General features: G+C 45.1%; 1 protein-coding gene across 1 annotated transcript; it reads right to left on the bottom strand.

Annotated features, from left to right (window-relative positions):
• Positions 1-24,120: 24,120 nt before the first annotated feature.
• ZNF622 (zinc finger protein 622) lies at positions 24,121-57,511 on the bottom strand. The gene is made up of 7 exons (XM_068236721.1): positions 57,412-57,511; positions 52,832-53,459; positions 39,957-40,229; positions 37,071-37,233; positions 33,271-33,386; positions 29,645-29,788; positions 24,121-25,700 (listed from the first exon to the last, which is right to left on the bottom strand). Exons 2-7 carry the CDS (start codon positions 53,421-53,423, stop codon positions 25,573-25,575), a joined length of 1,416 nt encoding a protein of 471 aa, XP_068092822.1. The 5' UTR covers positions 53,424-53,459; positions 57,412-57,511; the 3' UTR covers positions 24,121-25,572.
• Positions 57,512-72,089: the final 14,578 nt, after the last annotated feature.

The following is a 72,089-nucleotide window of genomic DNA, read 5'->3' as shown; positions in this document are numbered from 1 at the left end:
ATGATCCAACCTTTCTCATCCAATATTACCATTTCCATGTAATATAAGGGACTCTCTCTCTAAATCATTCACTCAATATATTCACTCAATTTACCTTTAAACTACATAGATTTGGTAAGATTGGATGAAAAAGATTGGATCATTAGTGTGTGATGGTTGGGGTAGGAGGAATGGAGGGGCGCACTTTGGTGTCTCAGCCTTGGGTGCTGGAAGACCTTGTCCCGCCTCTGTCCGCAGTGGCAGCTTCAGCTTCAGATTATTTTGATAGGAAAGGCAGGAAAAGGCAACAATGGCTAAATGTGGGACTCGCTGGGGCACTTGACAGACAGAAAAATACAAAAATACCCAGCAATAATCTATTACAGTATGTAAAGTACATTTAATAGATATTATATACCATACACTGTGCTGCCTCATACACTTTTACATGAACATAGAGTTTAGCAGGCTCTCCCCCATTGCTTCCTTGGTTGGCATGCTTGAACCTCACTTCTCCTCCACAAGCAGTATAACCATCTCCACCTAACAAGTGCACTCCCCCTTCACATGTGCAAAGTAGTGCAGCAGAGCAGAATATTTTACCTACTCCAGAGCCAAGTCAGGTCCACTCTCCTTTTCAGTGCCGCTGCAGGTTGTGCTCTCACAGTCCTCCATATGGTTCCCAAGTGTTCCATGCCAGCTGTATGGAGCATTGTGAAAGCACAGCACCTGGCTGCAATGAAAAGGAGAGCAGACCCAACTCCGTGCAGTAACATGCTCTACTCTGCTGCACTACTCTGCACATGGAAGCATACACGACCTGCCGGGTGAGGACAGGAGAAGGGCCTGTTTATGTGTGGGAGGCATAAGCTTCACTTTGGAGGGGAATTTGGGCCAAGACTAACTGTAAACGTTCTATAGGGAGTCCTTTGAAAGGTTTACTGCTGTATCAAAACCGTGATATGGAAATAAGCTACAACCTATATTACAAATCTAAAAACAAATAAAACATCAGACTATCTAGGAAATGTTTGTATTTTGTAGCAAGTTCCCAGTAATCAGACTGTAACTTACACTGGAAGCTATGCCACTTTCCTCAGAGGCTGTCTTTCATGAGACGCAGATGCAGATTTTCCAGCTGACATGTGTGAGTGCTGACAGAGGCAGACGTTCCCCGAGATGTACAAACCTGATGCGTTTGGAATGATGATGCACACATTTCCATGGTTTACAGCTCTGTCTGCCTTTACACAGACTTTTCCTGTTAGTAGCTATTTTGGGCCACATACAACATGCCAAGTTTAAGACTACTTCACATTTTGGCAGGGAACTTACTTGGATCTGTTTACAGGCACAAAACAATATGAATAATAAGAAGTTTAATTACAGGCTCTGGAAGCCTCTTTCATACAAAAGAATCCGAACAATATTATTTTCGCTGAAAGAAAGCTCCAAGCTTCCACATTCGTTTGCCAATGTGCCCCTCTGTCAGCTCCGTGCAATCATACACAAAGCAAGCAGCTCCCCAGAGATAATTGGAGACAATAATGACATTCAGTGTCAAGAACTGGAGATCCTGACCTTCTTAAAATGAACATTACATCGGTGCACTTGGAAGAAACGAAGAAAAGAAACACAGTATTATAAATATATTGCCATATTGGACATGCACATTCATGTAGAGACCACAATCCCACAGTGCCTGGCTTTGTTGTTCCATGTATTGCATGTTCTCATCCTACCTAATAAAAGCTAACTGTCGCTGCGTCCAGTTTTGTCCCTGTGTCCCAGGATTTTTGTTACTGCGCAGGTGCGCAGTAACTGACAGCTGGGACCAGGGAGCTGGACGGGCAAGCGAGGTGGGCGGGTGCGGGCGAGCGAGGAGGGCGGGTGCGGGCACGTGCCTGCGTCGGGCCGGTGCGCGGTGGTTGCGTGCACAGCGTGCGCGTGCATGCGCACTGGCGGCGGCGGCCGTAGACCTAGAGCCTGTTTTTTAACGGGCTGGGTCTACTAGTGTGTTATATAACTAGCATATAAAATGTGTCCACACCAGTGGCGGACACAGCCAGCAGTGGGCCCCTGTGCAAAATACCAATTGTGAGCCCCTGACAGGCAGTTAAAAGTGGGTGTGGCCATAACTAAATTGGGTGTGGTTACATATTGCATATATTTACCAGTACAGTCTATGGCAACCTTCCCTGAGGCCCAGAAATATTTCTTGATGCACACATGTAACATCTGCATTATACTGGTTACTGAACAAAAGCAAAACTTAACCCCAATCATGCATCAAGACAGGGCACCACATGACAGGCTCTGTCTTTTATACTTGAAAACACACCTGAGGTGAGAGGGATATGAAGGCTGACATATTTATTGCCTTTTAACCACTTCCCGACCGCCGTATAGACAAATGGCGGCCGGGAAGTGGACCCCGCAAGGACCGCCGTATTGACAAATGGCGGCGGTCCTTGTAGGGGCATGGGCGGAGCGATCGCGTCATCAGTGACAAGATCCTCCGCCTCCGCCTGGCGCCGCTCACCCGCCGCAACATCCCGCCGGCCATACGAAAGCGCCGGCAGGATGTTAACCCGACGATCGCCGCATACAAAGTGTATAATACACTTTGTAATGTTTACAAAGTGTATTATACAGGCTGCCTCCTGCCCTGGTGGTCCCAGTGTCCGAGGGACCACCAGGGCAGGCTGCAGCCACCCTAGTCTGCACCAAGCACACTGATTTCCCCCCCCCCCCCCGCCCCAGATCGCCCACAGCACCCATCAGACCCCCCCCTGCCCACCCCCCAGACCCCTGTTTGCACCCAATCACCCCCCTAATCACCCATCAATCACTCCCTGTCACTATCTGTCAACGCTATTTTTTTTTATCCCCCCCCCTGCCCCCTGCTCCCTCCTGATCACCCCCCCACCCCTCAGATTCTCCTCAGACCCCCCCCCCCCCCATGTACTGTATGCATCTACCCCCCCTGATCACCTGTCAATCACCTGTCAATCACCCATCCATCACCCCCTGTCACTGCCACCCATCAATCAGCCCCTAACCTGCCCCTTGCGGGCAATCTGATCACCCACCCACACCAATAGATCGCCCGCAGATCCGACATCAGGTCACCACCCAAGTGCAGTGTTTACATCTATTCTCTCCTCTAAACACCCACTAATTACCCATCAATCACCCCCTATCATCACCTGTCACTGTTACCCATCAGATCAGACCCTAATCTGCCCCTTGCGGGCACCCAATCACCCGCCTACACGCTCAGATTTCCCTCAGACCCCCCCTTATCATTTCGCCAGGGCATTATTTACATCTGTCCTTCCCTGTAATAACCCACTGATCACCTGTCAATCACCCATCAATCACCCCCTGTCACTGCCCCCCATCAATCACCCCCTGTCACTGCCACCCATCAATCAGCCCCTAACCTGCCCCTTGCGGGCAAACTGATCACCCACCCACACCAATAGATCGCCCGCAGAGCCGACATCAGATCACCTCCCAAGCTCAGTGTTTACATCTATTCTCTACCCTAAACACCCACTAATTACCCATCAATCACCCCCTATCACCACCTGTCACTGTTACCCATCAGATCAGACCCTAATCTGCCCCTTGCGGGCACCCAATCACCCGCCTACACGCTCAGATTTCCCTCAGACCCCCCCTTATCAATTCGCCAGGGCATTATTTACATCTGTCCTTCCCTGTAATAACCCACTGATCACCTGTCAATCACCTGTCAATCACCCATCAATCACCCCCTGTCACTGCCACCCATCAATCAGACCCTAACCTGCCCCTTGCGGGCAAACTGATCACCCACACACACCAATAGATCGCCCGCAGAGCCGACATCAGATCACCTCCCAAGCGCAGTGTTTACATCTATTCTCTACCCTAAACACCCACTAATTACGCATCAATCACCCCCTATCACCACCTGTCACTGTTACCCATCAGATCAGACCCTAATCTGCCCCTTGCGGGGCACCCAATCACCCGCCTACACGCTCAGATTGCCCTCAGACCCCCCCTTATCAATTCGCCAGTGCAATATTTACATCTGTTCTCCCCTGTAATAACCCACTGATTACCTGTCAATCACCTATCAATCACCCATCAATCACCCCCTGTCACTGCCACCCATCAATCACCCCCTGTCACTGCCACCCATCAATCACCCGCTGTCACTGCCACCCATCAATCAGCCCCTAACCTGCCCCTTGCGGGCAATCTGATCACCCACCCACACCAATAGATCGCCCGCAGATCCGACGTCCGATCACCTCCCAAGTGCAGTGTTTACATCTGTTCTCTACCCTAAACACCCACTAATTACCCATCAATCACCCCCTGTCACTGCTACCTATCAGATTAGACCCCTATCTGCCCCTAAGGCACTCAATCACCCGCCCACACCCTCAGAATGCCCTCAGACCCCAGCCCTGATCACCTCGCCAGTGCATTGCTTGCATCTATTCCCCCCTCTAATCACACCTTGAGACACCCATCAATCACCTCCTGTCACCCCCTAGCACACCTACCCATCAGATCAGGCCCTAATTTGCCCTGTGTGGGCTCCTGATCACTCGGCCAGACCCTCAGATCCCCCTCAGACCCCCTTCCGATCACCTCCCCAGTGCATTGATTGCATCTATTTTCCCCTCCACCACCCCCTGAGACACCCATCAATCACCTCCTGTCACCCCCCTAGCACTCCTATCCATCAGATCAGGCCCAATACAACCTGTCATCTAAAAGGCCACCCTGCTTATGACCGGTTCCACAAAATTCGCCCCCTCATAGACCACCTGTCATCAAAATTTGCAGATGCTTATACCCCTGAACAGTCATTTTGAGACATTTGGTTTCCAGACTACTCACGGTTTTGGGCCCGTAAAATGCCAGGGCGGTATAGGAACCCCACAAGTGACCCCATTTTAGGAAAAAAGACACCCCAAGGTATTCTGTTAGGTGTATGACGAGTTCATAGAAGATTTTATTTTTTGTCAAAAGTTAGCGGAAATTGATTTTTATTGGTTTTTTTTTCACAAAGTGTCATTTTTCACTAACTTGTGACAAAAAATAAAATCTTCTATGAACTCGCCATACACCTAACGGAATACCTTGGGGTGTCTTCTTTCTAAAATGGGGTCACTTGTGGGGTTCCTATACTGCCCTGGCATTTTAGGGGCCCTAAAACCGCGAGGAGTAGTCTAGAAAACAAATGCGTCAAAATGACCTGTGAATAGGACGTTGGGCCCCTTAGCGCACCTAGGCTGCAAAAAAGTGTCACACATGTGGTACCGCCGTACTCAGGAAAAGTAGTATAATGTGTTTTGGGGTGTATTTTTACACATACCCATGCTGGGTGGGAGAAATTTCTATGTAAATGGACAATTGTGTGTAAAAAAAATCAAACAATTGTCATTTACAGAGATATTTCTCCCACTTAGCATGGGTATGTGTAAAAATACACCCCAAAACACATTATACTACTTCTCCTGAGTACGGCGGTACCACATGTGTGGCACTTTTTTACACCCTAAGTACGCTAAGGGGCCCAAAGTCCAATGAGTACCTTTAGGATTTCACAGGTCATTTTGCGACATTTGGTTTCAAGACTACTCCTCACGGTTTAGGGCCCCTAAAATGCCAGGGCAGTATAGGAACCCCACAAATGACCCCATTCTAGAAAGAAGACACCCAAAGGTATTCCGTACGGAGTATGGTGAGTTCATAGAAGATGATATTTTTTGTCACAAGTTAGCGGAAAATGACACTTTGTGAAAAAAAACAATTAAAATCAATTTCCGCTAACTTGTGACAAAAAAATAAAAACTTCTATGAACTCACCATACTCCTATGGGGTGTCTTCTTTCTAAAATGGGGTCATTAGTGGGGTTCCTATACTGCCCTGGCATTTTAGGGGCCCTAAACCGTGAGGAGTAGTCTTGAAACAAAAATGACCTGTGAAATCCTAAAGGTACTCATTGGACTTTGGGCCCCTTAGTGCAGTTAGGGTGCAAAAAAGTGCCACACATGTGGTATCGCCGTACTCGGGAGAAGTAGTACAATGTGTTTTGAGGTGTATTTTTACACATACCCATGCTGGGTGGGAGAAATACCTCTGTAAATGACAATCTTTTGATTTTTTTACACACAATTGTCCATTTACAGAGTTATTTTTCCCACCCAGCATGGTTATGTGTAAAAATACACCCCAAAACACATTGTACTACTTCTCCCGAGTACGGCGATACCACATGTGTGGCACTTTTTTGCACCCTAACTGCGCTAAGGGGCCCAAAGTCCAATGAGTACCTTTAGGATTTCACAGGTCATTTTGAGAAATTTTGTTTCAAGACTACTCCTCACGGTTTAGGGCCCCTAAAATGCCAGGACAGTATAGGAACCCCACAAATGACTCCATTTTAGAAAGAAGACACCCCAAGGTATTCTGTTAGTAGTACGGTGAGTTCATAGAAGATTTTATTTTTTGTCACAAGTTAGCGGAAATTGATCTTTATTGTTTTTTTTCACAAAGTGTTATTTTCCGCTAACTTGTGACAAAAAATAAAATGTTCTATGAACTCACCGTACTACTAACTGAATACCTTGGGGTGTCTTCTTTCTAAAATGGGGTCATTTGTGGGGTTCCTATACTGTCCTGGCATTTTAGGGGCCCTAAACCGTGAGGAGTAGTCTTGAAACGAAATTTCTCAAAATGACCTGTGAAATCCTGTAAGCACCCCTGTAAAGCCTAAAGGTACTCATTGGACTTTGGGCCCCTTAGCGCAGTTAGGGTGCAAAAAAGTGCCACACGTGGTATCGCCGTACTCAGGAGAAGTAGTATAATGTGTTTTGGGTTGTATTTGTACACATACCCATGCTGAGTGGGAGACAGATCTCTGTAAATGGACAATTGTGTGTAAAAAAAATTAAAAAATTGTCATTTACAGAGATATTTCTCCCACCCAGCATCAGTATGTGTAAAAATACACCCCAAAACACATTATACTACTTCTCCTGAGTACGGCAATACCACATGTGTGGCACTTTTTTGCAGCCTAACTGCGCTAAGGGGCCCAAAGTCCAATGAGCACCTTTAGGCTTTACAGGGGTGCTTACAAATTAGCACCCCCCAAAATGCGAGGACAGTAAACACACCCCACAAATGACCCCATTTTGGAAAGTAGACACTTCAAGGTATTCAGAGAGGGGCATGGTGAGTCCGTGGCAGATTTCATTTTTTTTTTGTCGCAAGTTAGAAGAAATGGAAACTTTTTTTTTTTTGTCACAAAGTGTCATTTTCCGCTTACTTGTGACAAAAAATAAAATCTTCTATGAACTCACTATGCCTCTCAGTGAATACTTTGGGATGTCTTCTTTCCAAAATGGGGTCAGGAAAATTCACTTTTTGCACCATAGTTTGTAAACACTATAACTTTTACCCAAACCAATAAATATACACTGAATGTTTTTTTTTTTTATCAAAAACATGTTTGTCCACATTTTTCGCACTGCATGTATACAGAAATTTTACTTTATTTGAAAAATGTCAGCACAGAAAGTTAAAAAAGTTTTTGCCAAAATTCATGTCTTTTTTGATGAATATAATAAAAAGTAAAAATCGCAGGAGCAATCAAATAGCACCAAAAGAAAGCTTTATTAGTGACAAGAAAAGGAGCCAAAATTCATTTAGGTGATAGGTTGTATGAGCGAGCAATAAACCGTGAAAGCTGCAGTGGTCTGAATGGAAAAAAAGTGGCCGGTCCTTAAGGGGTAGAAAGCCCTAGGTCCTCAAGTGGTTAAACAATGCACATTGCCTGGCTGTCCTGCTGATTCTGTGCATCTAATACATTTAGCCATAGACCCTGAACAAGCATGCAAATCAGATGTTTCTGACTGCAGTGTAGAGCTGACTGGAGAAAATTCAAATCAATCTAGGACTGACTAGCTAAAGATGGTGCAGCCTGCAGTGGCAGTGTGCAATCTAGACTACCTGGCTGGAACCTAGTACAGAGGGTGAGTAAGCTAGAAGGTAGAAGGTGCAGTGAGAAGACAGGACAGTGGATTGTAAACAGCGGTGGCTTCCAAGATGTATTTCTGCGGGTGCTATGCAAGTGCTAGATCCACTGCAGGGGTAGCTGACCTGCGCCGCGGCAAAAAATTGGCTTGTCCGTGCACTGGAAAGTGGGCGCGGTAATGACGGGTCATGAGCAGGGCCAAATGTTCACGAACTTAGCAGCAGTTAGTAATTCACTTACAGTGGACATCAACAGAGAAAATTGAATGAAGCCCCCTCTCCTAATAAAAAAGGATATCCTACTTACTATACATATAGCAGAGATTAGATTGTAAGATCCTCTGAGGACAGTCAGTGACATGACTATGTACTCAGTAAAGTGCTGCAGAAGATTTCAGTGCTATATAAATACATAATAATAATAATATGGTAGGACATTAGACTATGACTATGGTAGGATTAGATTGTGACCTCTTTTGAGGACAGTCAGTGACATGACTATGTACTCTGTAAAGTGCTGCAGAAGATGTCAGTGCTTACCGATACTGTACGACCATGGTGCTTGCTTGATCAGTCCAGATCAATGGCCTTCGGTCTGTCTGTGCCTGGACACTTAAGGTGGGTGGGCTAAACAATTGCCATGGAGGGTTGGTTGGTATGGGCTAAACAAATGCCAGGGATGGTTGGTTGGTATGGCCTAAACAAATGCCAGGGAGGGTGGGTGGTTGGCAAATGCCAGGGAGGGAGGATGGGCTAATAGGTAGGTAGCCTGGTGGGAGGGTGGGCTAATAGGTAGGTAGCCTGGTGGGAGGTAGGGTGGACTAATAGGTGGGTAGCCTGGTGGGAGGGTGGGCTAATAGGTAGGTAGCCTGGTGGGAGGGGGGGTGGTCTAATAGGTAGGTAGCCTGGTGGGAAGGTGGGCTAATATGTAGGTAGCCTGGTTGGAGGGAGGGTGGGCTAATAGGTAGGTAGCCTGGTGGGAGGGAGGGTGAGCTAATAGGTAGGTAGCCTGGTGGGAGGGAGGGTGGTCTAATAGGTAGGTAGCCTGGTGGGAGGGTGGGTGGGCAAATAGGTAGGTAGCCTGATGGGCTAATAGGTAGGTAGCCTGGTGGGCTAATAGGTAGGTAGCCTGGTAGGTGGGTATGTAGTCTAGTTTAGGTAGCCTGGTGGGAGGGAGGGTGGGTGGGCTAATAGGTAGGTAGCCTGGTGGGCGGGTGGGCTAATAGGTAGGTAGCCTGGTGGGCTAATAGGTAGGTAGCCTGATAGGTGGGTATGTAGTCAACTTTAGGTAGCCTGGTGGGAGGGGTAGGTAGCCTGGTGGGAGGGTGAGGTGGTTAGGTAAGTAGCTGGTGGGCTAATAGTTAGCTCGCCTGGTGGAGGGCCCAACTCCTATCCTCCCTCCCGATATGTGCAGCGGAAGAGTGGCAGACGGCAGATGTAGAGAGACTCCGGCGGTTCCAGCAGGCGCTAGAGGTTCAGCCGCCTGTCTCCTCTGTATGTCGCTCGCTCCTTCCTGGTTTAGTGCGAGCAGCATACAAAGGAGAGGAGACAGTGTAGACCAGGCGGCTGAACCTCTAGCGCCTGCTGGAACTGCCGGCGCCTTCCTATATCTGCCGCCGCATGAGGGGTGGCCCCGAAGTGAGCGAGGGAGGATAGGAGTCGGGGCCCCCAAGGAAAAAAAAATAACAAAAAACAGCAATACTTAATGAGCTCCTGAAACAACGGAACTTCAGGGGCCGTCGTGCGCTGGCACGGCCTGCATGGCCGTATGTCCGCCAGTGGTCCACACTGCTACATGCCCCCTAGAAGTATGCCAGGTAGTTTCAAGGCACAGCTTAGCCTATTTAACAATTCTGAGAAATAAGTTTGAATTTGCGGATACCGATAGAGAAATACAAGACAGCTGGTATGATTGGTTTTCTGTAATTCAGAACAGCTGAGGTTTCTTGGAAAGTCCTTTTTGAACACTCATAGTATAATGTTCTGGAATTAGTATACACATTTTAACATAATGAAGGGAGTAAACACTGGAAGGTTCTTGATCTGTCTTGTAAACAGAATACAGGCGGTCCCCGACTTACAAAAAAGTTCAGTTTCGGAAGGTTGTAAGTTGAGTTTGTTGGAAAGATGAGTCCTGTATTAAAGGGACCCTGTGCTGAGCACAGTGAATCCAGCGCAGGAGACTTGAGCGCACAGGGAGTAACTTCGGCGCCGTCAGAAGACGGAATTAAAGTTACTTTTACAACACAATAATTCGGCTTCCAGCAATTGCTAGAAGCCGAATTATCTCATTCCCCACCATCCATGGTGGCCTGGAGGGGGAATAGTATTTAACACGACCGGGACTTGTGCAGCAGCAGGGTAAGCCATATACTGGCATTTAAAGTGAACATAAATCAAAGGGAGAAAAAAATCGTTTTACTTACCTGGGGCTTCTATCAGCTCCCTGCAGCTGCCCTGTGCCCACGAAGTCCATTAACGATCCTCCGGTCCCCCGCTGCGGCAAAGTTTCATTTTTCCAAGTCTAGCCAGCTGATGGCCACTGCGCCTGCACGACCCTGGCCAGGAGCATCCTGCTCAAAAGTAGTAGTATGAAATCTCCTACTGTGGCTGCGCAAGATGCTCCCGGCAAGGGGAGTGTGAAGGAGGATGCACGTGGCCATGGCCACTCAGGCGCAGTGGCCCTTGACTGGCCAGTCGGAGAAAACAAAACAGCCGCACTGGGGGACCGGAGGATCAGATTAACACAGATAACAGCTATTGCATTTGTTTGGCTCAGTTCCAAGCTATCTGTCATTTGCATATAGCTTGGAACTGATATATTGTCATCTTGATCGTCACCGATATTCTTGAATCACTGGAGAAGGACCATCCACATACAGCTGGGGTTTATAAAGTGGAAAAAGGTTTTACAACCAGCCCCATCCCTTTTCTCTTAAGCTGGATACACACTGTTGCCTGGCAGGGATTGGGAATTGATCCTTCAGGTGAAAGTTAAGACACGTACCTAGCCTGCAGGTTAGCAACACTTTGTTTTTTATGAAGGGGTGGCAGAGGGACAAATGGCACATGAAAGAGTGGGAGGGGTGAGTATAGAGAACAGCAGTATGAGGCAGCATTCAGACTTTTGACTGGATCGCTTGATGAAGCAGTGGGGAGGGTTGGCGACAGCTGTACACACACAGGATTATCATCAGAGGAGTCTTTAGCAGCTGTCTCAGTCTAGTGTGTGTGCGTACATTTAGTGTTCATAGCAGACACAAAATTGTTGCCTGATCTGGCTGAAAATGGCTGGATCAGCTCACTTTGCACCTCATGGCTGTAGGTGCCCAAAGACAGTCCGCCAGTATAAGTTATTTTTTTCAGAAAAAGGAAAAATGTTCCTCTCAGGCTTCTTTCACAGTGGGACGTTGCGTTTGATGCGACGTTAAAGTTGCACAACGTGCCCCTAATACAGTGCATGTAGGTTATGAAATTGGACGTATTCTTTCACTGCTTTATGTGTCTCTTGGTGCGCTGTTCTTGTTGCATACTGGTGGAACGAAAACGGCGCATGCGTTACATTAAAAAAAAAATTACTGAGCATGTGCAACACACATAACGCAGCAAATGTATTGCTAAACGCACAGCATGCAGCACTTTCTAAACATTGCTACACGTTACACACAACGCAACGTGTGCACTGTGAATGTCGCACAGACTTTGTATTGCTGTGCGTTAGTCTGCGTTATCATTTTTTATAACGTGCGACTTTAACGTCCCACTGTGAAAGAGGCCTTAGGACACCTGGGCAACCAAGGTAAACAAAGAAATATTACTAATAAAGTAAACCTTTGCCTTTCAGTAAGAAGGCAAGAGAAATCACATTTACCCTTTCAGAACAAAAGGATTATTTGATAACATAATTCATGCCAGACTATTCACCGCTTAACTATAGAAGCATGTCAAAAGAATGTCAGTAAAAGACTTGATGACGTGGAAACACCTTGGAAACCCTGTATGTGAAGATAAGGGATTATTCCATGTTTTGCTGACCCTTAAACAAAACACAATAAATGCTATATTAAGACAAAGAGAGTCTAAGTGAACAGATGGCATATTACTTAAATTGTTACTTCATTGTAGCTACAAGATGCTATTTAACCGTTATCAGAAACAGTAGTTTGAGATTTGAGTAATAGTTTAAAGGGGCACTATGGCAAAAAATGGTAAACTTTAAAATATGTACAAACATAGACAAATAAGAAGTACTGTTGTTTTTTCCCCAGAGTAAAATGAGCCGTAAATTACTTTTCTCCTATGTTGCTGTCACTTACAGTAGGTAGAAGAAATCTGACAGAAGCGACAGGTTTTGGACTAGTTCATCTCTTCATAGAGGATTCTCAGCAAGGCTTTTATTATTTACCGTATATATTTTTATATTCCATAAAAAGGATTTAAACAGTGATGCTAGCCAGCTTCCCTGCTCGCTACCCAGTTTTTCTTTACCAGGTCGCTGTCCTCCGCTGCCTGCAGCTCCGGTATCGGATCCCCTTAGTTGTGCCAGTCTCAGCCAGTCTGGTATCTCTCCAGAGAGATTCGTAGAGAGCGCACTTCCTCTTGCGCAGACTCCGGCAACTCGCAGAACTAGCGGGATCCGATAACAGAGCTGCAGGCAGCGGTGGACGGCGGCGTTGGAGTGATCCGTGTGTATGGGGCTGGAGGAAGCCCCAGATATGTATAAAACTTTTTTTTATTTTGTCTCTGGTACACTTCAACATAAACATGCTACCACCTCAACCAAACATGTTTTGCCCATTAACATAGGGCTTCTTCAAGGGTAGAAATAGTGAGAAATTTATACATCATACAGTGCATAACACCCCACCCGCCAATCATCAAATTGTCTAACAGTTTCAGCCTCTCAAGTCAGCTCTGACTAAATATGACTTAATAGCTTATATTTTACATTTTTGATTTATAATTGTTTTATTCAATATATGCCTATTATAAAAGATTTCCTCTCCCTGATTTACTTTTTGTATTACAGGTGGCAACATCTCTACTGCTGGCAAGGAGCATAACTGCAGAATGTTTGCTGTGTGTTCTAAAATGAGCAGAAACAACACCAGTCTCCCAGAATGTTCTGGGGCAGAAGGCTACATAACTAAACATACCTGGGAGGGCGAAGTTGCATACCAATTTACAGCAATACATAGATATAGAATGCGTTTATGGTGCTGAAACCAGGCTAATAAAACGTACAATTGGGTATCCTGTGCATTCTACTATATGTGGTTGCGGTGCCTCTTTAAAGAGAAACCGTGACCAAGAATTGAACTTCATCCCACTCAGTAGCAGATACCCCCTTTTACATGAGAAATCTATTCCTTTTCACAAACAGACCATTAGGGGGCTCTGTATGGCTGCTATTGTGGTGAAACCCCTCCCACAAGAAACTCTGAGAACCATGGTACTCCTGGCAGTTTCCTGTCTGTGAACCTTGTTGCATTGTGGGAAATAGCTGTTTACAGCGGTTTCCAACTGCCACAAAAGCAAGCAGAAGCTACATCACCTGTTAGCAGTGAAAATGTCACCATATTATAAAATAATTGTAAGTCATGGATTTAAAAGATTTTACAATCCATTCTGTTACTTAATGACCTGCTCTCTGATTCCTCACTAATCACCTTCTCCTTTCTAAAGTGGAAATACAAGCTTGACGACAGAGAGGTATATACATACCTACAAATAGCACACCTGCATACATCATCCCCAATTAATTTCAAGCCTCTTCCCAAGAAAATATGAGAATTAATCTCTCCACACAACCAGCCCATAAAGCCTAAGGGACAGATTTCCATTTACAACAAATTCTTAATATCCTCCACAGGAAACCTTCTCCAACAACCATTAAAGAGGTGGGACTTAGACCCACAAGATCCAATAACACAAGACTGTCTTAGGAAAGTCTTATCAGATCTAAAACATAACTCTAAATGCATCACACATCTAGAAACCACAAAAAAATATTGTTTAATTGGTATCTGACCACAACAACATTGTCCAAATTCTCATCCCAGGACTCTCCCCTATGCTGGAGATCATGTAACCAACAAGGTTCCTTAGTCCACACACTGTGGGATTGCCCCTGCATCACACCATTCTGGTCCCAAATCTTCAAAATAATATCTCTAATTACATCCCAGGTCACCCCCCCCCCCCCCAAACCCTTTATTAGAGTTGTTGCTAATTAAAGTGGAAACTTTCCCGGCTGCACATAGAACAAAAATCACCCACATTATTTGTGCGGCCCGTCAGCTAATACTCTCCAATTGGGGTAACAACCAAATCCCATCATTAGCCCAACTCCGTAACCTGGTGGACCATAACTTAAACATGGAAGTCTCAGGGCACGTTTCCACTAGCGCGAATTCGCATGCAGACAACGCATGCGAACTCGCATAGGCAATACAAGTGGATGGGACTGTTTCCACTTGTCAGTTTTCATTTGCGTTTTTATGTGCAGGATTTTTCTGCACGGTAGACCCTGCAGAATTCGCCTGCGTGTGGAATGCAGGCGAATCGCAGGCAATGTATTTAATAGGGAAATCGCATGAGTTTTTTGCATGCGTTTTTTGCCGCGATTTCGCATTGAAAGTAATGTAAATTGACACAGGCAGTGACATGGTTAAAATCGCATATACCCTGCCTATGCGAAATCGCGGCAAAAAACGCATGCGGAATCGCATCCGCATGCAATTTTGTCAGCGGTGATATGCGGCGATTCCGCACCGCACTAGTGGAAACGGGCCCTTATTCATCAAACGTTCCTCCCCTGGGAGACCAACTGATCACCTGCAGATCCCGTGGGAAGACATATCCCCTGTCCTCAAGATAGCTCTCCAATACCTCAGGAAGGATTGCACCAGAAAGAGAAGACACAGGAAAATTGGAAAACCTAATCTTCTTATTAACTCAAAATAAAGTGCAATATGGATTCCTGGTGCACCCCCCCCCCCCCCCCTTACTCCCCTGACTAGATAGACCAATCTAAAACGCTGCCGCTCGTGTCGGGTGAAGGACACGTCCTGGTGCAGCTTTTCTACTTATTCATAGCGGTTGCTCCTATTTTCTAGCAGTAGTGATATTAGTTAACAGAGCTTAAACTGTCTTTGGTTATGTTTTGTAATATTATTCTTGGCACTGTATTCTCCATTATTGAGCTACCTTCTTATCCCCTTTTAAAGTTTGATGGTACAGCATGTCAGAAGACTGACATGCCTTGTTGTATGTGATTACCCAACATGTAACTCACTTATAGATCTATAAGACTGTGTTGGTACTGTTGTACTGTGTTGTATTGTTTGACTTAACAGCTCAATAAAAACTATTGATTATAAAAAGATCTTACAATGGGCAAACACTGACTAAATAATTTATACATAATTATTGTAAAAAAAAATGAAGCACTTTTTATTACATTATTTTCACTGGAGTTCCTCTTTAATCTCTGCAAGTCTCACATCAACTGTTTCTACCACTTCCACTGTGAAAAAAGTATGCCTACTTCAAATGTAATGACGTCTCTGTGGCTTGACTTACATAGGTAGGTTGGCCAGTTTTAAAAGCATTCCTGAAAACATCACATGGCCCATAGCTGTAAAGAACAGGGGAGATGCGCTTGATGTCAACATATGGTATGGTAATGTATTGTGCCTTTGTTGGCATAATGTATAAGCAATGAGGGCATATTCAGTCACCATGTTTGACAGGGAGTATGTTCACTGCTTGCCATGTTTTTTGATTACCTGTAATTAGCAGTGTGCACCCAGCAGATTACTGTTTATAGTGAAGGTATATCATCGTTTACTGTGACATATTTTCAAACTTGTATTGTACTGGTATTGTTTAAAAGGCAATATGGCAGCCTCCACATCCCTCTCACTTCAGGTGCCCTTTAAACAGTAGGCATGAAAGGAACACTGCTAACCTGCAAGATCACTACTAACCTCTGCACTCTGGTATGCCAAACCACAGCAACTATGGGAGCAAGATTGTCCTATTAATAATACAGATAAAGTATGACTGGTGCAATACTGTGCTGTATGTGTATGGAGCAATCTTCACTTGTTTGTAGGCGATGGTTGCGTACTGTCCAAAATAAGTCAAAAGGCTATTTGGATTTACAACACTAGCCAAAGGGCAAACTAGTGATAACCTTTGCCGGAATCAGACATTCACCTATTGAAAGGTATAACAATTTCAAAGAGATATTACTCGAAAGAAAAATTATTAGCTAAGCAGAAGGCAATCTGAGCTTGAGTCAGGGTGATAAATGGTCCAGAGACAACCTCAAGCAACCTCACTGCGTTGCAATGGAAACCGTAAGAAAACAAACAAACACATTTCCTAAATGAGTTCTGTGTATCTATTAAGATCATTAAAGTGAATGATGAATAGCCAAACAATGTAAAAAGCATGAAATGTTTCCACCTCAAGAATGAGAGCAAAGCAATCTCTTGGATTACTGCAGAATCCTCAGTATGATCATTCTGACCTTTTTGTACTGCTGTAAACATCCCACTTTCCTCTTTGCCAGCACATTATAAAATATTGACAGCAATACTTTGCATCTCTTTCCATCTAATTGGCAATTTATCTCAGCTATGAAACATCTGTCTCCATACTATTGAAGAGCTATTTTCATTACATACAGCGCAGCAGCCTACTTGTCCTTGTCAATGGCTGCCAACGCATGCTGATTAATGTTGGAGGCTTTGACATTTCTACTTTTTTCATTGATCCATAAATCTGTTGATTGAAAAGGTTCTCCCTTTCAGCAAAGTAGCAGGATCTTCCGCTGACTATCTCCAGGTGTCTGAATGATTGCTTCAGGGTTATTCGGTATTAGGAATCACTGCTGACTGCTGTAGGTACTTCTGTTTTCTTTAATGCACCCAGAAATAAGACATATGTTTAGGTTTTGGAGAAAATATCTATTTCAAATCATAATTCCACTTAATGGAAAATTGCCATCTGGAAGGATTTGGTGGATAAAACCCAAAGCAAGTAAAAATGTCGCAGGAGCCCTTACGGAATAAAACAGCGCCTCTATAGGCACCATTGATAGAAGCCGCATTTAGTGGCAATAGGGGGGAAATTTGGGCACATTGCGGCTGCTGTTAACGGGCGCCTAATTGTACTGTTTGCTGCTTCCACAAAGCCGCAATATGCAGCTATGAAGGTAAGTTTGCCCGGTATGCAATGCCGCACTATAGGTATCTGCAAGCCATTTTTTTCTGCAAACTTGTGCGGGAAGAATGTCCCCTCTTGCTGGTAATTGGATGCCTCCGGAGGCACAGATGTACCTTCATAGCTGCATATTGCGGCTCTGCGGCAAAGGAGGGGGGGTTAGGTTTAGGCACCACTAGAGAGGGAGGGGGGTTTAGGCACCACTAGGGGGATTTTAGGGTAAGGAACCACCAGGGTGAGGTTTAGCAACAGTAAAATATTGGTACATAATAGCAATAGTCTACTATGGATATTTAGCAGTAGAATGCCCCTAATTTTAGTGAGATTTTACTACCGGCAAACCCTGCGCACTTTTTTCCAAATGCCTTTTTTTACATGTTTGCGGTAAGACCACCCGAATGGATTTGTGAAGTCAGGATTTTTTTTTTTTGGGGGGGGGGGGGTATTATAGTTTTCTCAGTTTTATAAAACATATTACAGCAAACCATAAACTCAATGTTACATGCAGTTTGTCCCTTGCCTCAGTATCATAAACATTTTTCTCTAGTCTTTGTAGCTTTAGACATCGGAAAACTTTTTCCCCCCAAAACTAACCCTCTCTCCTCTATGAAGCTGGCCATACATCAATTGATTTTCCCAAGTGATTTGGTGAGATAGCTCCAAAATTTATCCGAACCCCATGAGGCTTTCCTTATCCTCCCAAACCTCAGGGATCCAGCGTGGTCTCCCCGAAAGTACAGCCAACAAGGATGTCGGCTATGGCGCAGGCGCGCCTGCAATATACCTGAAAAAAGCATGCAACTACTCCAGTCAGATACATCTAATCTACATACTTGATCAGGGTGTATGGCTAAAAGTATCAGAGGCACATTATCAGCAGGAAAGCCTGACATTTTGCATTGTTTAAAAGGAAAAAAGTACTGTATGTCAGCTTCCTTTAACTGGTTACCCCAAAATGGACTTTAGTCAATGATAGGAACATTAGACTTTGGAAGGGATTTAATTGTGAGCTCCTCTGAGGGACAGTAAACAACATTACTATAAACTATATAAAGCACTGTCTATACTATATAAATACCCTGTAATAAAACTATTTTTTTTAAAATGGTCTCCCTTTATAATAACTAACCTGTCGGTGTCGGGGCTTTCATTATAGTACTGTACTCTCCCCGTGGAGTGGTGTTATGTTCCTTACTGGCACTATATTCAGAAGTTAGTTGTTGTGTACGGGAATCGGATGTGTGCTACGAGAATCTGCAGCATACATCCGATTCTGTTCCCGGGTCACATCGCATAACTTGCAAGCAATGGACATTGCTCCATTGAATTATATAGGTGATGGATGCACTTTCTATCCGAAATTGCTTTATTGAATTGCATTGGTTCCATTCAGGTGTGGTCTGATATTTGCATCACACCGCTTCTAGTGAAAATGGACCCTTACGGAGGTAAGAGGTACGAGTGATTAATAAAAGCAGGATTCCTGCATACATATATCAGGGCTTAGCATTGTCCTAAAAAGCTTGTCTCCTGTTAGCAGGGGCATTAAAGTATCAAATATCACAAGGCATACTGAAACTAAGCTAGCAGTTGCTTTAAATAGTGCCCATATATTTATATGGCAAAGCTTAAAGAACTGTAGTCACAACAATGAATAAAAATACTTGTTTATAAATGAATATTTTAAATTATTTAGTCACTGTTTGTCCATTGTAAAATCTCTCCTCTCACCAATTTACATTCTAAAATGTATCACCAGTGCTGACATCTCAAGTTCTGACAGATGATCTGTACGGAATGTTCGTGAGGGCTGGGACACACTACAAATCGCAAAACACTATCACTAGCATTTTGTGTAAGCGCTTTGCAGGTGATTGTGGTAGCGATTTGTAAAGAGTGTCAGCGATTTCATAGCACTTGCAATTAGCAATTCTCAATTTGATTGGTAGGTTCAAATGCACTGTGCTTCTGGGTAGTTCCAGCACTTAGGAATCACATGCAAATCCCTAACATTTACAATTCATGCGCATAAAGGGGTCGCTTCATAAAGCATTACCGCATTCGGTAATGCAGAAAACAGCTGACTTTACCAAACACTTAGCAAAATGTCAATTCATAAAAGCGGTTACTGCATGAAACGCTGAAATTCCTGAGCAGTGAGGTAAATTACCGCCTTGTGCAGTAATTACCTCAACACGTCAGTAAATGTAAATTCATAAAGATTAGAGCAGGTGTTAATGGCACGAAGAATACCGCCTGCTTTGAAGAGGTGATTAGAGTAAGTTAATGGAGACTCACAAGTAGAAGCAGTGAGCAGTCTCCCCCAGGCAGCAGCAGCGAGAGCGGAACAAACAAGGCTTCCAAGGAATACCTTAGGTTGTGTGTTTAACCCCTTGGGTCATGCTTTTAAGATGTGCATATCACATCAGAAAGCCTGCCACGTGTAAAGTTTGTTGAAGTTCTTCTATGCTATGGCAATTAAATAGATTGTTTAGAAAGACTAATAGATTCAGAGCAAGCAAAGGCAGTATAACAAAACATGCACATCTAAATTGAAGTTGGGATGCCTCTTTTATTCTAATGCGGTCTCTGCACGGAGAACAGCAAATGTAACAACTCAGCCAGCTACTTTTCTCATGTTACCGACAGTTTAGTTCGGTAAATCTCCGCATTTCTATCGCAGCTGTGAAAATGTTTATGAATTAGCACATACAAGTCTAAAATACTGAATGCAGAATTTTCCCGACCAGATTTTTTTTTTACTGCAGTCTTTTATGAATTGACCCGTTTGTCTGTGCTCCTATACTTTGCATTAAAGCAAAAGTGCTCACAAAATGCTACGTCCTGCAATTGCAATTTTAAAAATCACAATCGCTCTAGTGGGCTCACCTCCATACACTTTCATTAGCAAAACATTTTAAAAGCACCGGCGATTAAAACTCTAAAATCGCTCAAAAAAGTGCTCTAGTGTGCTCCAGGCCTTACTGAGAGTTCTATGCAGAGGGAGATACTGCTTGCTTGGCAGTTGTAAAAAGCCTTTATTTCCCACAATGCAACAATGGTTCACACACAGCAAGGTGTCAGAACCTTGGTCATGACATCACACTGTGGGAGGGTTTTTACCACAACATCAGCCATACAGATCCCCCTAAACATCTACTTGAGAAAAAGTAAAGATTTCTTGTGAGAAAGAGGGTATCAGATACAGATTGGCATAAAGTTCAATCCTTGGTTAAAATTCCTCTAAGTAAAATCATTGTTCAGTACAGTAGCTGACCACGTCTTTCACATCTATGAACAGCTTGTCCAGTACAATAAATATATTAAAAAAAACTATAAAACAATACAAACCATTGTGGAGGATGGATAAATATTCATATTTGGGATTGAACAGGAACAGTAGCTTACTATCCACCTGCCTTAGGCAATAATAGTGTGTAGGTATACTTTCTACACAGGGTCAATGAGATGCCAAGATTTCTGAGTTGATGCAAATGTTTATGCCATTTCAAAGGCCCGGTGCACACCAAAACCCGCTAGCCGATCCGCAACATGCTAGCAGATTTTTAAACTTTTTTTATGAGGCGTTTTGCTGATTTCTGCTGCGGATTTCAGTGTAGAATATTTCATATATTGTTACAGTAAAGCTGTTACTGAACAGCCTCTGTAACAAAACCGCCTGGCAAACCGCTCTGATCTGCCAATTTTCAGAGCGGTTTGCGTTTTTCCTATACTTAACATTGAGGAAGAAACGCCTCCGCAATCCAAAAAATGCCTCACCCCCGGGAGGATTGGTTTCTTCAAAACGCCTCACGCTGTGGTGTGCACACCCCCATTGAAATACATTACCCTAGCATATCCGCAGCCGCAAGCGGCTGCAAGAACGCACAAAAAGCCGGTTGGTGTGCCCCAGCCCTTAGCAAGTGTATGCAGCTTGAAAACAGACAAATGAAATACTGCAGTGATTGGATTTGATTGGTTTATTTTTAGACTGCATACAATTTGCATCTCATTTACCATCCCTACTAGACAATCTATATCAGGGGTGCCCACACTTTTTCAGTTCACAAGCTACTTTAAAATTCACAGGAAAGGCCACGAAATCTACCGACATTTTAAATGCACGTCCTCCCCCCCCCAAAAGGTAGTTAGGTATATGTGACTTCAGTATAGGTTAGCTGGGTATATGTGGTTCAGTATAGGTTGGCTGGGTATATGTGGCTCAGTATAGGATTACTGGGTATATGTGGCTCAGTATAGGTTGACTGGGTATATGTGCCTCAGCATACGATTGCTGGGTATATGTGCCTCAGTATAGGATGGCTGGGTATATGTGCCTCAGTATAGGATGGCTGGGTATATGTGCCTCAGTATAGGATGGCTGGGTATATGTGCCTCAGTATAGGATGGCTGGGTATATGTGCCTCAGTATAGGATGGCTGGGTATATGTGCCTCAGTATAGGATGGCTGGGTATATGTGCCTCAGTATAGGATGGCTGGGTATATGTGGCTCAGTATAGGATGGCTGGGTATATGTGCCTCAGTATAGGATGGCTGGGTATATGTGCCTCAGTATAGGATGGCTGGGTATATGTGGCTCAGTATAGGATTGCTGGGTATATGTGGCTCAGTATAGGATTGCTGGGTATATGTGGCTCAGTAATAGGATTGCTGGGTATATGTGGCTCAGCATAGGATTGCTGGGTATATGTGGCTCAGCATAGGATGGCTGGGTATATGTGGCTCAGTATAGGATGGCTGGGTATATGTGCCTCAGTATAGGATGGCTGGGTATATGTGCCTCAGTATAGGATGGCTGGGTATATGTGCCTCAGTATAGGATGGCTGGGTATATGTGCCTCAGTATAGGATGGCTGGGTATATGTGGCTCAGTATAGGTTGGCTGGGTATATGTGGCTCAGTATAGGATGGCTGGGTATATGTGCCTCAGTATAGGATGGCTGGGTATATGTGCCTCAGTATAGGATGGCTGGGTATATGTGGCTCAGTATAGGATTGCTGGGTATATGTGGCTCAGTAATAGGATTGCTGGGTATATGTGGCTCAGTATAGGTTGGCTGGGTATATGTGCCTCAGTATAGGATTGCTGGGTATATGTGGCTCAGTATAGGTTGGCTGGGTATATGTGGCTCAGCATAGGATTGCTGGGTATATGTGGCTCAGTATAGGATTGCTGGGTATATGTGCCTCAGTATAGGATTGCTGGGTATATGTGGCTCAGTATAGGTTGGCTGGGTATATGTGGCTCAGCATAGGATTGCTAGGTATATGTGCCTCAGTATAGGATTTCTGGGTATATGTGGCTCAGTATAGGTTGGCTGGGTATATGTGGCTCAGCATAGGATTGCTGGGTATATGTGGCTCAGTATAGGATTGCTGGGTATAGGTGGTTTAGTATAGGTTGGCTGGGTATATGTGCCTCAGTATAGGATGGCTGGGTATATGTGGCTCAGTATAGGATTGCTGGGTATATGTGGCTCAGTATAGGTTGGCTGGGTATATGTGGCTCAGTATAGGATTGCTGGGTATATGTGGCTCACCATAGGATTGCTGGGTATATGTGGCTAAGTACAGGATTACTGGGTATATGTGGCTCAGCATGGGATTGCTGGATATATGTGGCTCAGCATAGGATTGCTGGATATATGTGGCTCAGCATAGGATTGCTGGATATATGTGGCTCAGCATAGGATTGCTGGGTATATGTGCCTCAGCATAGGATTGCTGGGTATATGTGGCTAAGTATAGGATTGCTGGATATATGTGGCTCAGCATAGGATTGCTGGATATATGTGGCTCAGCATAGGATTGCTGGATATATGTGGCTCAGCATAGGATTGCTGGGTATATGTGCCTCAGCATAGGATTGCTGGGTATATGTGGCTAAGTATAGGATTGCTGGATATATGTGGCTCAGCATAGGATTGCTGGATATATGTGGCTCAGCATAGGATTGCTGGGTATATGTGGCTCAGCATAGGATTGCTGGGTATATGTGGCTCAGTATAGGATTGCTGGGTATATGTGGCTCAGTATAGGATTGCTGGGTATATGTGGCTCAGTAATAAAATTGCTGGGTATATGTGGCTCAGTATTGGATTGCTGGGTATATGTGCCTCAGTATAGGATTGCTGGGTACATGTGGCTCAGTATAGGTTGGCTGGGTATATGTGGCTCAGCATAGGATTGCTGGGTATATGTGGCTCAGCATAGGATTGCTGGGTATATGTGGCTCAGTATAGGATTGCTGGGTATATGTGGCTCAGTAGAAGTAAGCTGTGCCTTTAGTATAGGGTGGGCACGCTTACCTCCCTCAAGCGGCGACATCCTGGCTTTACCCCCTCAACCACGGCTGCCTGGAGGGCAGATATGTCATTCGGCGCCTGAGGGAGGCTCCGGCGGGCAGCTTGAGTGGAGGCGGAAGTTTTGCTTCAGGTGCCGCCCCCAGCCATGACACTGCGTCATGGCAGAGCTGCCCCTGGCCTCTCAGCCGCACCTCTCTATCCCCGATTGGCCGCGCTAACAAAATTCAATGGGAGGCGACCACGAGGCCGCAATCTACCAATCAGGCGGTCGCGATCTACCGGTAGATCGTGACAGCGATATAAGCAACGTCCAAAGTCTATGTTTCCTTTATTGTGCTTAAAGTCCGTATAATTACACAGTGGTTTTCTGTGTTTGTGTGCCAGGTTATGTAGCGTATCTTTTTTAGGATGTTACGTTGAAACCTTTAACACTCCAACGTTCAATCCTTTCTTTATAATAAAACAAGTACACTGTCACTTGCTCTGACCATAAACCCTAGTTAAACGATTCACAATGAAAACACACAACAGTCATTTGGCAATTTTTATTACAATGACATTCCATTTTTGAAGCATCCATTCAAATGACATTCTTTGCAAGGATGAGTTGCTGAAGAGATTTCAGCAAGACTCAACTCTTTTCACTAAAATAAAAGTTTCACTTAAATCAGACAGCATATCTTCAATTTGTTTTACTTTCTTGGCCACACCATGTATATCTATGTAAAGTTACATCATTGTATATCTTCATTTTACAAAAAGGCTAAACTTTCGTTGGCAAACGTAACAGATCACACAAGCCATTTTGTCATGTAATCTTATTAAAAATGTCCCTCACTTCAGTCTGGCACACCCATTTGAGCATGTGTAGCTAACATGTAGACAGCACTTTCTGTTCAGCTGCTCAAACATCTTACCAGCTTCCAAAGGTTTTTTTTTTCCCTGAAACAAGTTTAGATTTCCTTTAAGTACACTTAACTGTTTTGGCACTTTCTAAATCATTCGCAAATTTTGTCTGAATTAATCCAAACTATAAACACCAAAATAACAAGATTAAAAGATCAAACTTTATTACTGGCTTCCAAGATTTCCAGCGTGAGACCTGTACCAACCTTTTTTTCAATAGCTGTGGGTCAGGGCTTTTGTCTCCAGCTACTGTTGGAAGAAAGGAAAGACTGTTCATTCAGAACCGACCTCCTAAAAGCAGTCACTACTGACTGGAGTAGGAATTGCAAATCAACAAGCCCTGAACTTTGGTACAGGCCTCAAACTTTAGGATTTCTGCAAAAAAATTATATCCAGCTATTTTAATGCGTAATCTCTGCCTAATTCAAATATTTCTAATCTTGTTATTGTGCACATATACTTAAAAGCAGAAATAGACGTACAAAATAATAAACATATGCAATCACTTCTGTACTATATCCAAGTGGCTGATGAAGTCCGTGAACAATTGTTAGTGCTGCACTGCATTGTATGGCCAGGGAAAGGAAAGTCACATTACCAAATGTGACCGATTAAGATGACAGCTGCCCAGGTGTGTCATATGGAGGAGTGTGGTGTTCCACAGCTGGTGGATCTTGCCTTTCAGTGAGGGGGGGGGGGGGGGTAATACATCAAAAACTGACAGCAGATCCTGATAATCAAGGAATGAGCTACTGGCTGAAGACAACAGACATACAAGTTAGGGATACAGATATATGGACTGGACAGAATATTTTTTTCTGACAAATTCTGTGTTTTGGTTCAGAATATGCAAGTTTATTTTTTTATTTGTGCATGTAGTTTTGTTTTGAAAATATTTAGCTGGACTGCGATACAAGCATTCTGGTTGTTCAAGAACCGTACTAAGCACCACAACAAGGCACTGATCCATATATAGGATGGTCAGCCCAGCATCAGATGACAATAAACTGCTACAGCAGCAATGCGATTTACCAAATAGAAACCACATTCTCCATTCAAGAAAATGAATGAAGATTTTAAAATCTGACTTGGGCCCGAAAATGCATCTGTTTTGTAGCGTTATTGCTCATTCCAGTCTTTAGCATCCACTTGGACTTCATCTTTTGTATATACTGCATATCACGGCCATGTTGTATAGCACCACCTGTGCAAAGAAAGGGAGAACAGTTATATACAATTATTAAGCGACTGTTTACTGAACCTAAAATACCCTGTATATCCTGAGTTCTCAGCACGTGGTACAAATGCCCCAGGCGGTACTTATGTAGGGTCGTGGTAATTTGACGACATCACAGTCAATCCATTACCGTTTTGAGTTTAGAGAATAAAAGACCATACCTAAAGAAACTTGAATATGTATTTTAGTTAATTTAAAGCATAAAGGAATGTTTGAAAAGCATTTGGAGCACAATAATGGAGAGGTACTTGAGATGCTGTCCACCACAGCAGAGTAGGCCTGAACGATATATCGTTTTTGGATCGAAATCGCAATCCCAGAAATGCAGATTCTGGGATCGCCATGGCAACGATATTCACCCCCCTCTGCAGCCAGTCCAGCGGTCCCCTCTGCCGCTCTGAGCAGCGGCAGTTTGCGGTGGCTCATTGAGTACACTTCTCCGAGTGAAGGCGGGACACTCTCTCCCACAACTTCCGCCCACTGTGTAGCCAATCAGCGAGCGGGCGTCAGGCTCCGCCCGCAGGCTCTCACACTCCTCCCAACATTAGCTGGGCGGGCGGCAGACTCCGCCCATATGGCTGTCAATCACCGAGTGCTACGAGAGGCAGACTCTGCCCACCCCGGCCCGCAGGCTCTCACACTCCATCCCGGCGGCTCAATATTCCCTGCGCCTCCACATCAATCATAAGCTGGGCAGGTGGCAGGCTGAGTCTGCTGCTGACAATCACTTATTTGTATTGGTGGATTTGTGTCACTTTTTGTTAAGTGGTATGATGAGCAGCAGGCTCACTTGGCAACTCCCTCCTCCCAGTGCTTTAACATCATTTTCTGGGCGGGCGGCAGACTCCACCCGCACGTGTGTCAATCAAACTATGTAACATGGCCAGCAGACTCCGCCCACATTCCTGTCAGTCGAGTTTTGTGTTTCACTGTGTGTCAGCGTGATAATGGTGATGACTGCTGTGGTGTGGCCGACTGTGTGGTGATCATTCTGCAAAGCTGAAGTGGGGGGCCTGGGGGCACTGTTGAATTTGAAAATCATGAATCGAATCAAAAATCGCAATTTCTGACAGAAATCGTGCAATTCAACCTTTTCCTAAAATCGTTCAGGCCTACAGCAGAGAGTACTGTACTTGGCAAAACCTGTCTTTCTTTAAGACATACATGTCAAACTCCGGCCCGTGGGCCAAATCTGGCCCTCAGAGCCATTACATTTGGCCCTCAAGGGGTTACCCCACTTCGCATTAAGTTTGGCCCACTTTAGACCACCAGGGAAGCTATATTGGAGGTGAAGCCCTAGAACGGCAGGGAAGCCATATGGGGGAAGGAGGGGGAAAGCACTAATCACTAGGGAAATGTATAGGGGTGGGTGGGGGCCACTAGACACCAGGGATCTGTGTATGGGAGGGAGGACCACTAGACACCAGATAACGGTATAGGGGAGGGGGGCCATTAGACACCAGGACATTTTGTAAGGTGGCCAGTAGACATTGGACATTTATAAGGCAGCCAGTACTCATAATGTTGAGAAACACTAGACTACATGACAAATAATCAGGCATGAACATGGGAATACATTTAGGCAGCACATAAGATAAAGTCTTGGGTAAGCAGGTGATTGAATAAAATAAAAGGATCAGTTCTTGTGTGAATCATTAACAAAAACAAAGGAAAAAAAAACTGGGCTAAGTGGTAGAGTTTACGCTTTTTTTTTTTTTTTTTTTTTCCCCAAATAAAAAATAAAATAAAAAGCTAAATAGAAGACTAATAAATAAGGCTGCAGTAAGTCTACAGCACATTTTTTGGCCTTTTCCAATCCAATGTAAAGGGGCCCATACACTGGTCGATTTCAGCAGTCAATCAATCAATTCTGTAGAATCGATCAGAAATCGATTCCATCAAATTCCCCATTTGATCAATTTGCGGCCAATTTTGATGGAATTGATCTATCTGACAGGATGGAAGATCTAGGTCGATCTGCTGCTGGCAGCATAGAGTTGGATTGGATCTCATGGTCCAATAATGGATTTAGATCCATTTCCAATAGATTTCATACTGAAATCTATTGGAAATCTGTTCCAAGTGTGTGGCACACATCAGATAGATTCCTGTCATATTCGACTTGACAGGCATCTGCCAGAAATCTGATGGTCGAATCTGCTGCAAATCTGTAAGTGTATGGCCACCTTTAGACTTGGTCTGTTGGTCTGACACTGGGTGTTTCTATTTCAGCTCCAATGTTGGACACAGTCCGACAAGAAGCATAATGGCTGCTGCTAGAGGCAACCTTGCTGGATCTAGTCCGGCATGGCGTCAGCCCCTTCAGACCAAAAGTGTCGGACTAAAGGTGGCCATACACTCATTAGATTAGCAGCAGATCGACCATCAGATAGATTTTCTGATCTATCTTATGTGTTTAGGAACATTTTTTTACTAGGAACAGAATTCCAATAGATTTCGGCATGAAATCTATTGAAAATCGATCTGATGGCATTTTTTTGCCATCAGATTTCCATTAGGTGCAATGCAAATTGATAAGCAATCTCATCAGATTGACCTAGATTTTCCAGCATGTCAGATCGATTGAAATCAATAAAAATCAGCCGCAAATCGATCGGTTGGGCAATCGATTTGCGATTGATCGATTGCTAATCGGCTGAGTGTATGGGCCCCTTAAGTCTGGCTCTTTGATCACCACCAGCCCCACGCTGTGCCTCACACTGTAAATGGCACCATGCAATTACACTGGCGGCCATGCAATGTGGTGTGGTCCTAGAGCACATGAGATGGAGGTTGGATTGCATCCGTGGTAGAGACCCCACCTCCGTCCACTGCAGCAGTCTCAGATCACCCACCTCCACTCCGCACAGCAGTGTAAAAGTTTGTTCTGGGGGGGATATGGGATTGGAAAGGGTTAGGGCCCGTTTCCACTTCTGCGGTGCAAATCGCCGGGGTAAAAATTTGCATGCGAATGCAAATTTCGCATGCGGGTGTATGAATTTTCATGCGTATTCGCATGAATGACGCTGTATGCGAATTTAACCATGGCAGTGCCTGTGTGCTGTTCCGTTAATTCCATGTAAATTCGCATGAAAATTCGCATACACCCGCATAGTAGTATGCAAATTCTGATGGCTCTGCCATGCTGATTTTTCATGCGGACGAAAACGCTAAAAAATCCTGACAAGTGGAAACAGTCCCATCCACTTGTATTGGCTATGCGAATTTGCATGCGGCAAACGCATGCAAATTTGCGATACTGGAAACGGGCACTCGATAAAGGCAGGAATACACTGCATATCTAGTATATTAGATGAGAAACTGTAAGGATAAACATCCAGCATGTGCGCGACCTTTGCATAGCTTTGTGCTCAACCAAGTAGTGCAAAGCTAGCAGCTGCAGCATTAGAAAGGATATTAGGCAAATATTAAGAAAGGTTTCTGCTCAAATCCTATCTAGACTATGTTAATTGCTCACCTGGTTTACAACTAATCTAATAGCGAATACCTTGCATAAGGCTCATATACTATAACCTTTCACTATATCGCCTAATAATTGATCATCAGCTTCACAAGGTTGTTTAACCATACACTGCATAATCAAGTTTTAATTTAACAGCTGAAGCCTGATTGGTTGCTCTTGCCAGTGGTTCCAGTTCTAATCTAGTTCTTGCACAGGTTTTCATAAATCAGCATACCCGTTACATCTTTAATAATGGACAATGTGAAGTACAATGAACTGCAAAGCCCTATAGTGGTTGCTGGGGGAGTCAACACTTATGATTTGTCAGTTTTGTTTTTTCTAAAATGTAGAGAAAATTTAGCATATTTCTTTAATATTTCAAGGTCTCAAAATGTCTAGTTTAGGTAACAAAATAAAACCAGCATTTTGCCATCGCAGTCTAACTTACCAGTCCCCCCGGTCCAGCCCAGGGCCTTGTACTGCTGCAATACCCGGCCTACTGCCTTTTGGTTTTTAGATACAACCACAGCTCTGGACAGTCCAAATTTTTGTTTGTAGTATTTCATTAGCGAGCGATGACCAATTCTAGCACCTGTAAGTCACATTTGAAAAAAAAAATAAAAATGTAAATTAGAGTAAAACACTGCATTTAAATACATAAAGACCATAAAAATAACTTATTCAGGAAGTGAGATAGTGAATTATTAAAGGGAAACTAAACTGAAAGGGACATGGATGTTTCCTTTTAAACAATACCAGTTGCTTGTCAGTCCTGCTGATCTCTGGCTGCAGTAGTGGCTGAATCACACCTGAAACAAGCATGCAGCTAATCCAGTCTAACTTCAGTCTGAGCACCTGACCTGCATGCTTGTTGAGGGGCTGTGGCTAAAAAGTATTAGAGACACAGGATCAGCAGGAGAGTCGGGCAACTGGTATTATTTTAAAAAGGAAAAAACTATATCCTTAGTTTAGGTTCCCTTTAAAAGACAAGATTACTGTGAGTGCATGAGGCTGTAACCGCACAAAGTACAATTTTTTCAGTAATCCTCACTGTATTCTTACATGGCAAGAGTCTCATACACTACAGCAATCCATCCATTGGCTTACCAGCCTGTGTGCATGCCAAAGATTTTCAGATTTTGAATTTTTTTTTTATGAAAGTAACTCCATTTTTCCAGGTAGAAATTCAAGAAATTGTTGTCATATCTTGTGGCTTTTAGTGCACAAATCACAGAACCAACATCCAGCTCTGTATTGCTCTGGTATAATTACGCACACCCAACTTTGTAGTTATTTATTTGTAAAAAAAAATGTTTGGAATCATGTATGATTTTTTGTACCACTTCTCACGTGCACACCACTTTGTATTGGTCTTTCACGTGGAATTCCAATAAAATTGGTTCATGTTTGTGGCTGGATTCCATCAGCGTTAAATTCCATCGCTATGAAAAAATGAGCTTGCTTAAGGATTTGTAGCATGTCAAAAGCAAACTCACATTGGCTGGGAATCGAACCCAGGTCTAGTGCTCAGTAGGCTGCTATCCTAACCATTATACCACCAACACAACACACTACAATGCTACATGCTGAAGCCAGCCTAGCATGTACCATTGTGATATATCCAAGAGAAAAATCCTAATCCACGATTTCCAGCGGAATGGAATTTGCTCTTTCCGATCATCCCTAGTAAAGAAGGTACAAAGGCATTTTATGTTTAAAGTCAAAGCTGAGGATCATTTTTTAAAAGCATTAGAAACTGAAGAGGACATCACACTCTGTAGCATTGTAACAAACATACTTTAAATGACACCTTCTGCAAGCCTTTATAATTTAACGTTCTCTAATGCATCAGGCCTAGTGTCCACTTTTATGTACAGGTCTGGCACTTAATACAAGAACACAGATATAAACGCACATTCTGAGTATAGTGGTTATATAAGAATCAATAGCTTGCATCTAAAGACAGTAAAAACAATACAATTGTGAAGCATCAGTCACAGCGCATATTGTTACTGTAACAAGTCACAAAACACACACATACACAGCCCATGACGGAACTGACTAGTATTGACCGCGCAGGATATTTACTTTAAGCTCTGTGCAATATCTCATAGAAATCAATAAACTTGAAATTACATTCACCAGCCAGGGTCAGTGTGTGCTGAAAGGCTTCATTTACTGCTGCTATACAAGAGAAGCGGTATGGCTCCTACATAAGCTGGAATATCACCACCTGTTCTGACATCTGGTAAATATATACGCCATCAGAAAATATCTGCCAAACAGCTAATCTAGTGCACAAGGAAAATATTAATCTAGCTGACAATATTTTATAGCCAGTCTATGAACTCATCCACTCCGTATTTTGTTATAATTTATCATGGCTCTCACGTTGTGTTTTATTTGTTTCCCCCATACGCAAGTTTTATTCAACCTGGAATCAATACCTAATGCTAGATCTTTGCTAAAATTAACTCTGCATTATTTCCTCCCTTTAATTTTAAATCAATAGATGGAGCTTTTGCAAACCTGCTTAGTCAGCCTATTCCCTTTGCTTGGCTTAGAACTGACCACTGCACAGTAAATGTCACGGCAACATAATGGCTTCCATATTCATATCGTCTCTCTCTCCATACTACTACCGGCGTTTTCTATTACACACCATGCTGTATATACAAAGATCAGCTACAAAATAACAACCAAGTTAACAGTGCAGTGCAGAGGCAAGAGCGCTGCATAATCGGCGGTAGTATGCGGCGGGGATGATTGAAATATACACCCTGACAGAGATTACAGGTGCCAAACAGGGCGTAGATTTCAATCAGCGTGGTCAGGAAGTGGTTAAAGGACAACTGAAGTGAGGATATGGCGGCTGCCATGTTTATTTCATTTTAAACAATACCAGTTGCCTGGCAGTCCTGCTGATCTATTTAGCTGCATTAGTGTCTGAATAACAACAGAAACGAGCTTGCAGCTAATCTTGTCAGATCTGACAATGTCAGAAACAACTGATCTGCTACATGCTTGTTCAGGGGCTAAGGCTAAAAGTATTAGAGGCAGAGGAATAGCATGACAGCCAGGCAACTGGTATTATGTAAATAGAAAACAAATATGGCAGCCTCCGTATCCCTCGTTACAGTTGTCCTTTAAGGAGTGCGAGTGTGTGAGTCTGAGTGTGTGTGAGAGTGTGTACATACATACTCAACCAAATGCTCATAGACCGTAACAAAGTTCTTCACTAGTGCCAGCGCTCCGAATACAACATTAATTTTTGTAATACGGTACTTCATAAACAGTAGCTCCGGAAACCGATTGGTCCTGAGACACTCAGAGGCTAGTCATGTGATCTAAGGCCAGAGGCTGGCACAGCCAATCATGAAGCCCTTTCAAGAGAGTTGATGTGGTCAGTTGTCACCCATGGGACCAGCTGCTATGAAATTGTGGCAGCTGCAGAAATTTTTCTTGTGCAATTTTTGCCTGATTCCTGAGCTACAGCAGGATAGAAGAACAGTGTGGCATAGTTTCCCATGATCATCGAAAACCCATTATGCAGATGTCAGATGGACACTTGAACGCCCACTAGATAAGTAAGATGTATATGGGCCTTAGCAGTGTCACATAGTCCTCTGTAAGTGATCCTTCACTCAGGAAGCAGTGCAGAGCCATGCACACAGCTTTGTACACCCGACTCAGCAACATCAATGTGCTGCCCACATCCCTGCTAATTAGTGTGCAGCAGCACTAAAAGGTGAATATGCCATTAGCATTTCATAGATTTATTAGTACACATTATTACTCATACTATCTTCATGTTCTCTGCCTTTTTGCATCTCCATTAGTGGTTGCATGGTGATCAGCATCTCTCACTGACTGTCTACAATCAGTTATAAATCCCATTTATGACATTCTCTCAAACGGAGGTATCCTAACCTGCCCACCAAGATTTGTGTTTTAAATGTAAAGAATACATTGTAACAGTGAGTGATTGGTCCCTTTTGTACAGTTATGTGTTAAAACAAGACAAATGGACTACAGATTAGCAATTTCTGACACGTATTGCGATGGTTTGTATACCTGAAGGTAGTACTAGCTCCATTGTGTCCTCATCATACTCTATATTCTTATCATCTGGCAGATCTTTGTCCTCCATTTCCACATCTTCACCTTCTTTGTGATCTGGATAGCTGGTCCTGTAAAAAGGAACTTTGCGCTAATCACATGACAGTTTCAAACTATGGTAAGTGACAAATGGCATGTTGCAAAATAGCCATTATAAAAAATCCAGTGCATTCAGAAATTATTGGGACCCCATGAAATCTCTTCACATTTGATATGTTGACAACATGCTAAAACTTGCTTGAATTTATTTTTTTCCTCTACTCAGGCAACAGTCAATGGTTTCAACCATTTCTGCAAGTATTCAGAAGATGGACATCTTTTTAGGGTTACTGCAGAAAAACCACCCCACCAATTTTCACAGGTGGAAGGATGGTGCTACATGTCAAAAGGATTGCTCAGTTTCTTTCAGACATCACTTTTAGTACTGAGGCTAACACGTCAATACTGGTTTCATCAGAAGAAATAAATCTACTTTCTAAGGCCCAGTGCACACCAAAAACCTCTAGCAGATATGCAAAACGCTAGAGGTTTTTGAAGCAGATTTCAGAGCAACTCAAGGCATGTTTAGAGACGTTTTCTAAACACACCTAGCATTTTTTGGAGCGTTTTTGTGTAGCAGATTACAAATATGGTTACAGTAAAGCAGTTACTAAACAACTAAACAGCTACTGTAACAAAAACGCCTGGAAAACCGCTCTGATCTAGCGTTTTTCAGAGCAGTTTTCCACTTTCCCATACTTTAACATTGAGGCAGAAACACCTCAAAAATCTAAAAAAAATGCTGCAGCTCCGGGTTTGCGTTTGTGGAAAAAACAAACCGCTCTGGTGTGCACCATCCCATTCACGTTTAAAAAACGCTCCAGAACCGCTCCGGTGTGCACCAGCCCTTACAGTTGCAAAGCCCTTCGAGTGCCTGTTCTATTAAATTGTGGCTACCCTACATATAGCAACATATTGCAGGGCTCAGGTCTGCTTTAAAGAACAAGCGACACCCATGCTAACCTAGAAGTAAAAAACACATATAAGTAGATAAATACTACTTCTACTTGCATAACAGATGTATTGTGCTATCCATGTAATGAATCCTGTGAATTTTACAAAGGAAAAGCAGAAAATCCTATTCTAGGCAGTGGCCATTTTGCAAAGCTAATGCTGACATCATATCCTCCCTGACTCTTGTCTTCTCCCCTCCCTTCTCTTGCTCATTGTGTATTCATTAGCTGCCCTCCTCCCAGAGTCTTCAGACACTCCCACTGAAGTGTATACTAGGAACTGCACTGTCTTATCCTCCAATCGCCGAGTCACCTCAGCCTTGCTTGTAAACACAAGTAATCAGGGGGAGTATCTGATTAGCAGCAAGGCAGGGAAATAAATGGAAGAGGAGGAATATATTATAGATAAAAAGAACTCCCAGCATTCAACTCTTTGGCACTGTTTGGCACTAGGGTCAGTGCTCCTAAAATATGTCATAACTCCAAACCATAACAGCAGAAAAAGTTTTGCAAGTTTTGAATGCAGTATTAGCATCTTTATCACTTAATACACTCAGACCAGTTGCTGTTGAAATTTGATTTTTATGGCGGCAATCAGGGCTGTGGAGTCGGAGTCGTGCAATTTTGGGTGCCTGGAGTCGGAGTCGGGAAAAAAATGCACCGACTCCGACTCCTAATGAATTTGTAACTGTAATTAAAATAGAAAATATGATAAAATGTTCTATTTCTCAGATGATAGTCATTAAAAATAATGTATATATACAGTATATATACAGTAATAGCTGTGCTTAGTCCACAAAAATGAAATAAACCAGTCAAAATTAGTTACTTGTGCTGCTTCAATAAAGCAGTCCCCGTATTTTTAAGATCAGATATACATATCTGATTGTGACTGTACATATGATGTGTACACAGGAATCTCTTATATATACTAAATAACATCTATGCTGTAAGAATAAAGCCTGATGTGTAGCTGTGTCACTAATAGAGATGGTCAATGAGATGGAAATAAATCTGCATTGATGCTGATTTATGCAAAATGTATGCACTCCCTTTGCTGATGAAATCAAATAATGTGATATGTTATTAAAATTTGGTTTGGTGACTACAAATTAAAGGGTAACTGAAACGGATGAAAAGTAAAGTTTTATACATACCTGGGGCTTCCTCCAGCCCCCTTCAGGCTAATCAGTCCCTCGCTGTCCTCCACCACCCGGATCTTCTGCTATGAGTCCTGGTAATTCAGCCAGTCAGCGCTGTCCGGCCGCATGCCGCTCCCACAGCCAGGTACATTCTGCACCTGCGCAATAGTGCTGCACAGGTGTAGTATGCTCCTGGCGGCGGAGTGTGTGCATGCGCACTACGCCCGACTGGCTCAAGTACCTGGACTCTTAGCAGAAGATCCAGGTGGTGGAGGAGGACATAGAGGGACTGATTATCCTGAAGGCGGCTGGAGGAAGCCCCAGGTATGTATAAAACTTTAAATTTCATCTGTCTCAGGTTTACTTTGTTACACAGTAGTACTATACTCTACATATGCACTCCCCACAGAGCTGCAGGGAATCCACTGAGAATGCTGTCCACATTGAACACAGAGGTGTCTGTTTACAATCTCCTCATTCCCCTGCAGAGTACCTGCACATCATTCTTACATGTACCCACACTTACATCGCCTAGGGCCTGATAGATGTTCTTTGTTCCGGTTTGTACCTTTTACAAGTACTTTTACCAAGGACTAGTTTTAGTCTAAAGGGAATACATATAGTAGTCTACATATCCTTCTCACTTCAGCTGTCTTGTAAAATTCCTAAGCGTTGGCAGTTAAGAGACGAATTTCATGTTACATACTTTTAATCAACAAAATTGTAATATGCAAATTAGAGGAGTCGGAGTCGTGGAGTCGGAGTCGGTGGAATCCTAAACTGAGGAGTCGGAGGATTTTTGGACCGACTCCACAGCCCTGGCGGCAATACTGCTTGTTGGTAACACATGCTAGATGGATGTCATCTGATAAGGATGGGGAACTGATCCCTCAGACGACATCAATGGGCCCAAGCTGTACAGACATGAAGTTAACCTACAGGCTAATTACGCACTGGTGCGGGTGTGCTGGAGAGCCCATAGAATGTCACAGATGTGGCGGCAGGTGGGGCGAGCAGAGAGAACAAAGCTTTTGCCCATAGTTTGACCAAATTGATCTCCTGGCAGACTACTGGCTGGGTGGGCATCAGGAGGAGCTGGCTGGATTATTGGCAAAATCGGTCGTTATCTAGCGTGTGTACGTTTTTTTAAAGTCTACAATGTAACTTATAGTAGTTTCATAAATGGCTTCCTGAATGTCGACGCTAGAAGGTTTTATTCACTACTTATATATTGCTCTTATATATTCTTGTGACTTCTCCCTCTACTGCTATATGCCTTGATTGTTAAAATGTTGCCATTTAGACCTTTACATTGTAGAGCAAACTATACATCAATACATTTATATTTACTATACCAGTGTTTCTCAAACCTGTCCTCGTGACTCCCCAACGGTGCACGATTTGCAGGCAGCCTCATCTATGCACAGGTGGGATAATTAGTGTCTCAGCTACATGGAATCCACCTAGCTGAGACACTAATTACCTCACCTGTGCATAGGTGAGATTGCCTGCAAAACATGCACCATTGGGGAGTCACGAGGACAGGTTTGAGAAACACTGTACTATACTATTACAAGCAAGTAATGGTGCATGCTGACGGTAAAATATGCAACATTCATACCTAAAGTCATAGAAGTCTGCAAACTCCAAAGCAGCGTCGCCATCAGTGAAGAGCCTGCAGTGACTCTTGTCAGTCATGTGAGCCTGGACTGATTCCGTAGTGTAAAAGGATTTTCCTCTTTCATTGCACCATAAGCAGATCTTCCCAACACCAACCTTCTCACCTAGAAGGTCAGCAAATATACACCATCAATCAGCTTGTCATCAAATGTAAGCTACAACAAGAACACAAATGTACTCAATGAATTACACTGCAACATACAGCTCTGTATACAAGCACAGCTGAAATCTCTGAACACAAGCACTCAATGTAAAAGTAGACCCATGAGAAACACAGGAGCTGCTTTACCAGCCTCTTCCTGCACAACAAACTTCCAGTTACTGGAGGAGACAAATTAAAGGGAACCTAAACTGAGAAGGATATGGATTTTTCCTTTTAAAATCAGTTGCCTGACTCTTCTGCTGCTCCTGTGTCTCTAATACTTTCAGCCCCAGCCCCTGAACAAGCATGCAGATCAGGTGCTCTGACTGAAGTCAGACTGGATTAGCTGCATGCTTGTTTCAGGCGTGTGATTCAGCCACTACTGCAGCCAAAGAGATCAGCAGGACTGCCAGGCAACTGGTATTGTTTATAAGGAAACATCCACATCCTCTCAGTTTAGGTTCCCTTTAAGAATTTCATCTGATAGAAAGCATGCATAATGCCCTCTATCTGGATGCTCTAAAGCCACATACACATGCTAGATTAGAGTTGGCTGACAACCACCTCAGGCAATAATCCGGCATGTGCACTGTGGCCCCCGACCGCCACCCTGAAAGCAATCCGCCAGGCAGAACAACTTGCTCAAGCGGCAGCGAATACCTTCTTTGGAGCCACTCACCCCGCCCCACCGCGTGACTTCATATTGGCACCACTTTGTGACAACAGAACCCATCTTCAGCTGTACAGCTGACTCCACATCTGTACAGCCTCGGCCCAGCAATGTCATCTGAGGGATCGGGTTCCGGACCCCATCAGGCGACATCATGTAGCCACCCTGGCGGTATGGACGAGCTAAGCTCGTCCAGCAAAAAACGTTAATGACAGGCTGAACTCGTCCATGCCGACAGGGAGATTTCCTGTTTCTCTGCCCCGCCGGCTGCATTTTTTTTCTCATCAGAGTGATTCCCCAGGATGGCTGGATGCCTGACTGCACGCTGTGGGTAGCGAGCTGTTCTACCCCAACGTGCAGAACAAGCATCCAGCCACCCTAGGGAATCCCTGGGCAGCAAATCGGCAGGCAGAGAATGGGTGTGCGTGTGGGGGTTCCCCCTTGTATGCGACGACTGTGCGGGCAGGGGTATCCCCCTCCACCCTCCTGACCCCCCCTCCCGATCCTCAAACCCCTGCCCCCCCCCCCCCCCCCGTCTCAGCCCGTTGAGTAAATAGATCTACTCACCCGAGGGCTCTCTCCAGCGACGGCTGTGGCGCACACCCTCCATCTCTGAAGTCCCGGTCTCTGAACATTTACATTACGAGGATCGGTGACGTCACCAAGTCTCGTAATGTAATTGTACAGAAAACGAGACTTGGTGATAAAAGAGGAAGTGCTGTTGCAGCCGTCGCTGGAGAGAGCCCTCGGGTGAGAAGATCTATTTACTCAACAGGCTGAGACGGGGAGGAGGGGGGGGGACGACGACATCTGGCTAAATACCTGGCTCACTATATACCTGGCTGCCCATCTGGCCAACTATACCTGGCTGCACATCTGGGTCTTATACTCACCATTGGCGTGCTGATCCCTCGTCGCGCACCTCTGATAGCTTCCCCAGTGTCTTCTTCCATGTCCCTTGGTGGATTTTGCTCCCCCTCGGCGATCACATGTCCCCCGTCGATCGGCGTTGATGACACCAGGGTCACACAGCGTCATAAACATCTCGCAGCAAACACTTTTTTCTTTTAATTCAATACAATAACCTGTATTGAATTCAATATATATTAAAAAAAATTGCAAAAAAAATTGCAAAAAAAAAAAAAAAAAAAGAATTGAAAATTATTGGAAATTAATTGAAACACTTTTTGCATGGAAGTCCTGGGGAAATTGAATGCCAGGGTGGTTAAAAGTGTGTACAGGCCATGCTGCATGATGAACTGATTTGTAAACATACAACCTTATCTTACCTACAGAGATGAGAACTAAAGTACACAACCCTACTCCATCATACTGTCTCACCGATCCTGCCTCTGTCCAACTTCACTGTCCCACTGTAAACTTGTCCCAACCTCCTCTATGCTCCCTCTGCTGTCACTCTATCTTCAGGCTTCTCTATCATCATTCTAAATCCTCTGCTTTGACTTTTCTATATTTACAGATTATTACTTGTATATGTCATAATGAAGTAATAACTTCAGAGCTGTGAGTTAACAGTGGCTTTATGTTATCAAGCAGATAGATTAGCCTTATGGTGTGGATGTGTAAATTAGCTTCACATTTCCTGCCATCAGTGCTTGTGGAATTACTGTCTCAGTATATATTTACTGTGCTGCATTCATATTTACATATATTTCACGGATGATGGGAATAGAAATCAGATTGGTAAATATTGATTAGCATCAACTACTCCCTCAGAAATGTACATTTTGACGTCACCAATTTCCCCACCACATATTGTATTGGGAACAATGAGTAAGAATAATATAGAATATAAACCCTCAACTTTAACATCTACCACTCGCTACATTCACCTGCAAAGTATTTCCCCCTCAAACTGTGCTGCACCCAATAGCAGGAACAGACCTGTTTACAAAAAAAAAAAATCACTAAATCCAATTTCTGTGTAGTTCATTTCAGAAGTGTTTTTTTTTTTGTGTTAATTTTCAAAGTTTACATATTGAGTGTATACTGACCCAAATAAAGAATGAGGCCCTTTAGATCTTGTAGAAACTCTATATCAGGAATGAAAAAACTATGGACTTTGGTCATATGGGCGACATTCTTTAGCAGAGAGCGGGAGTGATGAGAGCAGAACAAGCAGTCTGTGACAGGGATCATCCCTGGTGCTGTACTGCTCTCAGCTCCAGCAGCAGAACTGCCCTCATCAGCATCCTCCATGCCCTCATCCACATCCTCCATGTCCTCCTCACTGTCACCTTCTTCCTCTGAATCCATATCCTCCCAATCTAAAAGACAAAAAAAAAAAAAAAAAGCAGTGAGCATACAACATTCTGCTTCCACACTGCGCATACAATCAAATTACAGAGAACTTTTCTGCTCGCTGACATATCCAAATAAGAAAGGCTGCGCAATTATTGTAGTTATCTGAAAGAACTACTGTGTTCTTCCACTGGAAACAGACTCTTCCTGTGCAGAATGGAAGGAGGAATATGAGTGATTGCTGCAGGGAAATACAGACTTGGATACAGACTCAGCCTGACTTATGGCCCATACTCACGGGCTACAATTGTCAGCGCAACCACGTGGCACGCGCGTGTTGCGGCGACAGGCTGCCCGTGAGTAAGGCGCATGCACGCCGAACCGTCGCCAGGTGATTGGCGTGGTCTTCACAGCAACTGTCGCTAGTCCGCGTGTGTATGCGGACTAGCGACAGCAACCTCTATGCAGAACACGGATCTTCCGGCGGGGGGGGGGGGGGGGGGGGGAGGAACGTCGGCGACAGCTTCCGTCGCGACGCTGATCCCTCTTCTGCGTGTTGTGTACATGGAGGGACCTGGGGCGACGAGCTGTCGCCGGCCTGTCGCGCACATGCTCCCGTGTGCTAGCGACAGGCCACAAAAGTAGCCCGTGAGTATGGGCCATTAGAGAGGGATGACACATCGTTTAGCTTGTGCTGGGCATACACGGTGCAATTATTCCTTATCAATCGAACCGCTGATGGCTTGATTGAGAATTTCCGACAGGTCCGATGATCCCGCTCGATCCCCACTCGCTCGATCCCCGCGGGTGGACAATAGCGAAGAATCGAGCGGAAGATAAGGAGCGCCCGCGGGGCCGAGCGAGAATCCAGTAAACCGGCGGCGGCATGAGCGGGGACGCGGCGGGGGTCGACCCGTGTATTCCCAGCATTAGATGCGTCGGGAAGGATATCTGCATCTGCTCTGTATAACCTGTCAAGGACACATTTAAAAAAAATAAACTGCTTGGCATCTGAAGCTCCTAATGTTAAGTACATGATAACAGGGTTATGGCAGACACCTAATTTTTTTTTACCATAGCGACCCTTTAAATATCAGGTATGTAAGTGGCTGACTCAGTCCTGACTCAGACAGGAAGTGACTACAGTGTGATCCTCACTGATAAGAAATTCCCCTTTTTATCTCTTTCCTGCTCTCAGAAGCCATTTTCCGCTATAGTTTTATAGTTGGAATTTCTTATCAGTGAGGGTCACACTGTAGTCACTTCCTGTTTGAGTCTGGAATGAGTCAGCCACTTACATACCTGATATTTAACTCTTTCAGGCAAAGGAAAAAAGGAACACAGAATAGTTATTTGAGTGCTAGGCACTGTACATACACAGGTCTATCTCACCATGTCACACGCCACTTTGGGTATCCTTTAAGCAACATTTTTCTGAGTCTATTTTGGGAGGTAAGTCCACCAATAACCCCCCCATTGTTCTCTTTTAAAACATTTTATTCTAGTTTTATACTTTTGGCACCTCTGTACAACTGTACAATTAGTATTAAGGAGCAGGGAGGAAAGGAGTCAGAGCAATTATGGGCACCTGGAGTTGGCGATTTCATAAACTGAGGAGTCCGAGTCAAATTATTTTGTACCTGCTCCCCAGCCCTGAAGACAACAAAATAACTTTTCATGTCAGCCACACGGTGTATATGTTACGGCCAAAACCAGAAATCGGCCAATTCTAGAATTGGCCGGCCGTTTCTAGAACTGGCCAATTTGACGTCGGCCAAAGTCCAAAATGCTGGGAATTTCTGACATTGGCCGGCCAGTTCTAGAAATGGCCAAAGTCAGTCGGCCAAAGTCCAAAACGCACAAATCCCAGAACATCCCGGGTCCTGTCCAGCACCATCAATGGCACTCGGAACTTCCTCTCTGCTCTGAAAGATACAGCATAATGTTTTTAAAGAAAAGCATTTCTTTGTTTCACCTGATACAAATCCTGCAATAAATCTGCAGTGTGGCTACTTCCTGCTTCCACGGAAGCAGGCATAGTGTTAACATCCTGTGCTTTCGAATTAGCTTATCTGACATGGCAGTCAGGTGACACAGGGAAGAGATCAAATTACAACTTTGATTAGTCACAGATGAGGAGGAATTAGACAGGCTAAACTCGCTAAATACATACAGGCTGAGGAAGAAGCCGGCAGGAAGAAGATGGAGAGAAGGAATGAAAGTGCTATTTCGTCGGCAAAACAGCAGCAGGAAAGGCATCCCTGGGTCCTGACTCCCAAGAAACAAGACGGAAGGCAGCAGGGGGCAGTGAGAAGGCGGAAGGCAGCAGTGAGAAGGCGGAAGGCAGCGGGGAGCAGTGAGAAGGCGGAAGACAGCGGGGAGCAGTGAGAAGGCGGAAGGCAGAATTGGACGAGCGGGGAATTGAAAAGCAGGGGACAGCGGCACAACTTGCAGTGAACGGAGAGCTGGGCATCGGCACAACATGCAGGCAGACGAACAGGGAACTGGACGCGCAGAAGGCGCAACATGGAGGCAGCCGCAGACGAACGGGAACTGGACAGGCAGAAGCGCAACATGCTGGCAGCCGCAGACGAGCGGGCAACTGGAGGGGCAGAAGCGCAACATGCTGGCAGACGAACGGGGAACTGGACGGGCAGGCTGGATACGAACAGGGAATTGAAAAAGCGGGGGACAGCGGCACTACTTGCAGTGCACGGAGAGTGGGACAGCACTTCCTAAGAGGCGAGCTTCTGGACTTGGCCGGCCACATATAGTCAGAACGCATTCTGGCCGGCCAAAGTCCGAAATTCTGCAGCATTTCTTATATTGGCCGCATCAGGCGGCCACTTCGCGTTTTGACCGGCTAGAACCCGAAGTGGCCAGACTTCGGGTTCTGGCCGTAACATATATAAGGAACATAGTGATGGTAAAAAAAAAAAAAAAAGTAGAAATAAATAGCTTACTTGTATAATGCCTCTATTTCAAATATTTCAATAAGTTGTACACCGTGTTCATTATTTCAGAGAACATTTGTCTAGGTTTTGCATCCTGGCTCACAAACGCTCAACCAACAAGACAGTTCAGGCGGGTAATTTTTTTTTTTTACTTCTTTTCTTTTAGTACAGAACACCTGCAATTTTGCATCATATGGCAGATTCTATTCCAGCTAGCTGCTGGCGATGTGACTCAGGAGTCAGAAACACAATTCATAAATGGTAGCCACTCCTTAGCCTGCTTTTTGAACTTACATTCTTGAAGAGTAATCAAGCTGAAGCTTAGGTATAAAATTAGATACTTACCTAAAGAGAGGGAAGCCTCGGGATCCTAATGAGGCTTGCCTCCCTGCTCTGATGTCCCCCATCGCTGAGTGCAGCTGCCCAGAAGATTAGAGGTAAGGCATTGTCGCTAATTATATCAAGGCCACGCAGCTCTTGCTCCTACAGCATGGCCGCGCAATAGCCGACCGAGCCCACTCCCGCATGCGCAGTAAGCCAGAGCCGCGGGCTCCTTGGTACTGGGCTCGTGCGGCCACGCTTCAGGAAGAGGAGCTGCATGGCCCCGATCTGGAGGGGACCTCTCTCAGTAACGGGGGACAACAGAGTGGCGAGGGATCCTAAGGCTTTCCTCTCAAGGTAAGTATCTGATTTTGATCCCAAGCTTCGGCTTGGGATCACTTCAACATTATGGTTTGGGGTAATGACATGATGGTTTATCCCTATAGTTCACTCTTAAGCTCAACACACACCATACAATCTTGGTTGTTCAATCTTACCACTTTCATGTAGTATAAGAGCTTATCTAATCAATTAAGGTATTTTCAATCTGTTGGCCCTTATACCACATAGATTTGGTAAATCTGTACAACCAAGATTGTATGGTGTGTGTTGAGCTTAAAGGTGGCCACATACCATACAATTTTTTAAATATCTATTCAATTTTTCTGACTGATTGGGCATATTTTTGAAATGTTACAATGTAACACACACATACGTTCAATTTTTCCCCAATTATGATAAAAATGATTGGAAACTGACAAAATTGCTAGGGTGTGTATATTAATAAATTGACAAGCCAACACACACCATACAATCTTTCGAAAGATTGAAGAAAAATATCTGGCATTCCGGATCGATTATCGGAGAAAACGGGAAATCTGTTTGGATTTTTCAGTCGAATGAAAAAAAAAAAAAAAAAAAAGCTTTCGATTTTTTCGGGAGATCCAATCGTTTTTAATCGAATTGCCGTAAAATCGGATCATTTTGTTGCATCTGTGTGGCCACCTTAAAGACACGTACACACGCCAGACTTTTTCAAACTGCCCGCGGGGCGGTTGTTCGGTCGTCAGACTGATAAGGCCGGTTTTGACTGATCCGCTCGACGGATCAGTCAAAAACAGCGTTATCAGTCTGACGAAAGCTTGTACTCACGTGCAACTGTCGTCAGAACGACCGCCCCGCGGGCTGGTCTGACGACCCGTAGTTTGAAAAAGACCGGCGTGTGTACGTGCCTTAAAGTTGGGCATTTTCTTGTCTGGTGTTGTCCTCTCTCTGATCCTGTTACTTTATCTCAAATTAAAAAAAAAGTTCAAACACCCATAATTGCAAAAGTATAAATCAATTTATTACTAAATAATCTATAAAAAAAAGACAATGCAGTGTATGTCCCCAAGGTGCAACCCCCATAAAAGGACCTAGGATTCAAGCCCCAACACTACCCACAAGCAATACCCCTGACATGGGAGAGAACCCACCACAAGTAAACCCCCCTGCCTTCTACCCTCAGAGCTCTTGTGATGCAGGCCTGCCCAGTAAAGTTCTTAATGTTGTCAGCAAAGCAACAGGCTAAATAGCATGGCTGGAGAAGTTCATATTATAGCGTATGGCACAATTCCTGCACGCAGACTAAAAAAGCAGCAAAGCGCTGTCATTCAATTCACTAACAGCTTAATGAATTTCTCAGTCTCTCCAATAATGATGGCACAAATTCTCATCCAGCACAATCACTATGCACAGCTTAGGCAGCAGGTAGCAGTTCATAATGCAAGGTCATGGACATAGTGTGATAGTAATCCAAAATGGGGGTTATACTATAGCTTATCAGCATCCTCCTGGGTGCCTGTAGTAGAGTTGCAGCACAGAATCCGGGCCAGGTGGCTGAGTCACTGCACATAAGCTCTACCCTGCACCAGTTGCGGGGGAGCAAGAGAGTCCAGATGGTGACCTGGTTTCCTACCCTGTCAGGGACGTCTCCCTTTCACAGGGAAAAGTTGATGTGGAGATAGCCAGGGGGACACGCAAGAGCCTCTCCCCTCCTCAGCTGTTCAATTGAATGCTGCAGACAGCGTGGGCTTTCCCCTTCAGTTTCCTGGTGACATCACACACTCTCCTCGGATGGTGGCTCAGCACTACCACAAAGTTATACTTTTGCAATTACGGGTTTTTGAACTTTTTTTCATTAGCGTTACAGTGTGCGAAGCACACGAGTGTATGTGAATTTTTGATAGTTTATCTCAGATTATTTAGGATTAACCATACTATGGCCCTTCACCATTTGTATGCATTTGTGTTAATGAGGTTAAATATTTGAGATTAATTAATCTATATGGACTTCTTGCCCGTCTCTGCTTGTGTTACCCTTTTTTAATCTTCTACCTGTATTCCACTAAGTGCCCTGTTGTGGGTATTGTATCAGTACATTACTGATATGCTGACTGTCAATTAAAGAATCGTTACAAAAAAAAAAAAACAACAACAACAAAAAAGTTGAAAAATGTTCTCCTTGGAGAAAACTCGGGAGAAAGAGCTCATTGCATGCGGCCCTGGTCTCTTCAGAGCAACGGATTGTTCCTTGACTGGCTGCCCCAGTGACGGTGGTATAGCTGCCCCAGTGACGGTGGTATAGCTGCCCCAGTGACGGTGGTATAGCTGCCCCAGTGACGGTGGTATAGCTGCCCCAGTGAAGGTAACATAGCTGCCCCAGTGAATGTAACATAGCTGCCCCAGTGAAGGTAACATAGCTGCCCCAGTGAAGGTGGTATAGCTGCCCCAGTGACGGTGGTATAGCTGCCCCAGTGAAGGTGGTATTGCTGCCCCAGTGAAGGTGGTATAGCTGCCCCAGTGAAGGTGGTATAGCTGCCCCAGTGAAGGTGGTATAGCTGCCCCAGTGAAGGTGGTATAGCTGCCCCAGTGAAGGTGGTATAGCTGCCCCAGTGAAGGTGGTATAGCTGCCCCAGTGAAGGTGGTATAGCTGCCCCAGTGAAGGTGGTATAGCTGCCCCAGTGAAGGTGGTATAGCTGCCCCAGTGAAGGTAACATAGCTGCCCCGGTGAAGGTAACATAGGTGCCCCGGTGAAGGTAACATAGGTGCCCCGGTGAAGGTAACATAGCTGCCCCGGTGAAGGTAACATAGCTGCCCCGGTGAAGGTAACATAGCTGCCCCGGTGAAGGTAACATAGCTGCCCCGGTGAAGGTAACATAGCTGCCCCGGTGAAGGTAACATAGCTGCCCCGGTGAAGGTAACATAGCTGCCCCGGTGAAGGTAACATAGCTGCCCCGGTGAAGGTAACATAGCTGCCCCGGTGAAGGTAACATAGGTGCCCCGGTGAAGGTAACATAGGTGCCCCGGTGAAGGTAACATAGGTGCCCCGGTGAAGGTAACATAGGTGCCCCGGTGAAGGTAACATAGCTGCCCCGGTGAAGGTAACATAGCTGCCCCGGTGAAGGTAACATAGCTGCCCCGGTGAAGGTAACATAGCTGCCCCGGTGAAGGTAACATAGCTGCCCCGGTGAAGGTAACATAGCTGCCCCGGTGAAGGTAACATAGCTGCCCCGGTGAAGGTAACATAGCTGCCCCGGTGAAGGTAACATAGCTGCCCCGGTGAAGGTAACATAGCTGCCCCGGTGAAGGTAACATAGCTGCCCCGGTGAAGGTAACATAGCTGCCCCAGTGTAGGCCTGTAGGTAGTCAGGAAGCAGGGGGAGGCCAGCTGTACTCTGCTCGAATCTGCTAGCTATCTGCTGCTCTCCCAGCCGCAGCACAGCTGCAGCAGTTTGCCTGCCACAGATATGCTGGCTGTAACAGGGAGAGAGACACTCGTAAAGGATGCCGCCTTTTTGCAGGAGCAGGCACATTTATGCTCCTACCTCAGTTCCTTATGGTAAATCCGGTCCTCTCCTCCCTCTCCGCTCCAAGTGTTTCTCTGGCTCCCTCCTCACTCTGGCCTCCGCCCTCGCTCTGAGTAGGGATGCTCGGAAAATTACGCGGAATTATTAATCCGGTGGTCGGAACGGAATTCCTATAACTCTTATAATTCCGACGGAATTTTTCGGAATATTACCCAAAAAATCTCCTCCTCCATCCATCCATCCTCTTATATCATCAAGTAGGGAATTGCAGATTTTCAAAACAGCTTATATACCATAGCTGGGATTTGAACCCAGGACGCAGTGTGTAGTAGGTATCTGTCTTACCCTCTAGACCATGAACCACACTACATGCTAAAGCTGGCCTAGCATAAACCATACTAGCACTTTTTCAATAGAAAAAGTAGCATGATTAAGGATTTGTACTTTTTGAAAAGCATGCTTATATACCATAGCTGGGATTTGAACCCAGGACGCAGTGTGTAGTAGGTATCTGTCTTACCCTCTACACCATGAACCACACTACATGGTAGTAGGTATCTGTCTTACCCCCTAGACCATCAACCACACTCAGGGCCGGGCCGAGGCAGAGGCTGGAGAGGCTTCAGCCTCAGGGCGCAGTGTAGGAGGGGATGCACAATTCATTCAGCTGTCATTCCCAATTGTGTTTGAAGCAGAAAGAAATAAGAAAAGGTGATACATGGCAGTGACTGCAAGCCAGATAAGTAGAGATTAAGGTGTTGGGGGGGTTGGGGGCCCTGGGGCACCTCTTAGTGTAATAGCAATCAGTGTGTGACGGCTGGGGTGGGAGGGCGCACTTTGCTGTCTCAGCCTTGGGTGCTGAAGGACCTTGTCCCACCTCTACATGCTAAAGCTGGCCTAGCATGTACCATACTACCATTATGATCAATTCAATAGATATGCTATGGTATATAAGCATGCTTTTCAAAAAGTACAAATCCTTAATCATGCTACTTTTTCTATTGAATTGATCATAATGGTAGTATGGTTTATGCTAGGCCAGCTTTAGCACGTAGTGTGGTTCATGGTCTAGAGGGTAAGACAGATACCTACTACCCACTGCGTCCTGGGTTCAAATCCCAGCTATGGAATATAAGCATGCTTTTCAAAAAGTACAAATCCTTAATCATGCTACTTTTTCTATTGAATTGATCATAATGGTAGTATGGTTTATGCTAGGCCAGCTTTAGCATGTAGTGTGGTTCATGGTCTAGAGGGTAAGACAGAAACCTACTACACACTGCGTCCTGGGTTCAAATCCCAGCTATGGTATTAAGGATGCTTTTCAAAAAGTACAAATCCTTAATCATGCTACTTTTTCTATTGAATGGATGATCATAATGGTAGTATGGTTTATGCTAGGCCAGCTTTAGCATGTAGTGTGGTTCATGGTCTAGAGGGTAAGACAGATACCTACTACACACTGCGTCCTGGGTTCAAATCCCAGCTATGGTATATAAGCATGCTTTTCGAAAAGTACAAATCCTTAAAGAGACTCCGTAACAAAAATTGCATCCTGTTTTTTTATCATCCTACAAGTTCAAAAAGCTATTCTAATGTGTTCTGGCATACTGCAGCACTTTATACTATCACTGTCTCTGTAATAAATCAATGTATCTTTCCCCCGTCAGACTTGTCGGCCTGTGTCTGGAAGGCTGCCAAGTTCTTCAGTGTTGTGGTTCTGGTATGAACTCCCCCTTCCAGGCCCCTCTATGCACACTGCCTGTGTGTTATTTAGGATTAGAGCATCTTCTCTCTTATCTTTTACAAGCTGGATAAATCGTCCTCTGAGCTGGCTGGGCTTTCACATACTGAAGAATTACAGACAAGGGCAAAGCTGTTAGCAGGAAGAAACAAGCAGCCTGAAACTTCAGTGCATGAGAACAGGGGGAAAGAAACACACAATGATCTCTTGAGATTCAAAAGGAAGGCTGTATACAGCCTGCTTGTGTATGGATGTATTTTCTATGTGTGGACATACTGTACATCAACCTACTTCCTGTTTTGGTGGCCATTTTGTTTGTTTATAAACAAACTTTTTAAAACTGTTTTTAACCACTTAGGAGAATAGGAGATGTCCCCTAACACACTGGTATGTTTACTTTTGTGCGATTTTAACAATACAGATTCTCTTTAATCATGCTACTTTTTCTATTGAATTGATGATCATAATGGTAGTATGGTTTATGCTAGGCCAGCTTTAGCATGTAGTGTGGTTCATGGTCTAGAGGGTAAGACAGATACCTACTAGACACTGCGTCCTGGGTCAAATCCCAGCTATGGTATTCCCTACTTGATGATATAAGAGGAGGAGGGAGATTTTAAATTTTTTCCGACGGAATTCCGAATACGTCGGAATTTCGCGGAACAGCTCCGGAATACCGTCGGAATGAAACGGTAGCGGAATTTCGGTATGACGGTATGCGAAATTGTCTCGGAAACGGAAATGGGCTCTTCCGACCATGCCTGGCTCTGAGTAGTTAATGCAGTGCTACAAAAAAATGGCCAGCTATGTCCGCAACTGCAGACGTCGGCGGCCATTTTCTTGTAGCACTGCTCTAATACACAGAGCGGCGGACAGAGCCGACAAGCGAGGAGGAGGCAGAGCGGGGGAACGCGACGACACATTCCCAGTTGGGAACCACTGAGTTAAGGGATCAGACACTGTGGTACATTCGGATTTGCTGTACCTATATCACCTGTGTGGCTGTGACAGCAGCTGATCAATATGACAGGAAACCTGGCAGAACTTGCTGTGGATAAAACAACATGCAAGAGAATATGTGGATTAAGGGAAACTGACTGGAATGATTGAAGACTCTGGAAATTACATAGCGTGCTGGCTTGCTGGGTCTGGATACTAAACTTTTATTTTCCACACAGCATAGTGACAAGTTTCCACTCCAATGTCAAATACTGTAGTATATTCTTACTGCAATAAGGATGGCCACTTTAAAAAGATAACAGTGATCGTGTGGATCACTGTTAACGGACACAAAAACCTCTCCCAGGAGTTAAAAAAAAAAAAAAAATCCAAAAAGGTGCAATTTGTGGTTTACAAAACTTTACAGGCAGTAATAGATGGAATCGCAGCACAATTTGGCAATGCTCACTATCACAGCTGGTAAGTATTACAAATGTGTTTGACAGCACTACAGCTCAGCGTAGTCTAGTAAGGCATTTAGACCTTCCCACAGTATTTATAAGACGAGTACCTCTCATCACCCTGCCCTTGCTGCAATAAGAAGCATAGCCTCACTGCTCTGTTTAACGGTTTTATGAACCTTCCGGGGGTTGAGGGAAAGATAAAAGCTTAGGACAGGGAACTAGACAGGAATTGTTGATCAGACTGTAGCTGTAGTGCTGACCACAAAAAGATAATCTCATTAGCGTATGGGTGGGGTCTGCTGTGTTCACAGTGAAAAGAGTAGCAGGAGCCTTCTCAACTGTAGCTGCAGTACTGACCACAGAGTGTTAAGTTAGCCATACACTGGTCGATTTGCCATAAGATCGACCAACTGACAGATCCCTATCTGATCAGAGAGGGATTGTATGGCTGCCTTTACTGCAAACAGATTGTGAATCGATTTCAGCCTGAAACCAACCACAATCTGTTGAGCTGCTCCTGCCGCCTGCCCCCCCCCCCCCCCCCCCCCGTATACATTACCTAAAGCTGGCTCCGGGTCCTATTCTCCGCGCTGCACCGCATCCCAGCATCCCGCACCGCATCCCAGCGTACACTGTGTCACTCCGTGACCAGGAAGTTCAAATAGAGCGCCCTCTATTTGAACTTCCTGGTCACTGGAGTGACACAGGAAGTTAGTGTACGCTGGGATGGAGCAGGAACAGAGCGGGCAGCGCGGAGAAGATGCCCGGGAGCCAGCGTCAGGTAATGTATACCTGTATCGGATAGGCCGCCGCTAGCGACACGCTCCCTACCCGCAAGCGATCGGCGGTAATTTCCTGCACGGCGCGATCGACGGACCGATCTGATTTCGGGAGGAAATCGGATCGGCGGGTGCATTTAGTGCGAACGATTGGCAGCAGATTCGATCCCAGTGATCGAATCTGCTGTCGAACGGAGGCAAATTGGGCCAGTGTATGGCCAGCTTTAATCTCATCAGCATATAAATTGCTTGGTGGGGTGAGGTGTTGTGCGGTGTTCACAGCAAAAAAATAGCGGGAGCCTCCTCCCACCTACTCCCTGTCTACCTTTGCATGGGTGACAACAAGGCAGGGGGAGAAGTGTGGATGAAATATAGACTGCTGTTCTGTCAGTCAAGTAGCATATTGGCCGGGGATCGCTGACATCTGATAGGCTAAACCCTATCCTATCCGGCGCAGGACGGCTTTCCGTCCTACGCCGCACTCTGGGGACGGGAGAGGGAGGGAAGGAGGCAGAGGGAGGAGTAGTGCTGCGGAGGGGGGCTTTGAGGATCAGACCCCCCCAGCAGGACATCCCCCTAGTGGGGAAAAAGGGTGGGGGGGGGGGGGGGGAGGGGAGTCTGATCGCCCTGCCTGATTTCTGATCTGTGCTGCGGGCTGAAGAGCCCCCGCAGCACAGATCAACCAAACCACCCGGAATCCGGAAGTGGTTAAAAAAAAAAAAAATGTTGTATATTTTTATCCCCCATAAATTAGCCCTACACTACAGTATACATATATAGCCGCACCAAGGGACAGTTAAGTGAAATATCACTAATTTACTCTGTGCAGCGCTGCGTAGATGTCAGTGAGATTATATAAATAAAATAAAAAACAGCCTGCCAGCCGATGCAGGCTGATCGCTGGTGCCCGCTGTTTACAATGACGGGAGCTTGCGCTCGAGTGCAGTGATGGGCTCAGATGTCGCAGAGTGGCTTCCTTGTCCCTCCACGAAGCCATATGGCGTCATCTCGCAAGGAGCAAGAATTGACAGGAGCTCACACAAGTAGTGATGGGCTCACGAGTACATAACTACCCAAATTTGTGATTCTAATGATGCTTAATAGCCTCAGGTGTGCAGCTGGGAGAGGGTTAATTACCCAGATGTCCGGCACTTCTATGTGTATCGCATGTGTCCAATAGGAGAAAGTGCACGGTATTGACTCGTGGAATGCATCCCATTGGACGCGTGCAAATGTGTGATACGCATAGAAGCACCGGACATCTGGATAATTAACCCCCCTCTCCCAGCTGCACACCAGAGGCCATTAAGCCTCATTAGAATCACGAATTCGGCTAGTTATGTACTCATGAGCCCATCACTACACGTTTGAGCTCCTGTCAAATCTTGCTCCTTGCGAGATGACGCCATATGGCATCGTGGAAGAACAAGGAAGCCACATCGGCGTTAGGCGGTTGGCAAGTGGTTAATTATAGATTTGTAGGTTACCTGGAAACCAGTAGCATAACATGAGCAATTAAAAAATCATTTTGCGGATTGTGAAACAAAACATCATAAATGCCTGGTCTCCCCAGCATTACCTTCTCCCTCCGCCTCAGAATCCTGCTCTTCTTCCTGAGATGCCAGCTTCTTGGCCTGTTGCTCATACCACTGCAGCCTGGGTGGCTTTTCAGGCCTGCTTCTTGCTTTGTCAGAAAGGGAAGCCGCATCACCACCCTGAGCAATACTTATTTTCTTTTTTGGAGATGAAGACGGTTGTGCTTTAACAGCCTTCTGAATAGCAGCATTCATGGCATCTTTGTCAACAGTGTCTGCATTCAGCCCTTTCTCCAGATTCTTTTCATTCATCATCTCTACCTTCCTTGCGACTGCCTGTGTTGCTTTCTTTTCTAAGTCCAGGTGTTTTTTGGACTTTAAGTGGTTTTCATAAGCATTTAAAGTGGAGAATCGCTTGCTGCACACAGTGCAATAGGTAGCGGTTTCTTTGCTCTGCTCTTCAACCACAGCCCTTTGGGCCAAGACACGCTCTTGAAAATTCTCTGCCGTTACAGGTGGCATGTCAGCGACCTTCCTCTTCAGATTGTACCTGTGCCAGTCTGTCTTGTAATGAGCTCTCTGGATGTCAGGGTCTGCAAAGGCCACTCTACAAGTGATGCAGGTGTACGAAGACATCTTTATAAAGTCTGTCACAAAATATATACTGGAATGCTGAAAAACAAAATACATGTGCATATTATTGCCAAGAAAACACATTAAAAAAATCCTATGCCTTAACACAACCACCCTACGAGACGAAAGCCAAGGACAGCGCCCTAAGGTGTCCCCACAGATAGTGGGAACATAGAGGGGAGAAGAAGTGATTTGAATAAGGGCCAATACGTCATCTTGTTCTTTCCTGGACGTAAGTTACGTCACGTAACCTCCAGTATCGGCAACCGCAACAAAATTTATACAGCCCCCTCCTGCCTGATCACTGCCACGCCACCGTCCTCCGCTGCCCGCAGCCTCAGCAACTGGCCCCAGTAAGACGTCCAGTCGGAGCTGGCGCAGTCATGCTGTGCTGCTCCCTTGTCCCTTTATTTGTTGTTTGTTGTCGCTTTCCCATGGCTAGCAAAATTCACTCCCACCCATGGGAGTGTGATAGGGGAGCGCGTACAGCCAGCCTGCGCACTATGTCCTGGAGTGGAGGCTTTTCCAAGCAGTTTGAGGAGGCTGCGAGCAGCGGAGTATGGCGGCGTGGGAGCGATCAGGCCAGAGGGGGCTGGGGGAAGCCCCAGTTATGTATACATTTTTTATATCCCTGTCTCAGGTTTCCTTTAACCTTTCCCTTCTCTCACACAGAACACACCCCTCCCCCACCCAGTGGTGCCTAACCCCAATCTTACCCCATGGTGGTGTCTAACCTTAACCCCCACCCCCAGTGGGCAACTAACCTTAACCCCCCCCCCACACACCCCAAATATGCGGAGCAGTGCTTTTCAGCGCTGCTAGATTTGGGCGCAGCCGGCGCCTCCATAGACTACAATAGGAATCACTCCTATTGCAGCGCTCAGTGAGTAACGTCGGCTCCATCAGAAGACGGAGCCGAGGTTCCTTAAAAAAACACAATAATTCGGCCTCCAGCAATCGCTGGAAGCCGAATTATTTCATTCCCCCACTATCCATGGCGGCCTGGAGGGGGAATAGTAATTAAAACGGCCCGGACTTGTGCAGAAGCAGGATCAGCCGTATAACAGCTGGATCCTGCGCCCAAGTCTACCAGCGCCGTTTTCAAATGTACTCCAAATATGGGCCCACTGGCTATGCAAACTGCTGGTACTAACAGCAGATGCTTTGAGCCGAGTACATTTGAAATCGGCGCCGGTAGACTTAGGCGCAGAATACAGCCGGTATAAGGCTGATCCTGCTTCTGCACAAGTCCAGGCCGTGTTAATTACTATCCCCCCTCCAGGCCGCCATGGATGGTAGGGAATGAAATAATTGGGCTTCCAGCTATTGCTGGAGGCCGAATTATTGTGATTTTTAAGCAACCTCTGCTCCGTCTTCTGACGGCGCCAACGTTACTCACTGAGCGCCACTATAGACTAATTCCTTTTATATACGGTGACCATACGTCCCGCTTTACCCGGGACGCGTCCCGCCTTCGGGGGGCGCTGTCCCAGGCTGCATGAGGTCCCGGGAAACGTCCTGCTTTTAGCAGCGGGACGTCCCAGCCTCGGGACTCTGGCCACCGTACAATGAACTAGACGCTGCGCTAGTTCATTCCCCGCAGCCCCGCTCCAGCCTGCAATGTCCTCCTCCGGCAGGCACAGGCAGAGCAGGGCTACGGGGAGATGGCGTCCGGAGGCGGAGCCCTGTATTGGAGACTTTGTGTCTCCAGTACAGGGCTCCGCCTCCGGACGCCATCTTGCCGTAGCCCTGCTCTGCCTGTGAGAGGCTGAGCGGGAGATTGAAGATCGTCCAGGCCAGGGGGAGCTGCACACACCAGAGGCACCAGAGGCCGGCTGCGTGAGGGGACGTCTTCTGCCAGGTGAGTAAATGCTTTTTCTTGCAGGTGAAGTGTTTGCCCGCATTGCGTTTATCTTGTACTGACATGTTTGCCCGCATTGCGTTTATCTTGCACTGACATGTTTGCCCGCATTGCGTTTATCTTGCACTGACATGTTTGCCCGCAGTGCGTTTATCTTGTACTGACATGTTTGCCCGCAGTGCGTTTATCTTGTACTGACATGTTTGCCCGCAGTGCGTTTATCTTGTACTGACATGTTTGCCCGCAGTGCGTTTATCTTGTACTGACATGTTTGCCCGCAGTGCGTTTATCTTGTACTGACATGTTTGCCCGCAGTGCGTTTATCTTGTACTGACATGTTTGCCCGCAGTGCGTTTATCTTGTACTGACATGTTTGCCCGCAGTGCGTTTATCTTGTACTGACATGTTTGCCCGCAGTGCGTTTATCTTGTACTGACATGTTTGCCCGCAGTGCGTTTATCTTGTACTGACATGTTTGCCCGCAGTGCGTTTATCTTGTACTGACATGTTTGCCCGCAGTGCGTTTATCTTGTACTGACATGTTTGCCCGCAGTGCGTTTATCTTGTACTGACATGTTTGCCCGCAGTGCGTTTATCTTGTACTGACATGTTTGCCCGCAGTGCGTTTATCTTGTACTGACATGTTTGCCCGCAGTGCGTTTATCTTGTACTGACATGTTTGCCCGCAGTGCGTTTATCTTGTACTGACATGTTTGCCCGCAGTGCGTTTATCTTGTACTGACATGTTTGCCCGCAGTGCGTTTATCTTGTACTGACATGTTTGCCCGCAGTGCGTTTATTTTGTACTGACATGTTTGCCCCCATTGCGTTTATTTTGTACTGACATGTTTGCCCCCATTGCGTTTATTTTGTACTGACATGTTTGCCCCCATTGCGTTTATTTTGTGCTGACATGTTTGCCCCCATTGCGTTTATTTTGTGCTGAAATGTTGCCCGCAATGCGTTTATTTTGTGCTGACATGTTGCCCATTGCGTTTATTTTGTGGTGTCTGGGGTAACTGTTGCTGCATTTATTATATAATGGTCATAGTTGGCTGTGTTTGCTGCTTTGGGGTTATGGCATACTATTAAATAGCATCACACAGTTTCTGCACACCTATGATGTGAATCCACGTTTGACCACATCACGGCGTAAACACTGCTTTCTTATGCCTCGCTGTTGCATCATTACATTAGCTCCGCCCATAGAATGTCATGGCCACGCCCATTTTTTTGCACACGCTGCAGACACCATATTTTTCCGCGCGCCGCACCACAGCCCCCCCCCCCCCCCCCCAATTCCCCCCATCCCAGGTTGAGCCTACAAAAATCTGGTCACTCTATATTATAGTCTATGGCGGCGCTGGCTGCGCTCAAATCTAGCAGCGCCGAAAAGCACTGCTCCGTTTGAGCCCACTATTAGTAGCTGCAATTCGGCCAGGCGCATCCACTAGGTGGCGATAAAACACCACAAGAAATAAATCTTTCCCTACTATCCATGACGGCCTAGAGGGGGAATAGCAATTATCGCCACCAAGTGGATGCGCCCACCTAACGGAAAAGTACCGTAATTCGTATAGTTGGTGTCCCCAGTACCCGCTATGGAGCAGACGCCTACATTTGTCACGCTCCATTTAGTCCCATTTTATATATCATTATTTTTGCACAATTATACAGCACTGACACTTACACATCCACCACTATTAAACAAGTCACATCACTTTACTTAACCACAGCGTTTGCTCACAATCTGTGTCTCTACCACAGTCTAGGGGCATGATATGCGAGGAAACTGAAGCAACCACAGAAATCCCACATAACAGGAAAAACAAACTCCATGCAGACAGTATCATTCCTAGCTGGAATTTGAACCCCTTACCCCTCTGCTGCCAGCCTATCCTGGTATTCACGCACAAGGCATTCTTTACAAGTCACTTGGGATGTTAGTGTTGTGCATGTGAGGCTCGCTTTACCTGAGCTCTCCACCTTCTACCGCTGCATCTACACGACTACAGCAGCGCTGGCAAAATATCACATTTAAGACACATACTCTGTGCAAGACCTACAAATAATTAACAATAAGAGGCAAATCAATGATAAAATAGCACGCTAGCGTAGGTATCTACTTACTCGCCACCACCTCGCCTATCACGCTTTGTCACTTCCTCTTTCCGCTATTACCCTACTTCACTTCCGCTGCAGAGACGTCCACAAGAAACGCTTTGAAACATGAGCGGCCATCGTACATTTGGGCAAATGATAGCGACGCACATGTCACATTTTCAATATGTTTCTGCCATCTGCTGGTAGAAGTAGAGATTGCAGACTAAGCGAAATAACTGAAGCCTGGTACGCTACAAGTAATAAGAACGTTTGATGCTATAAAAAATATTGAATACAATGAAAATGTACCGTTGAAAAAAAATAATTACTAATTCACTGAAAAGGACCGACTGTTTTTGTATTGTTTGAGCATGAGTACCTCAAGGTGCCTAACTCTTCGCCTTTTGTGTCTTGGTATTTATCCCATTTTATTCATCATGTTACTTTTGTCACTGTCGTTACTAATTCTGTATTTGTAAATTATATGTAAATTATGCATTTTGTATTTGGGTGAATTCCATTTGTCTGCATTATGTACCCATATGTTCATTTCTTACTTTGTACAGGGAAACAGAATGTTGGTACTTTGTAAATCAATAATAATAATAATAAAAAGGAACTGTAGTGCAAATAATGTAATTAATAAAATTGCCATTTTTTTCAATATTCTCTTACAAGTTATTTAGTTAGTGTTTGCCCACTGTAAAATGTTTCCTCTCCCTGATTTACCATTTTGAAATTTATAACAGGTGGTGAAATCTTTAGTAATGGCAGGGGATCTCTGTGCATTGAACGCTCAGTAAACTAACATTCCGCAAAGGGAGATACTCTATGCTTGGCAGTTGGAAACAGCCAGGCCTGGATTTACATTACTAGAGCCTATAGTATAGGCACAGGGTAACAGTAAATTCGGGCGCCTGAGGCTAGTGGACAAATCGGGCGCAGCCATTCACTCCTATAATAAATATCGTTTAATGGGCGCCCGATAGGAAAAAAGGGCGCCGGAGAAAAATAACGTTTTAAAAGCGGCGCCCGGAGACTTAATGTTTTATTACTGCTTCTCATGATTACACATTATTTAATGATTTATACATTTTTAAATATTATTTTTAAACGAAAAACAGTACAATATTTTTTTCAAACATTATTTTTAAACGAAAAACAGTACATTTTTTTTTTTATTTTTTTTTACATTATTTTTAAACGAAAAAAACAACAGGGGGGTCTTAGGTTTAGGCACCAACAGGGGGGTCTTAGGTTTAGGCACCAACAGGGGGGTCTTAGGTTTAGGCACCAACAGGGGGTCTTAGGTTTAGGCACCAAAAGGGGGGTCTTAGGTTTAGGCACCAACAGGGGGGTCTTAGGTTTAGGCACCAACAGGGGGTCTTAGGTTTAGGCACCAACAGGGGGGTCTTAGGTTTAGGCACCAACAGGGGGGTCTTAGGTTTAGGCACTAACAGGGGGGTCTTAGGTTTAGGCACCAACAGGGGGGTCTTAGGTTTAGGCACTAACAGGGGGGTCTAGGGGTTAGGGGTAGGTACAGGGAGGGTTACTTAGGCACCAACAGGGGGGGTCTTAGGTTTAGGCATCAACAGGGGGGTCTAGGGGTTAGGGGTAGGTACAGGGAGGGTTACTTAGTAAAAAAAAAATTAAACGTTATTATACGTTTCACTATTTAAACGAAAGATTAACGTTTTTACAATTGCCGATTTAATGCACATTATTTAATGATTTATAACTTTATAAAACATTAATTTTAAACGAAATACAGTACAATACATTTTTAAACGCTATCCATGCTTATCGTTAAAAACCCGGCGCCCTTTTTTCCCAGCGCCCCTTTTTAACGTACGCTAGGCACAGATGTCCTAGCACCTTAGACTTTGCCCTCCATGAACCCACAAACTCCCGCCGAACTGCACCGCAAATGTGCTGGCTGGCCCAGATGTCACTTCTCCCTTACTTCCCTGCTCGGCTACCTACACATGCCCCTTAGTATTAGGTAGCCAGAGCTATCCTCAGTATTAAATAACTAGAGGTGCTCCCAAGTATTAGGAAGCTAGAGGTGCCCCCGTCCCGACTGAAGGGAGATCTGGTTACTAGAATGCCAAGAGCTGAGTGAGTACCCTCTCATTTACACTCTGCTCGGGGCTCTGCATAGGTAAGGCAGGAGAAAGGCACTATCCTCTTCCATGGGTTTCAATGCTTTCAAAACAGCAAATATATATTGATTGAGAATTCAAGAGTTTATTGCACAAAGTAGGGTCTGGCCCTACTTTGACTTTGTGCAATAAACTCTTGAATTCTCAATATTTGCTGCTTTAGGTGGTTTTCAGCACTCGGAGCTCACCGCCGGGTGCCCCCGGTACAGATAGCCAGGCATAGGTGCCCTCAGTATACCTATGGTAAAGGTGCCCTCAGTATATCTAGGTATAGATGCCCCAGTATAGTGAGGTTTAGGTGCCCACAGTATAGCCAGGTATAGGTGCCCACAGTATAGCCAGGTATAGGTGCCCACAGTATAGCCAGGCATTGGTGCCCACATTATAGCCAGGTATGGGTGCCCACAGTATTGCCAGGCATGGGTGCCCACAGTATAGCCAGGTATGGGTGCTCACAGTATAGCCAGACATGGGTGCCCACAGTATAGCTAGGTAGAGGTGCCCACAGTTGAACCAGGTACAAGTGCCCACAGTATAGCCAGGCATGGGTGCCCACAGTATAGCCAGGTATAGGTAGCCAGTTAGGTGCCCCTAGGGTCGCAGCACATGAGGGGAGAGCATTGGCCATCCACAGTGGCAGGGAGGGGGGCCACTCCCCCCCTTCCTCACCCCGAACTCTACCTTCAGTGCTCCCCCTCCAGCATTAATAGGCAGCAGCGGGCAGGAACAGTGAAAGTACGGACATACCTCTTCCATGCACCGGAGGTCCGGTCTCTGTAGGCGCTTCACACTACTTCCTAATAAACAGGAAGTAGCATGAGGCGCTTACAGAGACTGGACCTCCGATGCATGGAATGTGGAAGAGGTATGTCTGCATTCCCTGTTCCTGCCCACTACTGCTGCCTGTTAATGCTGGAGGGGTGAGCGCTGAAGGAAGAGCCCAAAGTGTGGGAGGGGGGAGCGGGCCCTCCTCCCCGCCGCTGTGGGTGGCCAATGCTCTCCTCTCATGTGCTCTGACCCCTCCTGCCCCCCCCCAATACAGCCCTGAGCGGGCCTCAGAGGGGTCTTGGACCCCCCTGCAGCTGCATCACTTGCAGCCCCGATAGTTACGCCTCTGGCAGAATGTATATGGCACTTTGCATATTGCTGCATCTGTTTATCCATGGTACGATTGCTGTTTGAGTGAGAGAGGGAGGACGCGCCCCCAGGGTTATACAGTAAAGTGTTTGAAAATATTTAAAAACTGTAAAAAGTAGCATACCTCCCAGGGGTCCAGCCAATTGGGTAATTCAAAGTATATTTTATTTGTGCCACATCTGACAGCCCATTTAAGATCAAAACTTTACTTCTTCAAGTCTACAGTGTCTTGAGATCTAGCAATCACAGGTAGGAGCTTACTGCTTTTCAACTTTTTTTTAAGGGACACCTGAAGTGTGTGTGAGTGGAATATGGAGGCTGACATATTTTTTTCCTTTTAAAGGACAATTGTAGTGAGAGGGATATAGAGGCTGCCCTTTTCATTTTCTCTTAAAGGGGTTCTTTCGCGAATGAGGAAAAAAATAAAAAGTGGTTTATGCATAAACTATTAAACATCCTTCTAAAGGTGGCCACACACCATACAATTTTAAAAATATCTGTTCAATTTTAGAATTGCAATCAATTTTTCTGACTGATTGTAACATTTCAAAAATATGACCAATGTACCACACACGTATGTTCAATTTTGTCCCCAATTATGATAAAAAATGATTGGAAAATCAGAGAAAATTGCTAGGGTGTGTATATTAATAAATTAACAATCTAACACACACCATACAATCTTTAGAAAGATTGAAGAAAAATATCTGGCATTCCAGTTCGATTAAAATCGAAAAAAACGGTAAATCCGATCGGATTTTTCAGTAGAATCAAATTGAATCGAATCATGAATCGGACATGTCAGATTGAATCAAATCATATCAATGAATCGAATCAAATTGATTCAAATCTGACAAATAATCATGTGGTGTAGATGGGACTGATTCTCCCAGCAGCTTATGACTCTTTTTACAAAACAAGTCTCTGCACTGGGGTCTGGTTGCCTAGCAACAATGTAAACACATATTCAGCAGCTCAGTGGAGCTCAGCTATTAGGGTTATAACCGCCATTCCTGCTAGAAGTGGGTTATACCACTGAAAACTATGTAGGCAGCAGTTATGGTTGTGAAAAGAAAGTAAACAAAAAAAAACACCCCTAACAAATGGCCATCATCCGTCACTATTTACAATACATGTTATATTGATGAAACCATTCATTTTTAAAAAAAAAAAAAATTTTTACACTATTTTAGAAGGATGTTTAATAGTTTATGCATAAACCACTTTTTATTTTTTTCCTCATTCGCGAAAGAACCCCTTTAAGCAATACCAGTTACCTGGCTGTCCCGTTGAACCTCGGCCTCTAATACTTTTAACCATGGACCTGGAACAAGCATGCAACAGATCAAATGTTTCTGACAGTAATGTCAGATCTGACAAGATTAGCCGCATGCTTGTTACTGGTGTGATTCAGACACTACTGCAGCCAAATAGATCAGCAGGTCTGCTAGGCCAGTGTTTATCAACATTTTATTGGTATGTACCCCTTTTAAAACCCTGTACTCCCCAAGTACCCCCTAGCATAGTAAACATTATCACAAGTACCCCTTGACAAATATATATTTAATTGTAACACATAATAATTGGTTCTAAACAATTTCCAAGCATTTACTATTGCTTTTAATGAGCTAAAACACTAATTTGGTGTTTAAATGGGATTTATAATTTTCTAAAACTCTAAATTTGTTATTCTTGGTTAAGTATATCAAGCCAGAGTACCCCCTGGACCCATCAGAAGAACTCCCGGTGGTACGCGTACCACATTTTGAGAACCTAGGTGCTAGGCAACTGGTATTGTTTAAAAGGAAATAAACATGGCAGCCTCCATTTTATTCTCACTAAAGTTGTCCTTTAACCAGTTGAGGACCGCTCCACGCCAATTGGTGTGGAAGCGGCGGCAGCAGCCCCAGAACAGCCTAACGCTGATCGGCGTGCAGTCCTGGGGGTGGAGATTGCAGGGGATGGCGCGCATCCCTGCTTGAATCAGCCTCCCAGCGGCGATGGCTGTTAGAAACCGCCGTCTTTTTACTCCGAACAGTGCTGCGATCTAAGGCAGCGCTGTACTGGGGACAGCAGTGTGACACGGCTGTCCCCTCTGGGAGGCAGGAGAGCGATCGCTCTCATAGGCTGAAGCCTATGAAAGCCCATCACAGTCATAGGCTGGCAGGTGGAGGGAGGGAGGGTGTGGAAAAAAATAAAAATAAATAAACAGGGAAATATATTATAAAAATAAACATATACATATTTACAAATAAATAAACAAACAAACAGGGCAGCAGCAGTTAGAGCCCACCAACAGGAATCTCTGTTGGTGGACAGAAAAAGGTGGGGGGGATCACTTGTGTGCTGAGTTGTGCGGCCCTGCAGCGAGGCCTTAAAGCTGCAGTGGCCCAATTTGTGAAAAATGGCCTGGTCTTTAGGGGGGTTTACCTTCAGACACTAATAACGCATCAGCAGGATGTTTAATCTCTTAAAGACCACGGGCTTAAAGTGAACCAGAGATGAAGCACCCTCATGTATTTTACCATATATATCAGTGGGAACATTAGAGAAAACTCCTACCCTGCTCTCTGCTTTATGCTTCACTGCTCAGCCTGCTTGTTATCAGCCCTGATTTAATTTAAATCCTTGTGCAGACAGAGGCGCTTAATTTGAATCCTTGTGCAGATTGTTTGATACTCCTCCCTATATTGCCTGATGAAGCGGGGTTGAACCTGCGAAACGCGTTGCAGTTCCTAATAAATGTGTTCGACTGTGTGAATCGCAATCGTTGTCGTGTCTGCTTGAGGGAGGTAAGACCACCACTTCCTCCTTCAATTTTGCCATTTAACCACTTGATGACCCACCCTTTACCCCCCTTAAGGACCAGCGTGGTTATTAGTGATCTGTGCTGGGTGGGCTCTACAGCCCCCAGCACAGATCAGGGTGCAGGCAGAGAGATCAGATTGCCCCCCTTTTTTCCCCCCTATGGGGATGATGTGCAGGGGGGGGTCTGATCTCTTCTGCCTGCGTGTGGCTGGCGGGGGGGGGCACCTCAAAGCCCCCCTCCGCGGCGAAATTCCCCCCTCCCTCTCCTACCTGTCCCCTCCCCGGTGATCCGGGCTCCACAGGACGCTATCCGTCCTGTGCAGCCAGTGACAGGACGTCCCCTGTCACATGGCGGCGATCCCCGGCCGCTGATTGGCCGGGGATCGCCGATCTGCCTTACGGCGCTGCCGTACAAATGTAAACAAAGCGGATTATTTCCGCTTGTGTTTACATTTAGCCTGCGAGCCGCCATCGGCGGCCCGCAGGCTATTCACGGAGCCCCCCGCCGTGATTTGACAGGAAGCAGCCGCTCGCGCGAGCGGCTGCTTCCTGATTAATCAGCCTGCAGCTGGCGACGCAGTACTGCGTCGCTGGTCCTGCAGCTGCCACTTTGCCGACGCACGGTATAAGCGTGCGGTCGGCAAGTGGTTAAGTTGTTTTTTAAGCTCATTTAATCTAATCTTATACTTTTGGCGCCTCTGTTCATTGTATACAATTTTGAGTCCACCCTTGGTGGAGGGTTGCTACCCTTTCTTCCTGTCTACAGAGAGCGACTTCTTAATCCTGAGTGGGGTCAGGACAAACTCCCCACCTGCCTTTACAGTGGTTGCCTGCTGGTGACCCTGACTTGTGAGTATTTAGCAATACAAACTTATTGCCACCATAGCCGGCCTTTGACCTGTGCGACCAGAGCGGTTGCTCAGGGCGCCGGCTTCCAAGGGGGCGCCTATAGCTGGCTACCTTTACTGAGGGCACCAACACATGGCTACCTATACTGGAAGCACCAATACCGCACTTGCTATACTGGGGGCACCTATGCTTGGCAACCTATATTGAGGGCACCTACACATGAGATCCTATACTGGGGGCACATATACTGAGTCTGAGGGCGTTTTTTTTTGGGGGGGGGGGGGGCGCGCACTGCGGCTATAACGCGTGGTGCAAATTGTTGTTGCTGTGCTATTATTCTAAATGGGGGGGCTGGGGGGGGCTAACTGTCCTACTGATTGTTGTTTTTAATACTCCTGAAAGGTTATAGCCTTCATTTTTAAGTATATTCAGGATAATGCACTCTTTCCATCCATTCGTGGCTATTAATAGTATCTTTTCTATTATACATATGTGATGTGTCACAGAGATCTGAGCATTTGGCGTGATGTGTCACGACGTCAAAAAGGTTGCTAACCACTCTCCTAGGAGATAACTCAGGAGAAGAGGTGAATTGCATAGGGGCCTGTGTGTGTGTGCGTGCGTGCGTGCGTGCATGTGTGCACGCGGGAAGAAGAAGAAAGGGGGCACAAAAATCAGGTTTCGCTCAGGGCGCTGTGAAAACTAAGGCCGGCCCTGATTGCCACCTTGTCCAGTACGAATTACACTTTTGGGGCTCTTGGTGTTCCCTGTTTTTATCTTTGATAAAAATCCCTGACTGAGCATTCAGTCTGGCTTTGCTCAGGAATCATTATAGCTGAGTCTGTCTTCTCTGATGTTTTTTCAAGCCCAAGCCTGCCCCTTTCTGGCTCTGCTATGACTCAGCTATAATGATTCCTGAGCAAAGCCAGACTGGATGCTTAGTCTGGGATTTTATCAGGGCTGATTAGAAGCAGATTGAGCAGTGAAGAATGAAACAGAGAGCAGGGTAGGTGTTTTCTCTAATGTTCTCACCGATAAATATGGTAAAATACATGAGGGTGCTTCGTCTCTGGTTCACTTTAAGCCCGTGGTCCTTAAGAGATTAAAATCCTGCTGATGCGTTATTAGTGTCTGAAGGTAGGAACACACTAGGCAAAATTGCATATGCGTTTTCCACTATGTGCTATATAAAAACACATATGCGATTCTGTCTAGTGTGTTTCTACCCTAAATCACACACCTCAAACAAGCATGCAACAAATCCAGTCAAACTTCACACACAGCATTTGAACTGGATGTGTGTTCAGAGTCTATGGCTAAAAGTTGAGGCAGAGGATCAGCAGGACAGTCGGGCAATTTGCATTGTTTAAAAGTAAATAAATATGTCAGCCTCCACACCCCTCTCACTTTATTATTAGTATTTATATAGCACCGACATCTTCTGCAGCGCTGTACAGAGTATATTGTCTTGTCACTTAACTGTCCCTCAGAGGGGATAATTTAATCCCTACCATAGTCATATGTCTATGTCGTGTATGTATTATAATCCAGGGACAATTTAGGGGGAAGCCAATGAATGTGTCTGTATTTTTTTTAAATGTAGGAGGAAACAGGAGTGCCCAGAGAAAACACACACAGACATGGAGAGAACATACAAACTCTGATTTGAACTGGGGATCCAGCGCTGCAAGGTGAGAATGCTAACCACAGGGGGCGGAGCTAGACATGAGACTGTGAGGACGTGTTCCCTCGGAGCTCCGGGCCGCAAGCTAACTTTAATGCTATAATGCAGAAGCGCATCGACCCTAACCCACCTACCGATAACTCCACGGCACGGGCAAGCAGAAGAGCCACAAAACAGAGCCAAACAGCAGCCGGAAACCCTGCTACAAACTCCGTAGCCAGATATTTCACGGGCCCTGCTACACGCTCCAACGCGGACAAGATGGCGGAGCAGCCAGAACAAACAGCACCTTCGGGTAGCGCATCACCCGCTACCTCATCCACAAGCCTGGAGGACATATGGGTGTTCTTGCGGGGGCTCCCTACGAAAAGTGACCTAGACAAACAAACCGACCTTATCCTTGCCACCACGAGGTCGGAGGCAGCGGCCCTACGTGAGGAAGTTGTTGGTCTGGCGGATAGGATTTCGGGGGCCGAGGCAAACATCTCCCAACTTCAACAAGATGTGCAACTCTTGAAAGAATTCTCCGAGAAGCACACGGCGCTCAGCAACTTCTATAGAGCAGGACTCGAAGACTTGCAAAATAGAAACCGCCGCAACAACGTGCGGATCCGCGGCCTCCCGGAAGCCACCCGTTCTGAGGACCTGCAAGCCACGGTACAGGCAATATTTGACAAGGTACTGGATCATGTTCATTCTCTCCCTATTCGCCTGGACAGAGTGCATCGTGCCCTTAGAGCATTGCCACAAGGAGACGCTCCTCCTAGGGATGTGATTTGTAGAGTCCATCACTACGACATCAAGGAGGCCATCATGGTGGCTGCCAGGCGTATCGGCGGAATAGATTTCGATGGGGCACAGATTACCCTCTTTCAGGACCTGGCACCCTTCACTCTGGCCCAGCGTAAGGCACTGCGACCTTTGTTACAAGCTCTGCAAAACGAAGGAGCCGTTTATCATTGGGGATTCCCCTTTCATCTTCACGCGAAGTTAGGGGCCCGACAAGCTATCCTACGCACGCCGAAAGACCTGAATGTTTTCTGCTCCACCTTGGAGATTGATCCGGTTCCACTTCCACTCTGGGACCCTGATACTCTGACGCTCAATCCTCCTCAGAAGAAGAAGACATCGAGAGGTACCACGGCTGATCCAACTTTGTGAGTTTCTGACTCTCTCCAGATAATTTCACAATCTATTCCCTCTAATCCCACACGGAACTCTGTGTTCTCCGGGACTTGTATAAGTATTTTCTGTTTTCTCCCTGTCTTCACCTGGAGCATGTTTTTTGAGTTCTATCACAAGCCTTCCCACTCTTTTTCAACGCTGATGTTGTCACACTGGGACACCTGACTCTACCCTATTACACTGTGGTGATTTAGCATGTTCTTAATGTTTCAGGTTCATGGTTTTCCCTTTCTTTCATGTTCCTTGGCACTTCTAAAAAGGTACTGGGATAGTTTTCATAAAGTGCATGTTAGGGCCCTCTTAATACCAAGGTACCAATATGCCAAAAGCTACAGTTATATATGCATGGCTGGAAGTGCCCGGGGCTCTGGAATATCCCCTCACGTGTGGATTGTCTCTTTGTTCCCCACCCATCTATGGCCACACCGGCTATTTCAACAACTCCAGATTTGTATTGCATATTGTTTTTATTATGTATGATGCTACTTGGGAATAGGACATTTCCTATCCCACTACTTCTCTCACTGTCTAAATCTTTCCTTTCTCCACTCTACTCTTTCTTATTGCCTTCACTCACAGGCTTCTTGATGGACCACACTGACCTGACCCTAGGTTTCGCTTGCTATACACAACGCCATGTTCCTTAGGGTACAGTCCCTAAACGTGAAGGGGATTAATATCCCTGAAAAACGGAGAGCGTTGCTACGCCAATTCCACAAACAAGGTGCTCACATTGTGCTCCTGCAGGAAACTCATTTTAAGGGTGGCATCTCCCCTAAGATGACTGATAAATATTACAATCAGGCCTATTTTTGTAATTCCCCTGATACGAAAACCAAGGGAGTTGCAATATTAATTTCCAAAGAAGTTGAATTCCATTTCCTGCAGGAGCACAAGGATAGTTCAGGACGTTTCCTTTTTATAAAAGGCACATACCAATCACGCACTCTCACATTGGGAACTTATTATGCCCCTAATAGTGGGCAGGTGTCTTTCCTGGTCAGGGCCCTCGAAGCCATGGATGAATTTTCGGACGGTAGTATAATCCTTGGCGGAGATCTGAACATGACCCTTGATCCCTCAATGGATAGCTCCTCGGGTAAGAGCTCCCTGACCAGGAAAGCTATAGGAAGATGCAGGAGGGAATTAACTCAACGCCAGTTGATAGACATATGGAGACTACAACATCCAACAACTCGGGACTATACCTTTTTCTCAAACCTGCATTCTACATATACTAGAATCGACCACATTTTTATATCCCAAAACCTTCTCTCAGAGAGAATCTCTTCTGATATTGGCATAATGACCCTGTCAGATCATTCTCCAGTTAATATGACGATTGGCATTCGCCCCAAACGCTCCTTGTCTAGACACTGGCGTCTGAACACCTCTCTATTGCAGGACAGGGATTTTAAACTTGCTGTATCTGGCGCCCTCCAGGAATATTTCTCACTAAACTCTACTGACGACATCTCTCTGGCATCCCTCTGGGAAGCACATAAGTGCACTATCAGAGGAAAGATAATTCAGGAGGCTAGTATCAGGCACAAAAAGAGACAAGAAGATATTGTTAACAGCATGCAAAATATTAGAGATCTGGAATCCCGCCATAAGACTACTCTAACAGCAGCCGACCTACAGACGCTCCAAAAAGAGAGAGATAAACTAAAATCGCTCCTTCTCTATAAAGAACTACACATTGCCCTCAAATGTAAACGCTCATTTTATGAGCACGGAAATAAGTGCAGTAGGATGCTCGCTAGGGCCCTTAGAGAAACTCATGCACACACAAATATAGCCCATATCCAGGACCGATCAGGTATTAAAAAACAAAGATCAGAATCTATTGCAAAAGTGTTTAGAGACTATTATTATTCCTTATATAACCTCCCTTCTGATGGTAGGAATTCGCCCAGCCAATTGAAACCCCAACTGATTGCGACTTACTTACAGTCTGCTGACTTACCCAAACTGACAGATCAAATTGCTCAGGATTTAGAGCGCCCTATCACTGAGGACGAGATAAGATTAGCTATAAAATCTTCAAATGCAGGTAGGTCTCCAGGCCCTGACGGTCTGCCGCTTGAATATTATAGAGCCTTCGGTGACATATTAATCCCCCGATTAGCAAACTTTTTCAACGCCCTGACCGGTGAAGACACTCCCCCCCTACAGCTACCAAGAGATATGCTGGCCGCTCATATAGCAGTTATCCCCAAACCAGGAAAGGATGCCACCTTGTGCTCCAACTATCGTCCCATTTCCCTCCTTAACGCTGATCTGAAATTGTTCGCCAAGATTTTGGCGGGCAGGATTTCCCCTCTCATGGACTCCCTAGTACACCCAGATCAAGCAGGGTTCATACCCGGCAGAGAGGCCAGAGACAACACCATACGCACAATAGATATTATACAATGGGCTCACAAATCCTCTCCACCGACGCCGAAAAGGCATTTGACAGAGTAGATTGGGAATTTTTGGAGGCCACACTCCAGCGCATCGGCCTGGGTAAGAATATGATGCGACGGATTATGGCGCTCTACTCCATCCCCACAGCTCAGGTTCGGGTTAATGGTGTTGTCTCGGCCTCCTTTCCAATCGCAAATGGCACTAGGCAGGGGTGTCCCCTCTCCTCCTTAATATTCGCTCTATCTCTGGAACCCCTTTTGCGTAGGAACCGCAAAAATGTGGACATTAAAGGCCCCCAACTTCCTTCTTCGGAGCACAAGGTGGCAGCCTACGCGGACGACTTATTATTTTACTTGACAGACCCTCACATCTCTCTCCCTTCACTAGAATTAGAACTAAAGGCTTTCCAGCAAGTGTCGAATTTCAGAATAAACCCAGATAAATGCCAGGCTATGGGTATTTCTATGCCAAGCAATGTTTGTAATCTACTTAAAGACAATTTCCCTTACCACTGACCACCTCAAGCCATCACTTATTTAGGAATCCGCATTCCCTCCTTCCTAACGGACCTCTATAAACTCAACTTCACACCCTTGACGCAAACCTTGACTTCCGATTTACAAAGATGGGACAAACCATACTTCTCTTGGCTGGGAAGAATTAATATCATCAAAATGAACGTCTTACCAAGGTTGTTATACTTATATCAAGCCATCCCAATTATCCTTCCCATTGAACACTTCAAATATCTGAGAAAATTATTTGCGCGTTTCATCTGGAAATGTAAGCCCCCTCGCATAAGATATTCCGCACTTATCCTCTCCAAAGAAAACGGCAGTCTAGCCGTACCTGACATGAAGAAATATTATTTTGCAGCATCTTTGACACGTCTGGTGGATTGGCATAGGAACCTAAACCAAAAAAGATGGGTCCAACTAGAGCAGGATCTTGTGGGTACAGGGTTAAGCATTTATCCGTGGTCGTCAAACAAAATACACAACGATTATGTTTCAGTGAACTCCACACTTAATGCCTTATCAAGAACACGCCACCTATCAGACATCTCCCCATGGCCTTCCCCCCTAATACCCTTGCTGGCTAACCCATTATTTCCTATGGGATGTTCATCTAGGAGCTATATAAGTTGGAGATTAGGGGACATACTTAGGTGCCGTGATCTTATCTATAATAATTCCTGGAACACTATTTCTCATTTGAGAACAGAGCGATCATGCCCATTTCTGGATGTGTGGAGCCATAACCAGTTTACTCACTTCCTTAGATCACTAGGAAATAGAGAGCAGTTATCCAGACCAATGACCTCTTTGGAGAGCATATGTTTCTCCATAGGCACCCCTAGAAAGACACTCTCCATGATTTATCAACTACTGATCACTGACTCCACCTGGTCCTCAGAATTAAAAACCAAATGGGAATCTGATCTCTCTTGTGCTTTCACAAATGATCAATGGCAAAAGATACTTCTGCTTAATCAAAAGGCCTCACTTACTTCTCGAATCAAGGAATCTAACTATAAGATTATGGCCAGGTGGTACCTGACTCCTAACAGACTCCATAAAATATTCCCTAACACTAGCTCCAGCTGTTGGAGATGCGGGAAAGAGGAGGGGACTCTGCTTCACATCTTTTGGAAGTGTGAACTTATACAGGCATTCTGGAGACAGATTCAGAAATATATAAAAATTTTAACTGACGGTGACCCAGTAGACGACCCCTCATATTACTTATTACACAATACTCCAAAATCCATCAAAAAATTTAAACGTTCCTTGTCTCGTCATTTGATCCAGGCAGCAAGAGTACTCATTGCCAGACACTGGAAATCTAAAAACGTCCCAACAATAAGAGAATGGGTTAATGAAATAAAATATATATATCAGATGGAGTCGATGACCCATACACTGTACAACAGAGAGGAGGTCTTTTCACAAATTTGGATTCATTGGAACATATTCTTGGAGTCAGATGACTATAGACAGATTCCATTAGACCCATGAGTGGTACTCTATGCCCTTCACGTCGGGGATATTCTGGACCTTCGGGAAAAATGGTGTGAACACTTTAGTAGCATAGGGTCAACCGGGTCGGGTCGGTGCGGGTCCTTCGATAATTTTCTTATTTCTCTCCTTGATCCTCACGGAGTTCGCTCTTTGGGGATCACACTTTCTCTCTCTACTCCTCCTTTCTTTCTACTCCTCTTTCCTCTTTTTTTTTCATTTTTTCCTTCTTCTCTCTCTTACTACTTCATAGTAAATAATCTCTCGGTGAATAGAGCTATAGTCATATCCCTAATCAAAGGTACTCAATGCAAGTAATATAAACTGCTATTTGGTATATAATGTATAAGTTTATATCCTATTGACATTGGCAAGAAATGGGTTATTCTTTCAATTCCACTCCAGTTCTTAGGCGACTAGGGGGTGGGGGGTGGGCGCCCGGATCCTACA

Source organism: Hyperolius riggenbachi, chromosome 5 (assembly GCF_040937935.1).
Source record: "Hyperolius riggenbachi isolate aHypRig1 chromosome 5, aHypRig1.pri, whole genome shotgun sequence".
NCBI lineage: Eukaryota > Metazoa > Chordata > Amphibia > Anura > Hyperoliidae > Hyperolius > Hyperolius riggenbachi.
This window is presented reverse-complemented; position numbering and strand designations above follow the sequence as displayed.

Bases quoted from the DNA above. Each gene is read 5' to 3' on its own strand.
- ZNF622 (XM_068236721.1), bottom strand. From the start codon at position 53,423: ATGTCTTCGTACACCTGCATCACTTGTAGAGTGGCCTTTGCAGACCCT. The intron at 37,234-39,956 runs GTCAGTATACAC...CTGACCTTCTAG, and splicing joins GGGCCTCATTCTTTATTTGG to GTGAGAAGGTTGGTGTTGGG. The intron at 25,701-29,644 runs GTAAGTTAGACT...TTCTTTGCACAG, and splicing joins GGGCTGGACCGGGGGGACTG to GTGGTGCTATACAACATGGC.